The sequence below is a fragment of the Amblyomma maculatum genome, chromosome 1, assembly GCF_055883805.1.
Source record: "Amblyomma maculatum isolate TAMU_Amacu chromosome 1, ASM5588380v1, whole genome shotgun sequence".
Taxonomy (NCBI): domain Eukaryota; kingdom Metazoa; phylum Arthropoda; class Arachnida; order Ixodida; family Ixodidae; genus Amblyomma; species Amblyomma maculatum.
In genome coordinates, this window is record NC_139344.1 from 46,975,118 (window position 1) to 47,047,206 (window position 72,089).

General features: G+C 47.1%; 1 protein-coding gene and 1 pseudogene across 1 annotated transcript; one reads left to right on the forward strand and one right to left on the reverse strand.

Annotated features, from left to right (window-relative positions):
- Positions 1-1,321: 1,321 nt before the first annotated feature.
- Positions 1,322-18,217, reverse strand: LOC146202289 (protein roadkill pseudogene; annotated as a pseudogene).
- Positions 18,218-39,454: 21,237 nt separating this feature from the next.
- LOC146202290 (kinesin-like protein KIF18B) lies at positions 39,455-40,285 on the forward strand. The gene has a single exon (XM_084600715.1). The coding sequence runs from the start codon at positions 39,455-39,457 to the stop codon at positions 40,283-40,285; it is 831 nt and encodes a 276-aa protein (XP_084456841.1).
- The last annotated feature ends 31,804 nt before the right edge of the window (positions 40,286-72,089 follow it).

Consider the following 72,089-nt stretch of genomic DNA (forward strand, 5'->3'; position numbering starts at 1 on the left):
ATCTTTTTGTATTTGAGATTATATCGGACCACTGACTTCAAATACAGTAAGAAATTACTGTTAGTCGCGATGTTGGGTAGTCACAGGGCCATGTTTACAGAGCCACGTTAGTGTTAATCTGCAGGGAGTCTCGTAATATTGATTCTTTAGGCTCACTGCGAAATCATTTATTTACTTTTGCCTTCTTTGATTTTGTTTTGCATTTCTAGCCCTCGTTGCAAGGCAGAAGCTAGAAACGCATCCGCTATCGTTTTCATTTCCTCAAAATCAATTGCGTCCAACGCCAAAAGCGGCGGGAAACTGGAAAGAGGAATCTTCCAGTTCATCAAGCACCTGAAATCGTTGCAACCGCGACAACTGAAGCGTCATCGCTTCACGGCTTGGCGGCATTCGACCTCCTGGCACTTTTCGACAAAACGAAAAGAAGATCAAGGTGTAGCCCAGCCGTAGGTCGTGTAGTTGAAGTCGTGCTCATAAACGCCTTACGACAGAGTTCCCAGCACACAATACAATCGCACGAACGGCATTTCCGAGCTTATCGGAAATACCACGCACCGGAAGGATTCCAAGACAAGCACTCCCTGCCGAGGACAACTTCCCATTTTCAAAACTGCGTCATCGAAAACAAATCCCTGCGGTTACCAAAGCTTTGAATGGCACGGGGAGGCCTCGCCGAACACAACCGGCTACACCGCTCCGCCCCCCGGCATACCGCTGGAGAGCGTTTTGCCTCTTGCGGGGCACTTTCGCTCAGACAACGGTAACGCTATACAACGGGCGCCCGGTCCTATGCTGGTATCATAGGCACTAAATTCTAACTATGCTGAACAAATGACTAAAAGAAGGGTGAGGTTTTGAACCTAATGCATACATTTTCTCTCATAGGTGCAGGGGCTCAGGAACGCTAAAACCCATTTACGTTAGACGATAATTACACATGACATATTCAAGCATCGCTTGGATGTCTTCAGTCATTTTCGTGGTTCACGCAACACCTCGCGGGAAGGATGCGTGAAAGCACGCAGAGAAGACGTATCGGGACGAGTGCGGTTTGTAGACGCTCTATTTCAGTCGAGGCCTCGGAACAACTCCTTATGCGGGGTGAGGGGGGTGCGGTATATGCCGCCATTCTTGTGCCAGCCAGCACTAAGTACGTCTCGCAGCAACGCTTGATGTTTTCCAGCTCGAAACCTTCAAACAGCTCTTACAAGTTGTCGTCCTTTTCCAGATCAGGGGCAGCCATCTCGGGAAGCATCTCGAGGAAGTCTGATGTACTGCGATATGGCACAGACGTTTCGAGTTCTGGAGATGACGGCACCTCTTATGGCTTGTCCTCCAAGTCAGGTGCGAGCTGACGGAAGAGTACGTCTTCTTCTGGCGTGTCATCCACTACTACCAGGCTCTCACGTTCGAACAGGCCGTACTGGTGATCAGAGCGGTCGAGGTTAGGGTGCATGGCCTCAGTGGAGATGCTTCCAACTTTTTCCTCGGTGCTTTCAGTGGCACCGTCGGGTGGGGCGGAAGCTGGTGCGATGTCCGTGGGCCGGGGCAGATTAGTGAACATGCTGATCTCTGCACCGAAATGAGGACGGAAATAGGGAGGAAAAGAAGAAGCCCGTCGGATAGAGCCAGCAGATACGGAAGGCGCCAACAAGAAGACAGAAGAAGGGATGAGGATGGAGACGGAAAGAGGCAGATGAGGGAGGAGAGGGATTAGAAGACGAAGGAGCCGGTCAACTTGGAAAAGCTGATTCGGAAGACGCTAAGAAGACAGAATACAGAAGAAGGGAAGAAGAATGAAGACGGAGAGGAGAAGAGCGAGGAGGAGACGAAGAAGCCGGTCAAATAGAGCAAGCAGATTCGAAAGACGCCAAGAAGACAGAAGAAGGAAAGAAGAAAGAAGACGGAAAGAGGGAATAGAGGGGGGAAAAGAAGAAGCTGTTTAAATAGAGCAAGCAGATTAGGAAGACGCCAAAATGAAAAAGACAGAACTGAAGAATGAAGACGGAAAGAGAGAGGAAAAGAAGAAGAAGCCGGTCAAATACAGTAAGCAGATTCGGAAGATGCCAAGAAAAGGAAGAAAGAAGAAGGGGAGAAGAACGAAGAAGTAAAGGAGGAGGAAACGAAGAAGGAGCCGGTCAAATAGAGTAAGCAGATTCGGAAGACGCCAAGAAGAGGAACGAAGAAGGGAAGAAGATGAAGTCGGAAAGACATTGAATAGGGAGGAAACCAAGGCGGTCAAATCGAGCATTCAGGGTCAAAAGACGCCAAGAAGACAGGAGAAGGGAAAAAGAATGAAGACGGAAAGAGGGAGAAAAAAAAGCCGGTCAAATAGAGCAAGAAGATTCGGAAGACGCCAACAAGACGCGCCGAAGCGTGATCCCGTTCTCTCAACGCTATGATCCTCTCAGCAGAGTCACCTGACGAATATCTGAAAGATTGTTAAAACGAATAAGAGCGCATTTAAAGCCCGGCATTTCCGTCGGTTCTATGGCGCCAAGGATTAATGCCACTTATCTCAGCCCTCGAAACATCTTTTCGAGTCCTCTGAGAGCAATTCTTTTCGGATATTTTTATTTTTTACAATCACAAAATTGAAATAAAGCACAACATCTTGCTGTGGTGTGTTTCCCTTTAGCTTGCATTTTGTGATACTTTTATTCCTAATAGCCGCAAAACTAAAAGTGAACAGAGCCAGGAGGTGACGGTATGAAAGCGGTTACACTATGAAATTACCTTCACCGTAACCGTATCCTGCATTTACTGAGTGTGTGTTACCTTAATTATTGTTGCGTTCAGAGGCAACTTTCAGCAACAGTCGCGTTTAAATCGCTGAGCGACAACTAGTCAGGAGAAAGAAGTTGCGGGACCCTACCGTTGAGAGACATAATTACGCCGCACCGTATCGCTACGCATATCCAGGGTCTACCAAGTTGAGCTGCCATATTTTTTTTTTTTTTTCAAATCACAAGATAAACAAGACACAATACCAGCATAAATTGCTGACTATATCCAGAAAGTTACTTCAGGTATTCGGGACATAAGTATTGCCCCTGTCAACCTGAAAGATTGTCGACGCTCGGCGAAAAATAAAAGAGAAAAAAGTCGTTCGATGAAAACGCTTGAAAAAAAAAAGCAAAAACAAAGTTTCCATTCCTCACAGCATTATTTCAGAACATTGTCAGGCTGTTAGCGACAAATTCATTGCCATCATGGAGGCAGTATTCATTCTGCCAGATTCACCGAGGTAAACTTTCTTTCGTATTCAAAAAGTCGGATTCCAGCGCCATCCTCGACGATGCTGACTTCTGACTGATCAAGCCGCTGTTGACAGCTTTCAGATACTAACCCGAATCCCTGTCCACAACCTTGAGGTGGCCCTCAGTATTATAGGGAATCTACAAGACCTGCGGTTTCAAAGTTCGCTCTATCAACTCAAATCTCCATTGAATGAGGGCCACTATATAATCGGACTTCGAGGAAACGTTCGATATGATCGACCGAAGGCATCTTTCCTGCCTCCATCGTCATTGGCAACAGCCTGGTATCGGCCTGGTAACGACCTGAGATTGGTAACGATCTGTTTCAGTGGGATTGTGAATTAAAAACTCCGGCGCATTTACCAGTCATTCTGTGTTCATGGAAACTATTCACTATTCAATCCTTTGTAGAGCGTCTTGTCGTTTCATAAAGCTAGCTAAGATGGATTAGTCTGTGTATTGAGCTTAAAAAAGTACTTTGTCTCACACTGAATGACATGTCGTCTATCACTATTACAATATAGGGTTCAAATATCCCGCGTTGTATTCCACTCTGCCTGTAGAGGATGCCTTCCTTCCCACTTCCACGACACATTTAGAAAAAACCTGTGTCCAAGGTGCCGATTTGGACAACACGATTATGTCATAGTCGAGAATTGTCTGTAGATGTTTTTCTAGACAGTTTGGTTTCTTTTACAGGTCTTAACGTTGGAAAATGACGTAGGCTATGAAGGATTCCGTATCAGAGGCTGTTTAACGTGCCCTGAGCTCTCTCACTATACGAGCGCGTTGTGTTTCGCCACCATCTAAACGCGGTCGCCGTCGAAGGGGTTCAACCCGAGTTTCTCCTGGCTCAGTATATTCGAGCCCGCCGTGACCACTGAGCAACCGCGGCGGGGTCCCTGACGCTTCGTTACGGTGTCTGCGGCACAATACAGCTAAAAATGACAAGAGTAGATATTTCGGCATGCCTGTAATGATCCATGACGTAAGAGGGAGCGCAAAAAAAGGGCGACGGACAAAGGATAGAATCCACAAACCAAAAGCGCCGGTGGCATGTTTTCTATCCTTTGTACGCTGTTCTGATTTTGTACTCTGTCTTATACGTCACAGCTACATTATTACTTTAGAGAAGCAGGGGACGGGAGGGAGCATAAAGGCCCAGCGAAACTTCGGGGCAGGCGGATGGTGTTCGACTTTCCAAAAACGCGGAAAGTAAGTAATGTGCCGACATTGAAAAGCCTATATAGCTGGTGTCGAACTGCAATTTGCCAGGAGAATTCACACTTCGGCTCCCATGAAACTTTCAAGCGTCGAAATGGCGTTAATGTGCATTACTCGCCGGTTTCAATCCGAGTGATTCCGTTCATTTAGAGATTTTGTTTCAACTATGACTGCCGCTTAGTCTCCAGATGCTGAGCACGGATTGATGATGAATGCTTGATGCCTTTAATTCAAATTTGAAGCCGATGAAGATTGAAGATATGGGCGAAAGCACCCATGCCAAAATATGTTTCCAATTTTATAGAAACTGGGAGACAATAGGAGAAGGCCGAAGCAGAACGCGGGGTTATGTCGCGGGATCGGAGAAAATGCATTACTTCATTGAGCTGAAAATGAAGTTTTACAGAAAAAGTTCATTTCTTAGAGAAAAGATGCCTTTGTTACTGTTCTTTTTACTACTAAAAGAGACAGTGCGAATGTTTTGCGTAGAACAAAATACCCTTACACATCTCATGTGCGAAAATTGCTAACTAAACATGGCCAAATTCATGCGACTCATCCCACAAGGCGCAGCCATATGGAGTTTTTTATATGAAGCTCTGATAGAGTCGGACAACTAAGTTGTTTTTGTTTTTTTTTTTTTGTACATCTCTTCGGCGTTTGGTAAGGAAAACAGTAGAATTTTCAGAGCCGTAGTGACTGTTCATAGGTTACCATCTACCTCTCAATAAATCGACATCTTTTGGGGTTTAATGCGTCCTCCATATCCCCGCCATACTGGATCCATTGGGGCGCTCCCTCTAGGCTCAATGTAAAAACAAAATCGCCAATCAGATTGCCTCCATTTTCAGTCGACAGTTCAGAATGCGATCCGCTGTCCTGGAAAAATTACAAGGCACATCTGCTCCCCCCCCCCCCCCCCCCGAGAAAAGAAGTGAACTGAGACAGCTGTATGATTCAGGGGAAAGATGTTTTTTGTTTTAGTGGCGGCAAATGCTTCTCTTTTTCTTCGGGTCACTTGACTGCTGAATTCGCATTATTGAGCAGTTGACGCCCGCTCTATATATTTGTCTTAATGAAGAAACACATATAGAGAGCCCTATCGTATGAAGGCTATGTAATTAACATGAGTCGCACTTATCCCTGCGCTATCACATCGGCAAAAGAGAAAAGGTTATTAGCGCAGGGCGGCCGTTCGTAGTATTAGATGGTTTTATAACGGCAGCTTCAATTCTGCATGCATGAACTAAATATGCCAAGTAAGTTTAATTACGAGTTTGGTTCACTTAAAGGGCAGAACCGGCGTTATTGAACATTCTCGAATTTCATTGAAACTTACAAGTTTCGTTCTCTTCAGTTTCCTGGTCATTTTTCTGAATTTCGCCGTAGCCTGACGAATTAGTTTATGCAGAAACGAACTCTGAAAATTTGCATTTCGTGGCTTCACTGCGGGAGATTTCTATGGGGCAACGTTAGATGCGTGACGTCAGTGGATGCATGACCATCTATAAAAGCTTTGCATTTCGTGCTGAAAAACATTTTAAGTTGCCCTCGGCCATTTCAGAGAATAACACCAGCTCACTTTGTCAACCAACTCGCACAAGAATTGCATTGTCGCATTCATGATGGCATAGGCTTCGTATGTCGTGGTGTTATACACTCCGGTTATACAGTTTCGATTTCCAGGTTTTGGTTCATTTAAAATACTTGTACTTTGTTTTTGTTTTTCAAAAACTGTTTCTTTCGTAACGGAAAGGGGGACTGTAAGGAATAGGATGAAATTTTGAAGTCAAGACATTTAAAAACCACCGGAGTGGACCATTGAGGATGCACCATTTTTATAGATGGTTTTGTGTCTCTTAGTTTTCCTCACAGGAGTTGTAGTGCTGATATGACGTGCTAGCTTCTTTGCCGACGTCTAGCTTTGAGGGAAACTTTTTTATTTGCGAGGGGATTGTGGGATATTGTAAGATAGTGTAATTGATATGTTTATGAGACTGTCTAAGGTTCCAATATGTAAAAAAACTTACTTTTAATGTTTTTCCTGCGTCCGTACCGAGCAGTTATAAGCGCCACACACACACAAAAAAACGCAGTGTGCTGCGTTTTTAAATAATTGCGATGTAATTGTTGAATATTTTAAGATGCGTTTACGAACACGTATAAATGCTCTAAGCTGCGCTCCCAATGAGTGATGAAGACTGCCATGGAAAACGTACATTCTCTTCCCTGTTTTCCTGCCACTGAGAAGACATAGCAGAGATACGTAAAAATTTCGACTACATGACAACTTGGTCTGTTTTCTCAAGTCAGTCTTGTGCAAAGAGTTGCGAAGCAGGCGCCTCTATGGCCGTTACGCCACTACCTTACTGGCGGAGACTAAAGGTGTAATACAGATGTCACCGGTGTATGTATATGATATTCATAACGATGATTTCATTCCACCGTCTTATAAAATGTTTCGATGGAACCGACCCACGAACGATGATGGCGTCGCCATTATGGCAAGGTCACACGTCGAAGCCTCGCTCGTGAGAAACGTACCTGGCCGTTTGTGCCTAAAATATATATTCTTTGAAAGATACTCATTTCTTGCAGACCACCAGACTCAGCACCTGATTTCTTGATAAACTAGCAGGCTCACGTGGCTGGTTTTCGCAGGCTCAAATTAATTTTTGGGTGATTATAGCCTTCCCGGTTATGAACAGGAAAATTTGTAATCGGGTTCTGAGTCGTCCAGAAAGGGTTGATCACGATTTTGTGCAAATGGTCCGAAATGCGACACGTGTTTCCAGCTCATTTTCTAGAATCCTTGATCTAGCTATCGTTCGCCAATCCCGTGCTGAGTGGAAAGTTTCTATCGACGATGGATTATGTAACCTCCAAAATGGTTGACATTCATTTCTGTTATCTGCTAGACATTCCGATAGACCACCTGCCTTGAAGATGGTCTTGGAGTCGAGATCGCTAAGAACGTCAGCCGGGGCGGCGTAAAGTCTGTCACCCTCCACGACCAGGCCTTGTGCACCCTCGATGACTTAGTACTGCAACCAGTACTACCTGAGCGAGGCCTGCTTGCGCCACAACAGAGCGAAGGCTTCTGAGGCACCACTGTCGCAGATTAATGAATACGTGCGAGTGTGACTCACACGGAACCACTAACAGAGGAACTCTTCAAGCAGTTCAGCGCGCTAGTGCTGACGCAGACTCCACTGGCAGTACAAGAGGACCTCGCGGAGTTCGCTCACAGGAACAACATCGCAGGCATGATGGCCGACACCAAGGGCCTCGCTGAGCAGATATTCTGCGACTTCGGTGACAACTTCCGGGGTCTTGACACGACCGAAGAGCGGCCGCAGTCTGTTCTGATCGCTTCCATTACCAAGAATAAAAAAGGCGTGCTGACTTGCCTCGAAGGTATGAGGCACGATTTAGAAAATGGGGATTTCGTGACTTTTTTCCGAGGTGAAAGGCATGACGGAGATCAACGGAAGCCCACCTAGGAAGATAAAAGTTTTGAGTCAACATTCATTCTACGTGGGAGATACTACCCAGTTCGGCGAATACGTTATGGGCGGTGTGGTGACGCAGGTGAAGGTTGCAATGGACATACCTTTTAAATATTTCAAGCGATCGATAACGGAACCCGAATTTGTCATCTCGGATTTCGCAAACATGGATCGACCAGCGCAGTAGCACTTGGGCGTCCTGGCTCTCCACGCTTTTCTCGAGGTGCACTCTAGATTGCGGCATCCTTGGAACAAGGAGGACGCTTCGGAGGTCTTTCACTCGGCCAAGCGGAAGAACGAGCCTATGGTTACGCCTGTGAAAGACGTTGACGAGGAGCTGATTACACTTCTGTCTTGCGTGTTGGCTGGCTCTCATTGCCCCATGCAGGCGGTGATCGGAAGTATTGCTGCCCAGGAAGTCATGAAGGCCTGTAGCGGCAGGTTTACCCCTATCCGGCAGTGGTTAATCTACTTCGACGCCTTCGAGTGCCTTCCGCTGATGATATCCGCATTATAGATTTCCTTGATGCTTAGTTTGAAGAATTCAGCAGTGATAATGTAGGCTTACTGTGGGATATGTATGTTCAAAACGTTATGCTTTTTTTTTGTCTCTACAATTTCCTTCCGAATCGTGTTAAGAAAACTAGTAAATCAACACCGCGGATGACCAGAGATATTATACACCTAAAGCGGAAGTCAAAGTGGTTGAGTAAGAAGGGTTCTGCGAGCAATGCATTTACGCAGCTTGTTTTCCATCACAAGTCATTGCTCGAGCCAAACACTTTATTTTTTACCACAACTCTTCCAAGCCTCATAAAAGACAACCCTAGGACACCAAGTCTGGGCGAGTTTTACATATCGTGAAGAAAGGCGACCCTCTTTTCGTTTATAACTACCGCCCAAATTCTATATTATCCTCATCTTGCAAAAGCCTAGAGCACCCAGTTTTGAACTGCATCTCTGACTACCTAAAGGAACCTACATATTATCATACTGCCAGCATGGTTTTAGAAAAGGATTTTCCACTGTCACTCAGCTGTCAAATGTTGTTCAGATCCTCAGCTCTGTGCTTGACATGTCAGGTCAGGTGTCTTAGATTTTAGTGAAGCCTTCGACCGTGTGCCTCACGATAACTGATTACGAAACTACAAGCAATTTGCCTTCCTGATTTTATAATTGGCTCTTATTTTTCCCATTGAACTCAGCATGTAACCATTGACAATTGCGGCTCGTCTAGTCTTCCAATTACATCAGCTGTACCACAGGAAAGTGTCTTAGGGCCTCTTCTGTTCCTAATATTTTGTAACGATTTAGTCGACGTTTTAAACGAGTCCTTAAAAATTCGGTTGTTTGCAGATGATTGTGCCTTTTAGAGAAATCAACTCAGAAAACGACCAGCTTGCAATAAAATCGGCCCTGAATTCTTTAAGCGACTGGAAGACAAAGTGGGGCATGAAACATAACTTCACTAAATCGGTATTTCTTCACGTCTCTAGGAATAAACGTCCATATCAATTGCCGTATGCAATCCGGGACAATCATCTTGCAGAATTCAACCAATTTAATCAAAAGAAATGAACTGAACTGGATAACACAGATTAACAATATTTCATCCTTAGCCTTCTGCAAACTTTGCTTATTACGGCACAATCTTAAAAACGCGACGCTACAGGTAAAACACCTAGCACATGCACCTCTCATCCGTCCGAAACACGAATATGCTTGCGTCATTTGGGACACATTTACTAAAAACAACGTCGACGCAATAGAAAGAATTTAGCGCCGAGCTGTCACGTTTATTTATTCAGTCTGTGCACGGTCGTACAGATTTCATATCTCCTCTGATGGCGTCCAACAACACTGGCGCGCCCCATTCAAGGCGGAACTTCTTGCGCATAAATTTTTTGTACTTGCTATTGAATCGTAAATTGGCCTTAGACCCAAATGCACATTTACCTCCGCTCAGTACGCGGCAGACTGGTCATAGTCATTCGCTTCAATTAACACCTTTCTTCGCGAGAACCACTTCATTCCAGAGCTCATTTTCCCCTTTTACTGTATCAGAGTGGACCAAGCTACCCAATAACTGCATTCAGTATTTGAGCATAATTGAAGCATACTTCCTGAACAACACATAGTTGTCATGTAATGTCCTTTTTTTATCCTGCTTGTAATTTGCAATTTCTTTCATAGCGTTTTCCAGCCTGTCATATGTACTCCCCGTGTCATAACTACTATTTACGTTCTGCGTGCTCCATATTTCGTTCTAGAGCAAAGGTTTTCATGTCTGTTTGTAAATTATCGCTGTCAACTTATTCTTGCCTTATATGCCCCTTATGCTTAGGCTGAGGCCTGTAGTATTGAATAAATAAATAAATAAACACGCCACCGCTTTTGCCGCTTTCGAACGTGAGGTGGTTTCATAAAAATTACTTTCGCTTCCAATTTTCCGAGCCAATTCCCCAAACGTGAGTTTTACTCTCAACAAGCTAATTCGGACATCACACAGGCATCCATATTTTTGCGATAAATACTAGGAGTTATAGCAGGTGTTATCGCGGTAAAATCACGTCACTTATAACGAGTATTTCGAAAACTGGCCTATTTTAGGCCAATAAAATTCACAATTAGGGTTACTAGACCATTTGAAACCCAGAATTCGGAGTGTATGTCGAAACAAATATCCAAACAATTGTCCATATTTCCAGGCGACACTCAAGGATACTGCGAATTTCTGCGCAAGCCGGTTGTTTATATCGCCTATCTGTGACTTCGCTACCGAATGAGGCGGTTAAGAGTGACCATCTCAGTGCTGCTTACTGCGTCGTTAAGAGCCTATCTCTCGCGGAACACGACAAAGGTTGGCGCTGAAGCGGCGCTCAAATACAATTTTCTTGCGTCGGGGGACTTCGCCTGTGCAAAACGCATACTTCCTGATGCCAGGGCTGCTATCACATCTCGGTATCACATCTGCTTTCACATCTCACAATCCTTACGCTGTTGCTACATTCTCTGGACTTCCCAAGCGCACCACTTTGCGTCTTGCTTGTGAAGCATCATTGCGGACTCATAGCGAGAGTTCGTGTTCCTGGCACCATTCGCTGCTTATATATAGAAGCGGTGTATATGTACCTACATGCAACATCTTGCGAACACTTCAGTGTTGGCACAATATCACAAAATTGCCTCGAAAATCGCAGGACATTACATACACAGGTAGCTTTTAGAAATGCTATATCATATTTTGTCCGTAGTAAAAGTTCATTGTAAACGCCCAAGCTGTGTTGACACATCTATGCCAGCAAAAGATGTGAAAAACTGAATTTGAAAATTTTCCAGCTTCTATATTCCAATTCGTACCATCAACACCTACAGAGACGCCACGGAACCGTTTCGGAAGATAACAGTGCTTAAGGATAGGCACAGAGATTCGCACCAAAAACTTTCTGGAAGCACAGCAGTTAGCTTGCGAGAACGGCCAGTGATGGTGAAAATTTCGTGGCATTTTTGGACTATTCCTACAGCTTATCCTAAGCATCATCAGCACCGCCACGAGCCAATTATGTCCACTGCAGAACAAAGGCCTCTTCCACGTCATTTCAGTGAAGCCTGCCCAGTGCCAACTGCAGCCACCTGATATACGCGAACATCCCGATGTTAGTCGCCCACCTGAGCTTCTGTCGTCCCTGTGCCTCTTGTCTTTTTCTGGAATCCTGTCCGTCGCCATTAACGACGATCGGTTCTCTTTCCTACGCAGTAAAGGCACTACACTTGTCCACTTCGTTTCATGGTTATCATGTAATTAAATGAACTTTGTCCCTTGGCTCACTCTGCCTCTTTTCCCGCCTCTAAACAACACCTATCACTTTCAGTTGTTGTTGTTGTTGTGCCCTCAGATAATAGCACATACCCACGAGGGGGATTGGCCACACGTGAAACTAATAGTAAGGGAGTTATGTAGTTAGATATGAGAATAACAAAAAACCTAATACATAGTAATATGCAATACGAAAGTGATACAGTTCCATAGCCCGCTGCGTTGTCAATAATTTGACACGACTTCATTCACCTCCAAGCTTCTGGCCCATTCATGAGTAACGGCAATATACTATTCCAATCAACGTGCCACTTTTTCAGTGAACGCAGCATCCTAGTTACTTGCAAGCAATGCTCTTTTCGTAAAGAGTACCTTCAATTTATCCTCAGTTTCCTCTAAGATGTGAGGGGACGGGGAATAAGGCAGTAAACAGAAACTGTCCAAATTAACATTTTCGACCTAGAATTTTGTATTTCGAACATAAATGTTTTTCCTGGATGTTAATTTTATCTATATCGTCCGATAAATACGAAAAAAAAATATTGCTCGCAGTGCAAGTACTTACGGATTTAAAGACATGGTGTCACAGTCGGACATCAGCTTTACTGGGCGTTAAATGCGAAAGCAATCGCTTTGGTTACCGCGAGTCACAAAGAAGAGAATGAAAATATGTTTAACTTTGAAATGTTGAGGGCCCGTAAAGCAATTTACTTGCTTGTGTAATCTGTAATTCACTATATTGAACAAATTCCAAGTTCTACACAGGCTAAAAAAATTTGGTCTCAAATGCAACCTCGCCATTTCTTGGCCAAAAAGAAGAAACAACGCATTTGCGCGCGCATTTTTTTTTTTTTTTGCGATGTTTATTCCCTCGGGGCATAAAAGGAATAATATGAAGGATGAAGGGTCTGGTCAAATGAATGAAAAACGGTTGGCTGATGTAATGAAGTCTAGTAGTGAACGATGATGCGGTCCCTGCGTGCAAACGGGATATGACGACTGATTATGGGGGGAGAGGCGCGCTGCCACTAGGTGCCGGATCCGCGTCGGCTTCAGCGCACATTATATTCACTAGATGCTTAGTTTGAGCTATTTGGTAATAATTTTTCTAAAACATAGCACAAAAAGGACACGGACGACACAGAAGTAACGGGCAGGCGCTAACTTGCAACTTTATTTCTTGCAAGTCAGCAGCGGGCTTTCCGTGATCGCTCTCATGTCGGAGAAGATCTTGAATGTCCGACGTGAATGAGCGAGCCAGTTGACGGCACTGCTCAGTATTACGGGCAACAGCAGAGAGAGAAGTGTACTCTGAACTGTCGGGGTGGTAAGGACGTATGGTGTCCAGTAGACAGGAAGGCTCACGACCGTATATGCGAAAGAATGGGGAAAATCCAGTCTTTGCCTGAGACGCTGTGTTATAGGCATAGGTGATGAAGGTTGAAGGTTGAAGGTTTATTTCCGCAACTGGTGTTGCGAGGACAGCCAGGGAAAAAGCTGTATAAACAGCTTGAGAGGTCCTGGCTTCCTCTTGCAGAGCAGCATTGACGGCGGGGGAGTACAATACATCAAACAAGATGTGAGGAAAAAAAGAAAAAAAAAACATCGTCGGCACAAAGAAAGAGACGTACTTTTAGTACGCAGTGCATTGTACTTGTACAGTACAATACTACATGAACATTTGGGGCAATTCTTTCAAAGAAATATTGATTAAATCTATATTTTCGGAGCAGTACAACTGGTTCAGAAGGGTCGGTAAGGTATGCTGCAACATTTGTTTGCCATAGTTTGTGCGGCATTTCTTAACATGCCAAGGTTCTGCGGCGCGGGTATCATACACAGTTCTGCTTTGCTCTAACCCAGCAAGTGTAAGTAAGAAGTCATCCCTTTTCATTATGGCGAGTTTATATTTATAGCACAGCCTATAGTGATACATGGACTTCATTTGTATAACGTTGTGTTGATGGAAAAGGCTTGCAGTGTGGAAGAAATACGGCACTTTACATGCAATGCGTATAATGCGCTTTTGTAAGACAGTGAGTTAGTTAATATTTTCAGCTGTTGTTGTTGCCCACACCATACATCCGTAGTTGGCTATGGAAGAGAACAAAGAGTGGTAAAGCAACATGTTAACTGACGTAGGAAAATTAAAGCAATTTCGGCGCATGATACCAACTGTTCTGGAAAGTTTCTGAACTACGTAATTAATATGATCATTCCACGACATATCTGCTGCAAAGTAAACGCCGAGAGTTTTCACAGACTGCACAAATTCTATTCTGGTATTGTTTAATTCAATTAGAGGAGGTTCAAAATGTTTATGACGTGGGTGAAACATGACTGCTGCAGTTTTGCTAACGTTAATCCTTAAGTGATTATCAGCCGCCCAAGTATTTATTTCTTTTAAGGTTTTATTAGCTCGATTTGCGAGATCAGCTGTTGAAGTACCCGAAAAAAACAGGCTAGTGTCATCTGCGTAAATTATGTACTCAGCAGTGCTGTCGATGTTGACAATATCATTAACATAAAGAACAAAAAGAAATGGACCCAAAATGCTCCCTTGCGGAACGCCAGAAGCTACCGCTTTCAACTGTATGGAAGCACCTGATACCAATTAGACGCGTCAGAAGAAACGTACATGGCGAGCATGTCGCCAAGTGTTCGGTTAAACCTTTCTGTGAGGCCGTTGGTTTGAGGATGGTAAGCTGTGGTGGTTCGATGTATTGTTTGGCAAGCGTTCAAAAGCTCGCTCACCATTTGAGATAGGAAGACGCGGCCACGGTCACTGAGAAGTTCACGAGGAGCCCCGTGACGTAGAACGAAGTGACGCAGGATGAAGGAGGCGACGTCACGAGCACTAGCCGTAGGCACGGCTGCAGTCTCCGCGTAGCGAGTGAGGTGATCCATGGCGACAATTATCCAGCGGTTGCCTGACGTCGAAGATGGAAGGGGACCATAGAGGTCGATGCCGACACCATCAAAGGGTCGCGCTGGACAAGGCAATGGCTGTAATGAGCCGGCGGAGGGGCGCGGAGACGACTTCCGCTGCTACATGCAGTACAGGACCGAATATAGCGGCGGAAAATTTGTACATCCCCCGCCAGTAGTACAGCTGGCGTAGACGCTCGTATGTCTTCAACAGACCAGCATGTGCGCTTTACCGGTCGGCATGGTGATGGGCACAAATTTCTGTGCGAAGATGGCGGGGAATGACCAAGAGCCATTTGCGACAATCCGGGCGATAGCTTTTCGATACAGCAGACCACCCCGGATCGTAAAATGGAAAGCTTGGCGACGAAGGGCTCGCGGGAATGAAGACGTTGAGGACGCGGTGAGGACGTCTAGGAGCGAAGATATCCAGGGATCCCGGCGTTGTTCAAAAGGCAGGTCGTCGGAGGTGAGGGCTGCAACGGAGGGTTCGGATATCGAGTGCAAGGGTGCAGCAGAAGGCAGCGGCGAGCGCGACAAGGCGTCAGCGTCGGAGTGTTTGCGTCCCGATCTATATGTCACTTCAATGTCAAAGTCTTGAAGGCGAAGAGCCCAGCGGCCGTGGCGCCCAGAAGGGTCTTTCAGGGAAGCCAACCAGCAGAGGGCATGGTGGTCGGTGATGACGTTGAAGTGGCGGCCATGAATAAGGGCGAAACTTCGTTAAGGCCCACACGATTGCAAGACACTCCTTTTCTGTGACGGTGTAGTTAGATTCAGCTTTCGTTAGCGCTCGGCTAGTGTACGCAACCACATATTCGGAAAATCCTTGCTTGCGTTGAGCGAGGACAGCACCGAGGCCGATGCCGCTGGCGTAAGTATGCACCTCTGTAGGAGCGGATGGGTCGTAATGGCGGAGAATAGGCGATGAAGTTAGTAGACGTCGGAGCGTAGTGAAAGCATCGTCGCAGAGTGGGGTCAATGTAGACAAGTCGGCGGGGCCATTCAGCAATTTTGTAAGCGGTGCAATGATGGTAGCGAAATTGCGGACAAAACGGCGAAAATATGAGCATACGCTGACGAAGCTACGCAGCTGTTTAACAGACGTCGGCTTCGGGAATTCAGTGACCGCACGTAGTTTGTCCGGATCGGACAGGACGCCAACTTTGGACAAGACATGACCCAGTATTGTCAACTTGTGGGCGCCAAAACGACATTTCTTTAGGTTAAGTTCGAGACCGGCGCCAGTGAGACAGCTCAGGATTTGGTGCAAGCGCACAACGAGCGTCGGAAAAGCGGGAGAGAAAACGACGATGTCATCCAAATAACAAAGACAAATGTTCCACTTGAGGCCGCGTAATATGTTGTCCATCATTCGCTCAAACGTAGCAGGAGCGTTGCAAAGACCAAACGGCATCACAGTGAACTCATATAGTCCATCAGGGGTAACAAAGGCTGTCTTGGGTCGGTCAGACTCAGCCATAGGGACTTGCCAATAGCCAGAACGCAGGTCCAGGGACGAAAAGAATTCGGCTCCTTGTAAACAATCGATGGCGTCGTCAATGTGGGGTAGTTGGTATACGTTTTTACGAGTAATTTTGTTAAGACGGCGGTAGTCAACGCACAATCTTATGGAGCCATCCTTCTTTTTCACATGTACCACAGGAGACGACCACGGACTAGCTGAAGGCTGAATTACACCTTTCCCTTTCATTAAAGCAACTATGTAATGAAGCCCACAGCTGATAGGAATCCTGTACACAACGTAAGCCTTGTATACCGTGAATTTCGTTTGATGTTTCCTCGTGCAAGCATCTCGTTCTTTCCCTTCCTTAGTGCAGACCTGGGAAAATTTGCATGGGGCAGAGAAAACGACTTTCACGTTATAAAGCGCTGCCAGCTTTTTGAAGGTATGCGAAAACCTATGAAAATATGGCAATACTTGAACAGGAGTCTTGTTTTTGTTAAGTTCTGTTCCCTGCTCAATAACTTGACCCTTTGGGGCTTTCAGTTTTTGCAAAACACTCTCACAAACTGCTATAGTGCGACATCCACGGGGGAACCTGCCTCTTGAAGAAGTCTGAACTGCTCTTGATTGCTATCGGCCATGCGATGCGTGCATGATTTAGTCACGGCTCCGTGAAGACAGGAAGACACGATCCCCCGCTTATCAACCTTTGAGTGCGCGCTGTCAAAGCGCAACAGACGCTTCTGGTTCGTGGATGGTACATCCAGCACATATTGCTGTCGGTGAAATTCAATTCAATATCTAAGAAATGCACGCTGCCCTCTGTAGGTGCTTTCCCAGTGGAATTTAACTCGGCACCGTGCTCAGAAAAAATACTCAGCATTTCGCGACAAAATCAAATTTTTTCGCATGGCATTTACTAAAAATAATGAAGATATTGTCAACGTATCTGAGCACTTTTACAATAGGAACGTGAGAAAGGTTGGCTTCAATGCGCTTGTCTACAGCGGATAAAAAGTTGTTGAATAACACAGGTGAAACAGAAAAACCTATACAAATGCCTCTTTTTTTAAAATAGAAATGGCCTTCTAAAATGATAGCTGTTGATGGAAGGTAGAATTCTAACAGGGTTCCCGCGCCGTTTTGGTAAGCTATTTCCCCGCTTTCAAAAATCGTATCACGGAGCACCATGAAGGATTCCCGGAATGCCTGATGGTCAATGTCAGCGATCTCCAAATTATTCCGCTGCACTTCCAGTTCGTGTTCGAACATAGCCGCCAATACAGGATAGCGAGTGACAACGATAGCTTTGTGGGCGTAGGGCTCCCGCCCATTGACATTAAGGACGACATCGCTGAACTTCTGGCTTTCAAATAAGTGACTAAAGTCATCAGACCGCCGGCACTGAGGGATCATGAACTCTTTTGTGTTCTTCTGCCCCGAAATGTTCACCAAGTCTGAAACAACGCTCACTTCGCAATATAGTGTGAGCTGGTCGTCAAGGAGGAGTTCGTTCGCCTTCTCTAGCAAGACCATCTCTCCGAATGAACTTCTTGAAGCCCCAGTCCTTGCCTTGGAAAAAACGGTATGTCATTTTACTCGCCACAACCTTAGTCTCTTCCCGCTTGGCATTGAGGATGGAAAATGTGAACTAAGCATGTACCTTACTTTTATTCGTGGACACCAGTAGCAGGTACAGGGATAGGTAATCCCTGCTCTTCTCGTCCACACCCTTGGGGTTCTTCCTTAGGTACAACTTCAGTCTATCTTTGGCCGCGGCAGAAAATGTTGAGGTTTTGATCATTTGCCCCACTTCCTCTCGGTGGAAACTGAAGTTGTTGGTCTTCCACATGAAGGAAACATTGATGACGTTCACATGTGTGAAGCCCCAGTTCTCGGCCCCGGGCGTGTTGACCTCGCTCAGCGGAGCCGAAGTGGGCAGGTAGGGAATGGCCATGCTTCTATACGACTCCGGCAGGATCTCACGGCGCGCAACGACGGTTGCATCGGCTGCGGCAGCCACGACGCTAAGCAGTCCGCCTCGATAGGGCTCTTTCTCCCAGCGTGTTCCTTGACGTAGTGCACACAGATACCCTTTCTGAAGGATGAAACTCCTTAGCGAAGACGGACGTAGAGACAGTGTAAGCTGGTCGCAAGGCGGTCCCATGAGCCGCGAACGGAGTGGCCTCGGGTATAGCAGCCGCCTAATGTGTTCTTGCCTGGACACAGCCTCATCGCCAAAACGTCTGCCTGGCCTCCTTGAGAGTACCTCGAGACTCCCTCCTCCCGATGGCGGCCTTCGCGCAGTGCCAGCAGATACTCTTTCCTCAGTATGAAGCTCCTTGGCGAAGAATGGCGTAGTGACTGCGTAAACTGGTCCCACGGTGGCGCCATGAGTCGCGAGCTGAGTGACATCGGGTATAGCAGCAGCCTTACGGTGGTCATGCTCTGAAAAAGCTGTATGGCTGCCAAGTCGAGCAGTCTTCCTGCCGGCCCCTGCAACTTTAGGCCTGTATGATAAGCGCCAGCATTCGTGTCGGCGCATTAGTACCGCCAAGATCCGGGTGGCGAGGAAAGTGGGAATCCGACCTCCGTCCGAAGCGGATCACTAATATTTTAAAAGCGCCTTCTTTTTCACCTACCGGCACAAGTGCGTGCCACGAGACTGCAAAAGGACATTTGTTTTCTTTCTTCTCTTGTATTCGTGGCGAGAGAGCAATAACGGCTATATGAGAAATTCTCGACTGTGATCATCATATTCGGCGTATGCTTTGGATCTAATATTTATCGTCACATAGGCAAGCTAGATATATATTTAAAATCTCTGAGTAATATTTAACCTGGACATTCGATATGCCCACACCAAGTACTCCTTCACCCAAACACACCTCATGAACGTTGCCTATGGACTATAGGTGACCATCGGTTCCTCTCTTGCATAACATGTCCTGCCCATGTCCATTTCGTTTTCTTGATTTTCACTAGAATGCCAGTGACTTGAGTTATTTCTCTGACCCACTCTGCACGTTTCCTGTCTCTAATGTTACCACTACCATTTTTTTTTTCATGCCCCTCTGCGTTTTTCTCAACTTAATTAGGAGCCTATTGGTTAGCCTCCAGGATTCAGCCCCATATAGGTAAGTACAGGTAAGATGCAACTGTTGTATACTGTCCTTTTGAGTGACACCGGTAAGCTACCAGTCATAATCTGCGAATGCTTGCCGAATGCGCTCCATCCCAATCTTATTATCCTTGTTATTTCCCTTTCATGGTCCGGATCTGCGGTTACTGCCTGTCCTAAGTAGACATATTTTGCCTACTACTTCCAGTTCTTCGCTACCTAACTAAACTACTGTTCTTTCCTTAGGTGGTCGAATAGTGCCTTAGTCTTCCGTCCAGCGTTTTAGCCGAGAAGACTCACGCACGGTCAACGAAGCGGTAACACCGCCTTGAAAAATTCTCACTGTAAAATTTGCCTCACAGTGAGGCAACCTCAGAGGATCATATAAACGCAGCTCGCTAAGTAGGACCTCTTCAAGCCACGTATGGTTACGCGCCTCTCACTGCGACTGAACGCCTTGTCCCCGTCTGCGCGGAGCTAGACACTGCTACGCAATCTCCACATTATCTGCCCGCCAAGCACTTTCGTTCCTCAGTCTCCTCAGAGATCCCAGAGCAACAACGCTTTTTGTAACGAAAATTACACTAGGCTAGTAGAAGCGCATTTCGGGGAGCCGAGCGTAGGCCATTAGCGCGCATGCGCTGCTACCACGGCAACCAGCTGGGCCGTTCCACTGGTGTTCAACCACTGCACTAGTTACAGAGAGGAGGAGAAGGATGGTATCGGTATCCCAGAAGATGCGCGTGTTGGCGCTGAAAGGAGGAGAAGGGTATTTTCCATACTCCACGTGCACGCACCGCCGCGGACAGCTGACCGAGTGGATCAGGAAAGCGTATGCCGGCATCGCATGTACAGGGCATGAAGAGCGATTCGGCTTAGAACGGCAGTTTGTTCCGCCGCGGTGGCGCACTGGATAAGATGACCGTCCACAGCTCGGGAGTACCCGAGTTCGAACCCAGCGTTTCGATGGAGGCGAACTGGAGAAGCATCCGTGTGCTGTGCGATATCAGTGCACGTTATATAACACCAGTTCGTCGAAATTAGTCTGCAGCCCTGCATTACGGCACGTCTTTCTCTATTTCCGATTTCACTCCGATCTTCTTCCATTGCCTTAAGGCGCCGTCAGGTGTCCAAAGAACAATGGCAATAGATACTGTGCCTTGCCTTTCCTGTGAATAAATTATTAGAACTCCGGTGAACTTTGATGCGTTCAACGGAACGCTGGTTGTGTTCGATGCTATGCTCGGTCTCCCACAGCCGAAGCTTTAGCCCGTTGTGGTGGTGCAGTCGTTACGACGCTCGACTGATGTGCCCGAGGATGCGGGATCGAATCTCGGCCACGGTGGCCCCCTTTCCATGGAGGCAAAAATCAAAGCGCCCGTGTGTTATGCAATGCCAGTGCACGTTAAAGAACCCCAGGTGGTTCGAATTTTCGGAATCTTCCAATACGGAGTCTTTCATAGTGTCACTTAGTGGTGACAAGGCCGTAGGAAACATATGAGGAGGCTTGAAACATGCTGGAATAAACTCTTTATGCGCCCGCAAAAGATCTAAGCAATCTGCGACGGCGACAGCAGGAAGCGTGCTAGGCGGTCGGCGATCAACGAACGCCCGTCGGATGCGTCAACGCTAAATTTAAAGGCTGCGAAGAAACATCCAGATAAAGCCGCAGACAGTGACTAGCACAACCTGGAACATTGCAGAAACACACGCAAGTGGCCGAAATCTTCTAGATGCAACTCGACGTATCCTACGCGACAAGAAAATGATAAAACAACATCTCGCGACAACGAGCATGAACAAACAAATACAGAATTGATCCATGCGGTAGAATCGCAGTGATAAGGCCGCATACCGGCGGCTGTCGGAGAGCTACAAACAAAGATTTCAACCGTTCGTGGAATATACTCTGTTTTTGGAAAGGCATCCGCCTCGATTTTTACAAAATAAACACAAAAAGGTAAATAAATTGCTAACAATTAAAATTACGGGCGTTTAGCGCCGAAATTAGGCTTCAGGTGCACCACATTGTGCACCACGTGAACGATTCACATTCCGGCGCCGCTAGGATGTGGTCATGCCGTCGAGTATGAGTTTGTAAAGTCAAGTTGTCCTATGAGCCGAAGGACTTTATATGGCCCAAAGTATCGGTGCAGTAAATTTTCACTTAGTCCACGACGGCGAATTGGCGTCCATACCCATACTTCGTCTCCTGCCGTGTACTCTGCGTGGCGTCGTCGCAAGTTGTATATGCAGCCGTCGGGCTTCCTCTGCACGCTGCAGGTTGGCGGCGACGTCTAGGTTTACCAAGATACTTTGTTGGGCGAGTTGGTACTTATTCATTATTAATATAAACAGCGGTTATCGGGAGTTAGTTATTATTGAGGCCAGTTGCCGGGTACTGAAGAGTCTTAAAAGAACGCACAGACTGAAATCCCTGCCCAGCATGGGTGAGAGGAAGAGGAAGGTTGCAGTGGTACCATATGTGCACAGGATTTCGCATGGCCTCAAAAATGTAGGCAAGAGGTATAATGTGGACGCCGCACTGACCGCCCCGCTCAAGATGAAGAGGATCTGCCCGGCTGTTCAAAGGGAAAGAGAAGAGAAGAAGCAAGAATGTGGGTGAATCATAGAAACCCCTATGTTGGATGCAAGACAGGTGTTGTGTATAGGCTTCCACTCTATTGTGGAGGCAGTTATATAGGACAAACCGGACGGTGTATTAATAAGAGACTACAGGAACACTGTAACAACTTGGAAATTGGAAAGGACATAACGTTTCTGGTATCACATTGCCAGTCATGTGAAATAATGAAGAAGGAGAAGAAGAAGTGCACTCCTAAGTTTGACAGTGTTAAGATTTTATATCGCCACAAAAAGAAGATAACGAGAGAGATAGTGGAATCGTATTTTATTTCAACGGACAATAAGTGTGTCAGCAAGACTTCTCTTGCTCTTTCAAGCAAAGAGGTGTCCTTTTTAAGTGATTTTTTAAAGTAATTTTTTATGCAGCAGGTGAACCCAGGGGTTGTTTCACGTGACAGTTTCGTTTTGTTCATGTTTGTTTTTCTGGGCCTTGGAGTAAACGGCTTTGGCTTAGTTGTGAGTCAGCGCATGTACTGTGGCTTTCTTGTTTCTTGTCGCTTGTCTTCGTGTTCGCGCTGTTTATATTAATAATGACGTCTAGGTTATCTTCTTTTGTACCGTGCGACAGTATCGCGTCAAGCGTCGTCGTAGGCTTGAACGAGGTCGCTCTGGTTTTCTCCTGGATGCCCGTGTTATACGCGAAGGTCACGTACGGCAAGATGACGTCCCAGGTCTTCTGTTCTGCGTCGACGCACATGGCGAGCGTCTCCGCTATAGTTTTATTCAGACTTTCCGTGAGTCAGTTTATCTGCGGGTGGTATGCGGTCGTCGTAGTGGCTTGTCTGGCTGTACTTCAAGATAGCTTGAATGAGCTCCGCTGTAAATGCATTTCCTCGGTCTGTGATGATCACTTCAGGAGCGCCGTGTCACAGGAGAATTTGTTGGGCAAAAAACTTGGCAACTTATGGTGCGGTGCTGTTAGGTAGAGCTTTCGCTTCGGCGTACCAGGTCATGTAATTGGTTGCCCCGATGGACCCATTTTTCGTGATTGGCCATCCATATATTCCGCGCTGATGAAGTTGGGATGGAGTCGAGGAACTCCATCCCATTTTGTTGAAAGGGCTTAATCGGGGGCTATATGGGGTTCAGTAGACCATCTGGTGTGATTGGGGGCGTCTAGCGTCGCCGACATTCACGGCATGTATTCAGGTAATGAGCAACGTCGGCAGGCAACCGTGGTCAGTAATATTTCTTTTATCTCCGGTGCAACCTGCGCGCAAATCCGAGATGCCCTGCCTTCGGCTCATCGTGTAGCGCCTGCAGAATCTCCGGTATGAGATTTTTGGGCACAAGAAGCTGTGCTGTTCTGTTGGCTGCAAAGGTCTTCACGAGGACGCCATTGCTTAAAGCGAATGGCTATAAATAACGCTTGAACACCACAGGAAGAGAAGCGATCTTTCCTTCGAGGTAACCAGCTAGGTCATTCAACTCAGGGTCCGAGCGCTACTGCTGGACAAAACTGCTGGCGTTTACCGGTCCCAAGAAAGCGCCTTCGTCGTTTTCTTTCGGCGGCGCGTCAGAGGGGGCTTGTAACAATCAGACTGGACCGGAATACTTCCAACCAGCCTTATAGACGACTATAATGTCGAATTCTTGAAGACGCAGGCTCCATCGCATAATGCGGCTGGATGGATCTTTTAAGTTGGCGAGTCAGAACAAAGCATGGTTATCGTTTACAGCCCTCAATGGTCGTCCGTACAAATAGGGGCGGAAATTTGATGGGGCCCAAATGATGGCAAGACATCTTTTATTTGTCGCAGAATAGTTGGATTCAACTTCCCACAAGGAACGGCGAGCATACGCGATACCCTTTTCCTGTCCGGCAATTTTCTGAACCAGAACAGCGCCCAGGACAACGCTGCTTGCGTCGGTGTAAATTTCTGTCTCCTCATTTTCTTCGAAATGCCTGAGTACAGGAGGCGAGTGTAAGCAGCCCTGAAGTTTCTTAAAGCATCATAATGCGGCGCTTCCCATTTAAAAAGTAAGTCAGCCTTTGTAGGCTGCGTTAACGGTTCGGCGATGCGCGATCGAATAGTTGATGACAAATCACCGATAGTAAGCACACAGCCGAAGGAATCTGCTTAAAGCTTTCTTGTCAGCAGGCGGTGTAAAGTGTGCCTTCGCAGCTGTTTTCTCCGGGTCTGGGCGAACACCACCCTTGCTAATGATGTGATCTGGGAAACACAGTTCCTCGCAGGCAAACTGGCATTTCTCTGATTTCAACTCTAGCCCTGATGATATAATTGATTTCAGCACTGTCCGAAGCCTTTTCAGTTGGTCTGCAAAGCTTGAACAGAAGACAACGCTATCACAAAAGTATTTCAGACAAATCTGCCAATTCAAGCTCGCCAAAACGGTATCCATTACCCGCTGGGACGTCGCTGGTGTGGACTAGAGGCCGAATGGTACTACCTTGAATTCGAAGAGGCCGTCTGGAGTGATAAACGCGGTCTTCTCGCGGTCTCTTCCGTCGACATCAATTACCAGTTGACGCTCTTCAGGTCCATCGACGAGATGTACTTGGCTATGCAGAGCCGATTCAGTGCGTCGTCGATGCGGGGGAGCGGGTAGGCATCCTTTTCGTTGTGCTATTCAAGCGGCGGTAATCGACGTAAAAACGAAGTGTTCCGTCTTCATTCTTCACCAGAACGACGGTAGCCGCCCATGGGCTGTACGTTAGCTGGACGACGTCTTCACGAAGAATTTCATCTACTTGCTCGCGAATGGCTTGACGTTCTCGCGGCGATACACGATAGGGCCTTTGACGAAGAGGTGTCCGTACTCTGGTGCGGAAACTGCTGGTGCGAAGCTTATACATCTGCGTCACTTTTTAGGATAATTTGAAATTGCATGGTTTCCGACTGCTCACTAACCTTTTGCCTTCTCTTTGTCTATTCCTTTACACAAGAACCCCAGGTGGTCTAAATTTCCAGAGTCCTTTCCTAAGGCGTCTCTCATAGCCTGAGTCACTTCGGGACGTTAAACCCTACAAAACCAAAACCAATGCATGGCTCTAGAACGTTGTTCGGCATGTGCGTATGTTAATCGTATGCTGTGTTTTTAGGTCATCGCACCTAAGCCTCTCTGCGGGTGCGCGGCCGATATTTGGTGCTGCTGTAGCCGCATCGCCCATCTCAGGAATATTAAGGGCGGCTTGTACACTCAGCAATGCAGCCCAACTTTGCGGTTTTGACAACTTATTTACCTGTTTTGCTTCTTTTACATAATTAAGAGCTTCTTTTGTTGCGTACAATACAAATTCTTCCAAAGTAAACAAAAGTAATTCTAAAAAAGCAAAAGAAACAACAAAATAACACAGGCAGCGAGATTGAAACTACAGGTATTTTAGGTGTGGCATCAGCAGTGGCTGTAATGTCATAGGTTGGTTCGCTTAACTGCAGGTGCCCCAGATATCATAACCACGCTGGTGTGTTGTACGCATTTGTCACAATACCTTAGAGAGGGCAAGGCATACTTTTAAAGACCATGCCAGACTTGAGAAGGCGATCTGTTCAACGATGTTTTGATTAGACGAGTTGCACGAACAGCCACCACAACCATCCGAGTCGCACTACGGGCCGCGCTGCTTCATTACTAATTGAACTGTAAATGTACTGCATTTTCCTGTACGCTTACTCGTAACTGATGGCCGCACCGTGTCCATCAGTTGGCTTCGATGGCCTGCTGAGCTAGAAGAACGTTGGTGCAGAACATGCTTACGAGAGCCTATTCAAAGCAGCTTTAGATTATCCGAAAGCTTCTCAAGGCACACGTGGTTTCATAATTAACATCCTGGGATAATCTCTTCCGAGAACACCTGCAGACCGGCTGGACGGTGGTCAGCTTTTACCGACCAGTAGCCAAAGTTCCGATCACGGGGCAATTTACTGTATATCACGCCCCTTGTCGCTGTTCACGACGCACCCTACACCACAAGAGAAGTGCGTGCAGTGATTCCTTAGTGTCACGCATGCATCACAGCACACCTGAGCCGGTTTCTTAAACTACAGACGGGGCAGGATGTTACCAAGAAGCAGTCGACATATTGAATGTTTTTCTCTGTGATATATGACGCATGACTAGCAAATTTAATTGCTTCTACACTTTTGACAGATTGCGAAATGATACTTAATTTTGCTTCCGGACCAAACTCGTTCTTTCTTATGAATTGACAAAACAATAAGACTGCACGTATAAAATGTGTCGAAAATCTACGCTGTAGTTCAGAATACTAGCAACAAGCATGGTGAATAAATAAAGAATTACGGTTAACCCCCACTCGCGCTGTGCAGGCGAGTAAACCACTATAAAACACGCGCACCTGTGCGCTACGCATAACGAATTAACGACGTTAAGCGCTACAGCCAGGAACCTGAATCCACGCTCACACTGCACACATACCGAAGGTGTATTAGAGCTGCGATATCTCCGATTACAATTTGCATGCCAAATGTCGCATCTAGATGTGAATTTATAGCTGCTACACACAAGATTGCTTGATGAACAAGCCTAGGTATTTTGAACATCCCGGCTATTCTCTCAATAGCTAAACTTGCAAGAGAAACATCAGCCATGCATCATCAATGTGCTTCCCAAACTTTAAAAAGAAACCTGATATATGGACAGATTCTCAGCCTCATTTTCAACCTCAGCGATCACCGGCGAACCCCCTTACATTCCACAGCACCTTAGTCGCATTTGGTCTGGCAAAGTAAATCGGAAGCCTTTCTTCTCGCGCATTCCACCACCTATATCTATCGTGAGGGGCTGTCAAGTCAAGCCTTCGTTGTATCTATACTCAGCCCTGGAAATCATTAAAAAATGTCGACAGCTTTCATGGCATAATTATTTTTAAGAAAGAATTGAATTACATTACTAATCACTTTGCTGAAAATAGAAGAAATGTAATTAAATTGCATTGCTTACAGCTACTCACCAAAACTGATGATATTGCATTAGGTTACTTCCGCTGACTAATGTAATAACTTTAAATTCCTATATTTCTTGCATACAAAAACTAACTAAATCTAACTAACTAGCTAAAAAAAATATCTGCAGATGCACTGCCCACTTCCGTTCATCACCCCAACGAATTCCGTCCCGGACAACTATTCCTCCCCGTTTTCCTAGAGCACACGCGATAGCAAAGATAAGATAACGAACTCAAAAGCGTGGCCGAACGCTTGTCAATATCATTGCGTTCGAGACGGAAACAAACGGTGAAACCAGCGTCTTTCTGGCCCCGAGCTGGCTGCGCCTTTTTGAAAGCCCGAAAAAGCTACGTTATTTATTGCTTCCATGGTCCCAAAAATCTACCCCGGCACATTTCGCTCGGTAATGCTCGAGCCCTGAGCCCTTCCGCCTGTCTGCCCCAACCCTACCACTCCTTGGACCAGTGATTACGTGTGAACTGAGTCCTAGCCGAAGAGCAAGAGAGTTCCACTGCTTGCCATCAACCAGTTTAGAAAACCAGCCGCCATGTATCATCTGTTCCTTCAGCGGCCCCTTGACGTCTTACAACCTGCTGCTTGGGGAATAGTTGCAACTTGCAACTATCTACAAGAAGGCCGCAGTAAACGACCTATAGTATACGCAGGACACCGGAGGTCTAAGCCAAAGAGTTCTACTCAGTAATCTCCCCTTTTGCTGGTCTTGTCGCACGTCGTTCCTGCTTTCGAACAATTCTACCCAGTTGTCTACAGAAAGAGTAGGGGCGCACTTTAGTAAATGTAATCTCAAAATGAATAATTATCTTGCTGCAAAGCTACTACTATAAAGGAATTCTGTTATATTACAAATTACCGCGAAAGGTAACTAAATGAGATTAGTTTCAATAGTATAATACAATTGCTGTCTATCCAAGAGTAACATTTTCCCGACCTAGGCATTTAACGTTTGCCTATATTTCACGAAAAGATAGAAACTGCGTCCTCGTTTATAAAACATCAATACATAAAACGCTTCAGTTATAGGTCGTTCACAGCCGCGCTCAGAAGCTTAAACGGCATCAACGGCTGCTCAGCATCGGATATTTCGAAAAGCCATTCGTCAAGTACATATTTAGAAAGGCCCCTAAAGTGTATGTCACTCAAAATCAGAGCAAAGTACTGCAAAGTCTGGGGCATCAGAATGCTCTTGCCGCCTTCACGTGATAGGCGACGGCAAGCACTGCGCGCAACAGTGGCATCCGGCACAGGCTCCTTCAAAATTTTGCATCAAGTCATAGTTTTGAGAATTACACCTGGCTCTCAGTGCAGTCACGCGAGCCTTATATATAAAAGAGAGAGGATGAGCGCGGCTTTTAAAGGAGGCCTTACACCTAATTAGGACGAATTAAGTGCATGACATCCGAAAACGAAAGAATTTCGATGCTGCTTCCTTACATTTGTTTATTAGTGTAATCATTTGGTTTCTAACAGGAAGCCACGATAGATAAGCATGCTGTTGACCACGGGAGAGCCACCCGCCACGCAGCCCAACGTAACGACAGGACAGGACATTGAAAGAACCCCATCAGCTTACACCATATTTGTAACCAAATATGGCATAACCGACGGTGATTAGCCACACAAGGTTAACGCTCGACGCATGGACGAAAAAGAAAAGTTCAGTGGGCGAAGTCATGGCACTTATAAGGAGATCGGAAAGCGAGAGGTGGAAAGAAGGACAAGGCTATTGCCGATTTCCAGCCGTCGGATCAGCCCGGTGGTCCTATATACGGGAAACGGCGGCCAAAGCTGTTTGTTGCCTCCGCTGAAGGACTTTGAAGGACCAAACACGCGGCATCCAGTCACTCATCTGGATCCACTTGTGTCTGGACACGCATGCTACGCACGGCTAAGTGCGGCTGCTCGTTTTCCACGGTGTCAAACGGTACATGCAATCATTTGGTTTTAGCGGGTGCCAGCTAGAGAATTTCCATTCCCTAATTTGTCGTGCATTGGCAATTAATTCACTTTTCTAGGCCACCCAGTCGTCTTATATCTGCAACAAGCGCTTGGTTCATATGCTCGCTTAGCCGTCTTTGCCCTTCCAAGTTTTTGTCTCTATGTTCCAGCGGCCAGCTTGCTGTACGCCCTAAGCTACTCGAAGGAATGAAGACGTGAGAATTGGCCAGCAGATAAGAAAATACAATCGTAGCTGTGTTCGATGTCACACCGCACTCGGAGACCATCGGATCACGTGAGCCAGACACGTTAACCCTATAGGCCATGCAACCACTTTCTTAGAGCGTGTTTAAATATGAGCTTTAATCTACCTCGCGTGCTCCGGCACATAAGGTTGTAGCTACGTGTGAGGTACAACAACGCAAATTAAAGGGCTCACGATTAAGCCAGTAACAAATTTCATGTGGGCGAATAACAATCCACAAGATAACCTATTAACGCTGACGCATCAAGCAAGTGTCATCAAATCTTTTCAGTCACGTCGACAAACCGAGCCTTTGCTGGTGTCCTGAGGTGATATTAGGCTCGAGAGGAAAGGATTGCCGGTTTGTCCATATGAACATTAGCCGCCTGACTCCTATTCTCCCATTGGAGAAATGTGCCAGTTCCGTACGTAATAACTGAAGGTTAGCTCGTTATGAATTATATCGATATACAGCCAAAAGCATTGTTACGAATTTTCGTCGTATAACCTTTCCAACCAAATTCAATTATAAGCAATATTTTCTCTCATACATAGTTAACACTTGCTTCCTTTTCAATTTGCATTTACTCGGTGATTTCCAAGATGAGCGGCCCCGAGTGCTCACGGAAGAGGAGAACGAAGTAATGGAAAATTTGGTTCTAGGCACGCGCTACCGGTTCGAATTTTGCTCCAATTTCGACGCCGTGAGGTCGCCACCGAGTTTTAGGTATCTGCTGCGTCGGATACATTCCTTGCTGGCCTGGATGTGCCTGAGGACTTCGCCTCTTCATGGGCGGCTCCGCACGACGACCAGCATGCCGTCGTGCTGCTTTCAGTCCTCGTCGGTTCGTTACCTGGTGTACCTGCCCGGAGCAACGTTTAGGCCTTCTCTCCGCCATCACGAAACCCCGAAAAGGTAAGACAACTTCAAGTTGTAGTTTCCGATGCTTTTTCCGGTTTGCGACTGCTCATCTCTTTTGCTCAGGGGAGGTCAGACGTTCTTTTTTAACAATTCCCTTTTGAGCATACCACTTCGCTTGCACAAAATTGAAAGGTGGTTAAAATGTGTACAATGCCCCACTTTGTTTGCTTACCGGCAAACAGCTAAAAGTTACAGGCCACAAGAAGAACCTTTATTGCGACATCTTTTCACGACGATTTTGTGGATACGAAGAAAGCGGAGTAAGAAGAGGAAGGCTCAAGAGCGGGAGCGTAAAACTTGCTGTGGTGTATGCGCGCTGAGAAACGGATATATATCATCTACGCCGGTAGCTAGCGCGCATCTCGATACCGTTTCCGTATGTGCATCGAGTGCAAACGTCGATTCGGTACAAGGCTCGAGGACATAACGTGGCGCCATCCCACGGCCGCTCCCTCGTCACGTTAGAAGCGGGATCACGTGTGTCTTTCTCATCCTTTGTAATGGGTCTCAGACCATTTCAACTTCGTTTGCAGCTTTATAGGTTTCTTACGGTGCCGATTTCAATACAGCCACGTAATAAACGCACAGCTCTGCAGCAGTTAGGTTCCAAAAAAGTGTGTTACCCTGCCTCTATGGGCTAAAAAGCTCAATTAGCCAGCTCCCATAGGGCTAAAGTTACCAACATCACCCTTACGTGTCCATGTCTGTACTTACCTCTTCTTTCTAGACGTTTATCTCTTCAGAGGTACCAGTCACCTTCTTATAACAATAAATAGACACTCAGTTCCCAGTGTAGTTCGCCTTTCCATATAACCATGCATTTAATGGCAATCTGAGGTGAATATTACGCGGAACGAATATCGCGAAAAGAATTCCTAAAGCGATTCGTTTTCCAAACACAATCAATAATTCAATTCTTTATATTCTATGCCTCTTCCTCGGGAAACTACGTACCGATTTCCATTTCACAAAGTTCTCAGCGTTCGCTGTAATTGAGGATTGGCTAATGTACTTCCTCATTTACTAAATGTGCAGTCAGTAATGGACACGTCTAATGCAGGGGGCTAGCCAAACCTTCATGCTCGTCGGTCAATCGGGACATCGACTGCAACGACGACTACGACGGTGACTGCGACGGCGACTGCGACGGCGACAGCGACGGTGACTGCGACGGCGACTGCGATGGTGACTACGACGGTGACTGCGACGGCGGCTGCGACGGTGACTGCGACAGCGACTGCGACTGTGACTGCGACTGCGACTGCGACAGCGACTGCGACGGTGACTGCGACAGCGACTGCGACTGCGACTGCGACAGCGACTGCGACGGTGACTGCGACGGCGACTGCTACGGCGACTGCGACCATCCGTCATGTAGTACCCACACAGAGGAGGATGATGAAAGCAACGTCCGAACTAACTGCATTCACAGTTCTCGGTCCAATGAGCTGCTGTTCGAATACGAGTAAGTTGTATATCCCTACTTGCACTCTGTAATTCTTTGAACTAGCGGACTTCGATAAAGTGGAACATAGCGCGTACGAAGACCCAGCACTTGGTATAAGCACTGCCCTAGAAAAATCTCTACACTGAGCTAATTAAGCACCACTCACGTTATGAAAACCTCTCCTCGTTTCACAAGAGCAGATGTTCAGTGAATCTACCGTGAATTAGAATCCGTGAGGCATGGACAATTAATCGGATATGCGCATCACTCCAGGAATGGTGTAGGAGGGCAAAAAATAAAGATGACTCTCAGTTTTGTCGTATTGAAAAAAGACTGTGGACACGCACCCCACACATTTTATTGGATGCAGGTTAAAGCGGACTCTTGTGACGATTTCATGCAAGTATGTAAAGAGACTTAGCGGGCTGCCGAGCACAGTGAACTGATCCTGGCGAAGGAAGTATGAAGCGCTGCAGCTAAGAGACATGGGCGTGACCATGGGATACAAAATTAAAGAGTGCAACTTGCACCATCTATGGGCGGTTCCAGGATGTGCTACGTCGATTCTGCACCGGAGTTCGTGCTCAGACCTGTACATAACGGTGACAGCGTCATCTATTCATTTCTTCCCATAAGTATTCCGGTTGCCTTTTGCTGGTACCTTCTAAGCATAAATTTGGAAAAGGAAGAAATAAGCCCACGTTCACATTTTTGTTATGCAGCAAAATCACGACGCAAGAAGTCACGGTGTTGCTTTCGACACCCCTAATACCTTGGTTATGAAAGTTCAATTCATTAATGCAACTGCATGCCCAAAAAGTTTTCCAGCTCTAAATAAGCGACGACAAAAACAGCGCATGGGCGATCTGTCCGACTATACTAATCTAATGAAATGCCTAACTATTACATGGACGTAATGTATCCTTGCAAAATCTTCTTTTCCGGCACACTTTAGGTTGCGCAAAGTCTGTAAAAAGTGTGGAGCCCAGGACGTCTGCTTCTGAGCCACTTCGTGCTGCTTGTAATGCTTTTCAGATGTCCCGAAACTGTTGATAATGAAGATCTTTTGTCCTATCCTCTTCAATGGGAAGGACCCCCAGTAATTCTGAATCAGCGCCACGGCTCAGAAGCAGACGCACGGGCTCTGCACTTCTGACAAAGGCTCTACATGGACTAAAGTCACATTGCTACTTAGCTCAAATTGCGTTAAAGGCATAGTATTGGATAATAACGCCAACAGAAAATTAAATACAATGCAGGCAGCCTGCTTGTTAAGCTTGGTTGAAAGCGAGCGTAAAAGAGCGACAACTATGTTCAAAATGTGCTCTTTGCGCGCGACAGATTCGAAGATATCTAACTCATCCTATCTCCTCATTTCACCCCGAGAGTATTATCGGACCATCACGGTGTTTTTTGTCCATTATGGTGCTTGGTTTTCACTACCCGAAGTATTTGCCTGATACTTGCATTGCTGATACCAGCTACGCAGGTTACTTACTAGAACTTCATCTCCCTTTCATACTCAGTCATATAGTTGGGCCTTTCACTCCCGTGCAGCAGTGGCTCGGAGTTCTCCATCTGGCGGCTCCTGGACATCCACTGGAACAGGTCCTTCCTGGTATCCCTGGAAGTGCTTTCTGCCACGGTATTCTCCGTGGCTGTTGTGGCAACTCTCTCGGCAAGATGTGAGCAGTCTCATGGTGACTACTTCTGAGAGGAAACAACTTCGGTACCGGCACTTCGGTGAAATAAGGGGGAATTGATTTTCCTCGTCGGCTAATCCGCACTCGTTCAAAGGTTTCACTGCTTTTCTCAAATTTGGGGTGACAGGCTCACCACTCCTACACTGTATTGCTGGTACATCACAAGCTCACGAAGCAAATAATGCTGTCGCGAAACCATTGTAATCGAGCCTAATGGAATAGGAATACGACGCCCCTTGGCATTCATGGCACTTACAAGCTGATAAAGACCTATCGACGTTCTGTCAGAAATGTTTATTCCACTTTGCACGTGTTGAATATGGGCATTCTTCTTAGGTCGAGTTACCACAAAACAGAACTCTGGTCATGAAGCCTGTTTATACAGTTTTCAGTTAAAACAAACACGCTGATGTGCTCCTGTTGTGGAGGTAGCCGACAGACTTGACGTGAGAACGTCTTGCACATATCGAACAAGAAGGCTTTTGCAAAAATTGTTCCATCGGTCCCGCTTCATTATTGATGCCCAGAAATCTTATGTACCGTGCTTGCCAAAAGTAATCAAGCAGCCCCGCCGGCTGGAGGAGCAGGCGCGGGGCCGAGCGTCGGCGCGGCGGTCGCCGTCGGTGGCTGGTGCGCACCGGCGGCGAGTGCGCAGCAGCCTGCTCTTGCAAGGCTTTTACAACTCTTATAAGGCTTTTATTAGCGAAACAGCGTGTTTATAAGTAAACACACTTCTGTAATACAAGCAGCGCCAATACTTGGTTTGGCCCTCATTTTAGAACTAATTACAAACTACAAACACTAAAACACAATTTTCCTCATATACTTAAAAAATATAATACACTGCGAATTTCAAAGAATTGCGGACGTATTTTGTTAAGCTGTAAAACGTTTTTATTTTTGTTACTTCTGATCTTGTAGGTGCACACTGATATACAGAGATATGCATTTTTCTATAAAATGTTTATTGTGTCGCACATCTGTTTGAACTGCACACTATAGAAGAGTCAGCATGTCTGGATGAATTTTCTACATGTCCTCACACATACTTCTAATCTTTGTAGTAGGAGACCCTAAAACCTGCTTAGTTTATATTAAATAATTGCATTCATCGAGTGTAATAATTTTGTGTATATTTTAGTGTGTATTTTCCTGTCTTTTTTACATGCATCATTGTCATGTAGTAATTCTCCTACATTTCGGTGTCACTGCTTTGTAAAATTTTGTAAGGGTTTTCCGGGCCCCATCAAGCTTCAAAAGCAGCTTTTTTTTTTCAATTAGATTCCTCCAGTTGTACTGATGAAATAAATAAATAAAAAGTAGCTGACGTAATTCGGCTCCCTCGCTATCTCTCTTGGGAGGATAAAATGTAAGTGGGTAACATGTTACCTCTGATTTTGTACCTAAGCAAAACTCCCTCAGTAATAATTTTTACTGGTGCCGTGAACCATGCGCTCTTTGTTAGGACACCTTGCGCGTTTAATACCATTACGCAGTTTCTGTAGTTGCAAAACACCTGCTGTTCTCCTGCTAGGAGTGCTGGCAAAGTAAGATGGGGTGCGGTTCTCAAAAAATCGATGCGGTTTTTCTCAGGATTCGGTAGTCTTCGGCTGTGAGAGAGAAAATATTTTTCTCAGGTTCAGTCCCGCAGTTGCTACATTACTAACGAATCGAATCCACAATTGCTGCATTTGCAGCCGTTTCCAAACGCACACCTGTCTTGACGATTGTAACGTCAAAACGAATGCGGGAAGGTTGAGTAAGGAGTATACTTGCCTCAAACATATTAGGCAATATAGTGAATGCATGATGTATACGTGAATGTACCCAAACATATGATCCCTAAGAATGCATGAAAAAATTGTTCTTGTTGGATTTAACCTCCCGCTGAACTCGACCAGTGCTGTGGCAGAGGACTTCAGCAAGGGCGGGCATTCAGGTTACGAAAATTATTTTGTGCGGCACTTCAAGGTTGCATCCAGCGTTATTTTAAATGAGTTACTGGTGTTACCATTCAATTAGCGGGCACTGCGCCATCAGAAAGTGTCTTAGTAATAACGAGTAATACTAAACTAGTCGCAGTCCTTTTTCGGTGTCTGTAATTTCAGGAACATATTGCTATTAGGCTCGGAATAAGTTTCCGCAACGAAATGGCTGCACATATTTTTAAATTCAATTATGTACTTTGGGGCTCGTTATTGTCAGTTTCTCGCATTGTTAAAATGAGTAGTGCAGGTGAAAGCACGATTGCTAACGCAAAATACATTACGGATGGAAATTTGCCTCAATTTTTCTCACCTGCAGCATAACGTGTGTTAAGAAAGGGAACGCCGGCGAAAACTCTATTAACTTCGCACTTAATCATGTTAATATAGACTAAAGGTGCGTACAACGTTGATAGAGTCGATAAGAGGATCATACAGATTCTAAAAACTGTAACTACCATTTTTATAAAGGAAATTGTTAATAATACGAATACGTTTCAGCTTTCATAGAGAAGCTTTGATCACACAGCGGAAAACCCAAAGCAGGAAGCTAAAGTGCGTCGCAGCAACCTACTCCCAGTAATCTAGTACATGAATTTACTACCGAACAAGACGATTTTTCGTCACACGCTACATTTCACTTCTCCAGCATAAAGCGACACAAGAAAGCCGGTCATGGGAAAAGAAGTATTGCAACCGGAAGAAACAGTACATCGGATTTTGGAAATCCGTTCATCGCATTTACTTTCACGATATTCCGAAAGAGCAGCAAATCAAGTATTTTCCCAATCGCTCCACCTATAGAAGCTGCGTCCTGATATTAAACGCGCAAGGTATTCTAATGAAGTGCGCATCTTCACAGCGCCAGCGTAAAAGGAGCGTTGAGAGAGTTACGCTATGCGGACGCCCTTCCTCAGAAGCGCAACGCTTCGTAGGCGCCAAATCAGACGCTGCACACGATTACGCGGTTGCCTTTTCTCATCCCACGAGGGAGAAGGAGGAAGCAAGCTTACGTCAGCGAGCTTACGCTCGCTGCTGCAGAGCTGCAGTAGCTGCAGCCAGAGACGTAAGACCCCTCAATAAGCTAAACGTAACGCCAACATACGAAGATTGCCGCCCGCCTCCTCTCCGACGCTCGCAATCGGCGTTCGACCCTCCCATTGGCCAACTGCCATCACGTGTTTTCGCGCGCTTTTTTCTTGCTTGTCGCGTTGGCTACCTCCTTTCCAGTGGTGCAAAACGACGCGCGCGCGGCGTATATCATCGTATACATCTAAGTATGCATCTAAGTATAAAATAAGTACCTTGGGTTTTAGCTACTCATCCATGCTTTATGAGGCGTTGTGTTTATCGTGAATGTAAGCTAACTGCATGTTTTCTGTGGGTCGCCGCATTTAATGAAACAGTGACGGCTCTTAGGCGACCGGATAAAGCAGCATATTTCGCGCTTTGCTTTCGTTTGGTGTGCTAGTTTTCAATTTCGCACGCCACGCATGCAAGCGCGGGTAAATCTGCAGCTGAAGTTGAAGACATGGAAGAACTGCTGCCCCGCTTCTCAAGTTTACCGGCAGCTCGTAAACCAGTCAAAGCTGCAAAGAGACCATACTCAGTCTATTGTTATATTATTCCCGTCTGCCACCAAGTTACACTTTTTAAAAGCATGCCGCTCAGTGTGGCCGACGGGTGACGAACTACGGAAACACGGAGGTGAAGGCAAGTTGAACCAACGCCGAAATCGCTTACATGGGGTGTAAGACACTGACAGCTGAAACTATTTTGGCGGGATATCCTTGTGAAAATTCTGTATTGATGATTCAGCAGCGAGTAATATTTTAACCTGAACACATAGTTACAAAATACAAGCTGAAATACTCTGGTGAGTCCCGGCGCCAGCGCTTTTACCGGCGCACGGCCGCCCGCTCCGCAGAGAGCGCGCTAGCCATGCACCGCGTAGGTGGAGCCACGGTCGAAACACGAGAGGAGCAGCGGCGGTGCCGGAAGAGCAGAAGATGGCGCTACGTTTAGTTTGTTGAGGGGTTTTACAGCACTTTTACAGTGAGAGCGACCGTAGCGCCGCGACACAGCCCCGCGCCTGCTCCGACTGCCGTCGGGGCTGCTCGGTTACTTTTGGCAAAGACGATACACAATTTTATCGCTGAGCAGTTCAGTTATCTCATGTCGCAAATAGACACCCCTTCTGAACAAACTTTCGTTGCAGTTCAGATGTAGTTTGAGCTGTTTCTTCCTTCCGTTCAAGTAATGTATCTCCAGCAATTCGCCGGACCTGACGCCACCTAACATCTTTTTCTTCCGCAGCCAACGTGAGCAAGCTTGACAGCCTAGGCCTGGCGCCCTACATGTCTGATGGGGAATCCGACTCAGCAGAAAGCATTGTTTTTGCCACATAGTCCATCACAGGTACGTGGTCCAGGCTGCGTACCGAGTCCTCAGCTAGTATAGCAACGTTAACCAATTCGTGGTTATGGGCAGCGCCCATACACGTCTGAGAGGAAATCAGACAGCAGAGAGCATTGTCGCCAAACAGCCCATCACAGGTACGCGGTACAGGCTGTACACCGCGTCTTCGGAGAGTATGTCAACGGTAAACAATTCGGGGTCATTGGTATCAGCTGCTTAACACTATAGGGGTCTGTCCTTGCTGACGATTAACTGAAGATTCTTGCAGTAGTCCACACTTGGAGATCCAGAGCTTATATCGAGACAATGAGCATCAAAATCAACGTGTTCAAGGGCGCAAATGTGCTGAGGTCTTCTTTTGGGTAATACTGTGCATGGCCGAGGACAGCGTGGCTTAATTTTTTTTATTCATTCGTACGTACAAATGACAAAATATGACGACACAGGGTTGAAAGCGCACTCATATTTCCAGCATTGCATAAACATGGCCTAGTAATTTACCAACTTATACGAGTGGACCAGCCCAGAATAATGATAGAGAGTGAAACGATAGCTGGGTGCCGTCAGTAAAAAAATTCATTTTAGCTATGCTGAATTATTTTTCTTTGTCTCGGGCTTGAGCGCGCATTCTCAACACTTGCGCGATTCTGCCATGACTCTCAACACAGCGCCTACAGAATCGAGGGCCTCTGAAAAGTCGACATGAAGAAACGGTGATTAATCGCTTAAATAGGAGGCAATGTACAAAAGAAACCAGAACAACGTAACTTCACCGTGTTCACTACGCAGGTCACAGGACGGCGACTGCGCTTCAGTCGAGGGATGCCACAGACGGGCGCATCTATCGTAGAGCAGATCGTGAGGCCTGCAGGAAGACCAAAGATCCGCGACGGTACCCAAAGGCGAAGACAAAGGAGCACAGTGCACTTCCCTCTCCAGGAGCCAGCTCACACGCTAAGATTGGAGGCCAGTCGCCGGCACTGTCCACCGTCCGACGGCGAGGTATGTACTATATAGTGTCTATAGAATTGAAAAGTGTGCTGTCTGCCGCCGGCGGGCTTGTCGTCTCAGCGATGACCGCTCCGCGGGCGATATGGCAGGGGGCTGTGTGTACCAGGAGCGCAATGAGTGCCAAGTAAACAGCTCTATGAACCGTCTGTGCCACAGCTAGCTCTTCGGACCCTGAAGGCGCGCAACAATAAATTGTGTAGATTTAGCTCCCACACGCTTGATGCATTAAACCGATTCTGTGCATGAATAAAAGAAATAGTTCCGTATAAAAGCGGCCGTCATCGGGGCAATTTGTATAAGCGGCAAATATGACAGCCATTGCAGCCGATTTCCTGAACGTATTGAGTACTATATTTCTAGAACGTTAACGGCCGATCCAATGACGAATGCTCTAATATATTTCTATGAACACAAGTATTATTGGATGTGTCATTTTAAGCAGGCTACACTGACGTCCATCATTGATGCTTGCTCGCACTAAAAACACAACGGAGGGTGTTTTAAGCCAGGCTAGCACGAATGTTTTGCCGATTCATTTTTCTTTTTCCGAAAGTGGTAGCCAGTGTCCCATCCACCATTTATTCATCAGCTATGGTTGGTGTGTTTTTTTTTTTAGTTTCGTTACAATCTTCACCGTTTATTGTGAATTTTATTGTATATATTGGATGAATGATTTTTTATTCTTATTCTTGTTGTATTTAATGTTTTTTTTTTACCCTTACTTTTCTTATTAATGAGACAGAATGTTTTTGATCACCCTATAACAATGACCCACGAGCGATGTAGGTATATGCATAAATGAATAAAAAAAATACTAGGAATAACAACTAAACAAATAAGCAAGTAAATAAATAAAACCACGAAGAAATGGTAACGACGCTCCTGGACGGCTGCAACGGTTCAGTGTTTGTGTACGATGCTACCGGTGCAGGCACGACGTTCACAATGCTCGGCACGGAACACTGGCCTGGCGTTGTGTCCCTCATCTTGAGCCACTTGCACGAGTGCGTGGATCAGCTGAGCTCCGAGGGCCAGTCTAGCGACGTTGCCGTGGCCTACCTCGAGGTGTACAATGAGGTGGTGCGCGACCTGCTCTCTGCCGGTGGAGCACCGATCGATGTGCGCGACGACCCCGCCAAGGGCATCGCCATCTCAAACCTCTCCATCCACAAGGTGAAAGAGGCTGATAATCTTCTAGACCTGCTGCCGAAAAGAAACGAGAATCCAACTCAGCACGCCACTGAAGCCAGTGCTCAATCGTCACGGTCACGTGCCATCTTCCAGATGTATGTGACGCAGAACGAGACTGTGACAGGCGCCAGCGAGGGCACCCGCGCTTCAAAGATGCGCTTCATCAATCTTGCCGGCTCAGAGCGCTCTGCCACGCGGTCAACAGGAAAATTGGGGCTAGGCTGCACGAGGGCACTGAGAAAAAAGCTGTCCATCCTGGCTCTCGGCAATCCAAGACTGGGATGCAGCGTGTTCCCTACCGGGGCTCGAAGCCGACGCATATATAAAACACTCAGACTGCAAAATGTTGGAGACACTGGTAATCGTCGCTGTGACGCTGTCGAAGCTCAGCTACACCGACACAACACGCTCAAGTATGCTGAGCGTGCGATGAAGATCAAGCTGCAGACCAAAAAGAACATCCTGAATGTGTACGTGCACATGTCGATTTACAACGCACTCATTTAAAAGCACTAGCAGAAGGTCGACTGCCTCCGGAAGAAGGTCGGCAGCGCAGAAACGGAAAAGGCAGTGCTGGCGGCCAAGGTGCAGGCGCTCGAAAGGAGCCTGGAGTTGGGCAAGAGCGACGCCTTGCCGCCCCGTGGCTCTCCGGTAACCCGCAGCACTAAGAAAACGAGACAGGCTACGCCCGTCATGTTGTTCTAGAGAAGATGTCCTATGACATTGAGATGTTTTAATGAATCGCGGCGGGCCTATCGCGAGCGCTCCTGCCCGCGCCACCACCCGATTCTTTCTCATCGGTAACAATATGAGCATGCAGTTGTATGCAAAACGAAATAGATCAGCGAAATCTTATGCAAATGCACGAAACTACATAAAGTACGACTTTAAAAACCAGCAGGATAAAATAATCTTGACTTATGTGAATATAAATGAATAGTTCCAGCATATGGTTTCCATTGGTTTATGGGCGGTTTACTTCCCAAAGTATCCCAGGCTATGAGAGACACCGTAGTGAAGAGCTCTGTAAATTTTTACCGCCTGGGGTTCTTTAACATGCACTGACATCACACTGCACACGGGCGCCTTGCTTTTCGCCTCCATCGAAAAGCGGCCGCCGCGGCCGGGAATCGATCCCGCGTTCTTGGGCGCTGTAGTCAAGCGCCTTAAACGCAGCACCACCACGGTGGGGCAGTTCTAGCTTATGGTACGAACATATAAATCCCTGCAGAATTATATGAAAATGTTACTGAACTAGGAGCACATGAATGATTTAAAGTGCTAAATTTGAAATCATGCAAGACACAGGCAGAGGCAATAAATAGAGCCCTCAAACACGAATATTTTCATCTCAGTTTCAGGTGCTTTATCTGCTCTGCTTTGTAGTTCTGCTCTTGGTTTAATGACCTCAAATAAAAACGGAATCGCACAAGGACGTAAACTTCGCTATGCGAAGCGTCATTTCTGTCATGGGTAGGACATCCAAGCTTGGAAATCTCTGTGCAAAATCATCGCAAATTCAAGCATGTGCTGCTTGCAATATTTTCCCCAAACTGAAAAAAAAAAAGAAAAAAAAAAGTTGTGAAAGGCCCTTCCGGCGTATTTACGAGCTAAGCTCCGAAGACGGATAAAGAAGGCCCCCGCGGTCGAAGTTAGGCGTGATTCTGTCTCCGCAACGGTACGGTCCCACAACTTATCTCCTCACTGGTTGCCTCTGAGCCGGTTAAACGACGACTGTTACCGAAAGGTGTCCCTGAACCCTACCTAAAACATGCACTCACTGAAAGTACCAAATAATTACGGTGACATTATTTGAATAGTGTTACCGTTGTGATGCCGTCACCTCGTGATTGTGTTCACGGTTGGTTTTTGCGGCTGTTAAGAATTAAAAACATCACATAATACAACCTAAAGGGGAACAGCCCCTCGGAAGGATCTTAGTCGCTTATTTTACGTTGCGTTAAAAAAAAATATACGCTTAATGGATTCCAACTGATGTTTTGTTCGTAACGTGCTCAGATAAGCACTGGCAATCCATTGCGCCGTAGCAACGAATGCAACAAGCTTTAAATACGCTCTTGTTTATTTTTACAATATTTGCGCTGTCACCAGGTGACGCTGCTCAGAGGACCCTATCGTTGAGAGAACGGAATCTCGCCAAAGGCGTAGAAGAATTAACCAGTCGTGGCGCTCCAAGAAAACGCACAACTAAACACAATAGATGAACTTGTGCAGCAACGACGTGAAGCACGCAAGCTTAAGGCCACACTCTCTCACGCAACGTGCGCTCTGAAGGCTTATGCTTCGAAACATTCAATACTACCACCGCCACTGCCAGTTCTTCCTCCTTGGCGTTTTGTACAGCTGAGCGATAACAAGCCAACTGATTTACGCCGACCAAGAACACAGGAAACGGCGTCGTCACTTCGCGACCGAATTATGGAACAAGACGCCCGCTTGCCACATGGTTCCATTATAATTTACGTCGACGCAAGCATCAAAGCCTGTGAAGTGATAACAGCGGTTTACTGTCCTAGCAAATCTTCATTGAACAAGACGTCAACGTTTCAATTACCGGAACCTCCATCTTCTTTTTGTGCGGAACTGCTTGCAGTGCAAGAGGCGCTTCGCTCTGTGACCGCCATTCCCATGCTTCCCACGGCCCGTATTATCATACGTACAGATGCCCTCCGGGTGACAAAGCTACTTAGACGAGTTAGTAGTAGCCCGGAAATCTGCCAGAACATACACAGTCTAGCGGCTCGCATACCAAATCCAATTCGTATTGAATGGACCCCGCGTGACCTTTTAAGTGCTCAAAGCCAAGTAGATTCCGCGACCCGCCTTTCAAACTCAACATCGACATCGCCAAACCTCATAAAATTGGACAATGCCACCCTGCTTTTAACAAGAAAGGAGCACCTCCGGCGCCGAACACGTGCTCTTATACCTCCGTGTACGGTAAGCCTCCCCCGCGGTCTAACCCGTGCAGAGGAGGTGGCGCTTCCGAGGATTAGAGTTGGGGGGGGGCCCTAACACCAGCAGTGATCCGAAAGTGGCCACAATTTCGGTACTTATATCCACACCCTGGGTGCCCCATCTGCAAGTCAAGAAATATAGAAGCTGACATCCATCACCTACTGTGGGATTGTCCAGCGTTGAAGCCAACGCGGATCCGGCACCTGGTGGCAGCTGGCCTCTCCCCCCATAATCCGCAGTCATATGCTGTTTGGACACTGGGACCGCATCATCGTTCACTCCTCGATTTCATTGCATCAGCCAACCTTTTTTCATTTATTTGACCACACCCTTCATCCATCATAACATTCCTTTTATGCCCTGAGGCAATAAACTTCGCAAAAAAAAAAAATCATTTTCTTTTTTTTTGTGCCGGGCAGATTTACTCGAAATCTGATAAGCAGACTACTGCATTTTAATTTGTGCATGATCTTTCCAAGCACATATACTGCAACATAAGCATCACGGCTGCGAAAACTGTGCCTAGTGACGTACTTATCTGGAGGAAGGGCATTAAAAGTAGCATCGACGTCATCTAGCCTTCCGTCGTCAACCAAGAAGTGAAGCTCATCAATCGGTTTTGAGTGAAGCAGAATGGGTTCCTCGCTTGTACGGCTCACGTAATTCCCCCACCGCACGGAGAGAGAGAGTATTTCGAGAAGAGAAGGGCTCGAATGGGAAAGACAGTGGAAGGAGCGCGCAAGGAGAAAAAAAAAGACAGCGTTCAGGAAGGGTGGCGGGTGAAAGCCAAACAACACAGACTGGAACTGTTCCTGTGCTCTTTGCAGACATGTGTTTTTCTTCTTGGCCAATAATCAATAACGTGCCATAAGCGATGCAACGGAATCGATGCATTACAAGAGCCGCAGAATCAGACGCCCCGAACGCTTTTTTCTTTTCTTTTTCTTTTTTTTTTGAGGGGGGGGGGGGGGGGGGCGCTTCTGGCGCGCTCGTGCGACTGAAAGCTCAACCCACGTCTTTCATCTCTCCGGCGACCACCTCGCTCCCATTTGCCGCGCGCTGAAGGCGGCACACTTCTCTATAGATGCACCACTCGCGCCCCTCACTAGGAAGCTTACTCTAATTACGGTGTTGCTAATGCTGTCCTAAAGCAACCGGCCACATAAGGGTGAACAAAAAATCACCATCCCTGATCGTCTGAACGATACGCAAAGGATTGCAAGCACAGTGATAAAGCTTCAATATTGACTGAGTGTCGGTGAGTTGGTTAGCCATGTTGATCGTGAAAACACACATAAAACACGCCAACAGAAAAAAGCGCTCGTGTGTCTGTCTTTTGCTGTTGTCCGTGTTTTGTATGCGCTTTCGCGATCTACTTTAGAAGCATCACAGCAGCGAAGGCATGCAGCTAGGAACTCATAGATTAGCCTAGTACTTTACTCGGCAACTTGCACAACGCACCACTAAATGTACGGGTGTACATATAGGCGGCAAGGGAGTAGTACGCTTTTAAAGTATAGCATGGTCCAACCAGATTCAAATCCATGCGACGCTCACATCCGTATATTTACGTTGTCTGTACACAGGGCCGGATTCTCCAGGGTTCAGAGGGTTCAAATGGGCCGGGCACTCCGTTCTCAGCCCCCCCCCCCCCCCCCCCCCTACCTTAAAAGATACCTTAAAAGATTATTTACACCTTATGTACAGCAATGTCGAATACTTCAAAAGCTGTTCCTAGCACGTTAAATTTAATCCGAAAGCTAGCCTCATAGTTTGCTAGTCGATATTCGCAACTTTCACGTACAGTGCCGCCGCCCCGCGGCCGCTTCCGGTACCGCCCTTAAGGGGATACTCGGAAAACGGCTCGTGCTCCTCCAGCTTGCTGCTGCGTCTCCCGCGAAAATTCTTTACGTGGAGCTCGGTACTGCAGCTCCTGTAGTGTGTAACTGCTTTTCGAGTTGACTTTGGCTCGCAGCCATGACAATAGATTAATAATATAACTTCTATTTTGGTATGTGGGGCACGCGTAGTATGAGGGGAAAACATAAAAGCACTCGAATCTTCCATACACCGATGTGTTCTGACTGCACGGTCAAAGGCGGGATAAACTTTCACATGTTACCTCCAAATTATATGCCCCGGAAGGAGAGGATAATTAAGTTAATTAAGATTTCGGTAAGATCAAGTCGGTTACTTTATCGTGAAAAGCATTGTGATAAATCCTGGTCGACAAAGAAACACCCCCTTAGTGACAGTATGAGCGGCGTAGCTATCTCATTTCTGGGGTTATGCATGGGCCTCGTTTTTCATTGCCGCTATAAATTCTGAGCAGAACCAAGTTTCGCAAAAAAAAAAAAAAAAAAAAAAAAAACTGCGACTAAAGCTATGACGGTTTTCGGTGCGCATTTTTGATGTGAGAAGTTAGACTGGCGTAAGTTGCGAGCCATACCTGCCTGATATCATTTTTGATGCCGACCAATTCATGGCCCACACATGTTTGAGAAATTAAGAATGTTTGTTTCCTACCCGGTTGAGTGAATGCAGTGTTTGCAATCAGCACCTGCCATATGAACGCTATAGATTAGGAGCATGTATTGAACGTTACGGAACATACACTCGCACTCCACATTGAGACTGTTCTCAAAGCCGGCGCTCTAGCTGTCTTGCTTTTCAAGTAACTGTTCCCGAAAAATTGTCTGTGTCAGCACTGGGTCATCACTTGCGAAAGTCAAAATCACTGCCTATCAGAGGTGCAGCAAAAAAAAGAAAGAAAAGTAAAACAGGTTGGTTAAGGTCATCACAGTAGACCATCATTATTATCTTGTAGTGATGTTTTCTTGTGCCCAAACAGGGTAGTAGGTACTTCGATGCGACGGTGTATATTTTGAAGTCAAGGAAAAACTTTGGCCACATAAAATTCGGGGTTGGCTGCTCGGCATGCCTGTGCTACGCTCGTGAATGCACAGCACGACTTCTTGAAATGCTGCAGTTCGCGAGTGCCCGTGATCCCTGGATAAAAGTGGAAAGTTTTATCTATATGCATGTTTATTGTCGAACGTTTCTCTGTAGCACTTTGTAGCGCGATTAGAGTCGCCTGGGAATCTGTTGTACTTGCGCACAACACAGTCAGCAGTAGGATGTTTCACATACCTGACCCGCCACACTCGAGGGGTCCTTTGTATCGCACCCCTGCAACGCATGCTCACAAAGGGCTTGCATACGCTGACTGACAACGCCGTGCATACGTTCGCACCACAGAACACTCGCGCGAATATTTTAATGCAGCTTCAGGAAACGTAGCCCAGCGTCCCAGCACAACGCACTTGAAGCGTGACAGCCGGATCACCTTAAGGGCAGCCATATTGGATTTCCAGTGGCGCCGCCTATAGCCCGTGAAAGTTGCGAATAAAATTTTGTACTCGCCTAAAAAAAAAAAGAAAACCGGTTTAACTGCTTCTAACCGGTTTCAGTTGATTTAAGCTGATCCCACCTGGTACTGCAAATCAGCGGGTTCTAGTTCGTGGTGAAGTGGAATCAACGGGTTCTAGCTGGCTTTCTGTTTGGAGTCAGCTCCTACTACGCGATAAACCAACTGATTTCTGTCATTACTACCGTTGGTGTTATCTGTGTGTATTATTATTCTGAGCGTATAGGTAAAAAATGCTGTAACAAAATCAATACATTAGTAGTTAAAGACTATGACCCCTCATAGCTGACAGCCGCCTCAGTAATTTGTTGCCGCTCGCAGTGCTGACGCGAGATTTTCAGGCTGGTCAACGATGATCTCATCAAGAAGCTTCCAACTGAAAGGCCCGAAAACGCTTACAGACATGCAAATACCTTTATTCGCTTCCTGAAGAGTGGAATGAACAAAGCAGACATGTTATGCGAATTCACACGACTTCTCTTCTCTTCTCGGAACACACCTTGCTTCTCTAAAGTCCAATTGATGAACTTAAGCGCCTGGTTGACGACGCAAGTCTAGAGGACGTCGAAGCTATTTTCAATACCCTTCCTCGAGATGATCATGAGTCGTCACTAAGCATAGTTCTAGAAGTCGCAGAGCTTATTTTGCAGTATATGGTGGCTGGAAAGATTATGCACAAATTAAGAGGCAATGCTCTGCGCAGCTCATTACGAGTAAATCTGTTCGGCGCACAAAAACAAAGAAAATGAATTCATCTCTAGATTCGAGCGCAGGGGCTTTCTTTATCCGTCTTCGGAGCCTAGCTCGTAAATACGCCGGAAGGGCCTTTCACAACATTTTTTTTTTTTTTCAGTTCAGGGAAAATTAATGCAAACAGCATATGCATGAATACGCGATGTTTTTGCAAAGCGCACAGATTTCCAGGCTTGGAAGTCCTACTCATGTCAGAAATGACGCTTCGCACAGTGAAGTTCTACGTCCTCATGCGATTCCGTTTTTATGCGAGGCACTAAACCAAGAGCTCAGCTCCAAAGCAGAGCAGATAAAGCGCCTGATGTTGAGGAGATGGAAAGAGTTGCATTTGAGGTCTGTTTATTGTCTCTGCCAGTGTCTTGTGTGTTTTCAAATTTAGCAGCCTAATTCATCCATGTGCTCGTAGTTCAGTGATATTTTAATTCCGTAGCATTTTCTATGTTGGTACCATATGCTAGAACTGCCTCGCCGTGGTGGTGCTGGGGTTAAGGCGCTTGATTACTGCGCCCGAGGACGCGCGATCGAAACTCTGCCGCGGCGGCCGCTTTTCGATGGAGACGCTTTGGGAAGTTAAACCCCACAAACAAATGTAAACCATATGCTAGAACTATTTATTTATCTTTAGATATGTCATGATGTTTTTAACGTGCTGGTTTTGGAGGTCCTCCGCTATGTAGTTTCGTGCATATGTGTGAGTTCTCACTGATCTATATAGTTTTGTATACAACTGCGTGTTCATATTGTTACGGACGAGAAAGAAGCGGGCGCTGGTGCGGGCAGGAGTGCTCGCGCTAGGTCCGCCGCGATTGATTAAAACATCTCAAAGTCATCGGCCACCTTCTCTCGGGCGACATAACGGGGGTTGCCGACCTCGTTTTCTCAGTGCTGCGGGTTGCTGGAAAGGCACGCGTGGCGGCAAGGCGTCGCTCTTGCCCAACTCCAGGCTCCTTTCGAGCGCCTGCACCTTGGCCGCCAGCACTGCCTTTACCGTTTCTGCGCTGACGACCTTATTCTGGAGGCAGTCGACCTTCTGCTTGTACTCTTCCATGAGTGCCCTGTACATCGACATGTGCACGTTCACATTCAGGATGTTCTTTTTGGTCTGCAGCTCGATCCTCATCCCCCGCTCAGGATACTTGAGCGTGTTGTCTGTGTCCTTGTAGCTGAGCTTCGACGGCGTCACAGCGGCACGTGTCTGGCACGTCCCACTCAGAGTGTCCTTCAGAATGTGCGTCAGCTTCGAGCCTCGATAGAGAACCTGCTCCATTCCATTCTTGTAAAGCGCATCTATGCATTTGCAGAGGGTCAGGATGGGCAGCTTTCTTCTTAGTGCCCTCGTGCAGCCTAGCCCCGATGTTCCTGTTGACCGCGTAGCAGAGCGCTCTGAGCCGGCAAGATCGATGAAGCTCATCTTTGAAGCTCGGGTACCCTCGCCGGCGCCTGTCACCGTCTCGTTCTGCTTCACATACACCTGGAAGATGGCATGTGACCGTGACGATTGAGCATTGGCGTCAGTGGCGTGCTGAGTTGGATTCTCGTTTCCTTTCGGCAGCAGGTCTAGAAGATTATCAGCCTCTTTCACCTTGTGGATGGAGAGGTTTGAGATGGCGATGCCCTTGGCGGAGTTGTCGCGCACATCGATCGGTGCTCCACCGGCAGAGAGCAGGTCGCGCACCACCTCATTGTACACCTCGAGGTAGGCCACGGGAACGTCGCTAGACTGGCCCTCGGAGCTCAGCTGATCCACGCACTCGTACAAGTGGCTCAGGATGAGGGACACAACGCCAGGGCAGTGTTCCGTGCCGAGCATAGTGAACGTCGTCGATCCTGCACCGGTCGCACCGTACACAAACACTGAACAGTCGCAGTCTTCCAGGATCGTCGTTACCATTTCCTTCGTGGTTTTATTTATTTACTCGCTTACCTATTTCTTTATTTATTTATATTTATTGATTTCTTTATGCATATACCTACATCGCTCGTGGGGCATTCTTATAGGGGGATTGTAAATATTATGTCTCATAAACAGGAAAAGTCAGGGACAAAAAAAACGCAGTTCAACCAGGACTGATGAAAAGACGGTGGATTGTCATTTACTACACTTTAAGCAATCGATTCCATTCGTTTACCGTAAAAAGAAGAATGAATGGGGAAAACATTCCTGCTAGCCTAGCTTAAAACACCCTCTGTTGCGTTTTCAGTGACAGCGGGCGTCGATGATGGACTTCAGTGTAGCCCACATAAACTGGCGAAAACTTGCAGTCTTAAAAATATAATAAACATTCGTCATTCGACCCGCCGTTAACGTTCCAGAAATATAGTACCCAATACGTTCAGGAAATTGGCTGCAATGGCTGTGTGATATTTGCCGTTTACACAAATTTTCCCGGCGACGGCCGCTTTTATACCGAACTAGTTCTTTTATTAATGCACAGAATCAGTTTAATGCATCAAGCGTGTGGGAGGTAAAGCGACACAATTTATTGTTGCGCGCCTTCGGGGTCCGAAGAGCTATCTTTGGCACAGACGGTTCACCCAGCTGTTTGCTCGGCACTCATTGCGCTCCTGGTACACACAGCTCTCTGTCATGACGCCCGTGGAGCGGTCATTGCTGAAACAACCAGGTCGCCGATGGCAGACACAGACTTTTCAATTCTATAGACACTACAATACATACCTCGCCGGCGGAAGGAGGACAATACCGGCGACTGGGTCCCACTATTAGGGTGTGAGCTAGCTCCTGGAGAGGGGAGTGCTCTGTGTTCCTTTGTCTTGGTCTTTGGGTGCCGGCGCGGATCTCTGGTTTTCCTGCGGGCCTGACGATCTTCTCTATGGTAGATACCTCCGTGTGTGGCATCCCTCGAACAAAGCGCAGTTATAGTCTTTTGACCTGCGTAGTGAGCACGGTGAAGTTAGGTTGTGCTGGTCTCTTTTTTACATTGCCCTCTATTTACGCTATCCATCACAGTTTCTTCAAATCGGCTTTTTGAGAGTCCCTCGATTTTGTAGGCGCTGTGTGGAGAGCCATATCAGAATCGCGCAAATACTGAGAAAGCATGTTAAAGGACGACACAACGAATAAAAATCATTCAGCACAGCTGAAATAAATTTTTTAGTGACGGCACTTGGCTATCGTCTCACTCTCTACCGTTATTCGAGGTTGGCCCATTCGCAGACATTGGTAAACTTTGTGCCATCGCCCAGTCGAAAAAAACTACAGAAACTTGTCAAAAATACGACAAAAAATTCTGTAGTTCTGTCGTAAACGTCAGATTTTTCTCTAGTTCTGTAGTACTTTTCTGTAGTTCTATAGTCTTTCTGTAGTATATTTCTGCTGTATGTAGTTCTGTAGCACTTTCCTGTCGTAACTACAGATATTTCTGATGTTACTACAGAATGCTTTGTGGTCACAATAGGTTTGCCGTCAAAAACCGCACAGAAATTCTGTCGGAACAACAGAAAATTTTCTGTAGTTTTTTTTCCGACTGGGCGTCTATTGTTATTTGGACATACGAAAGAAACAAAATGAAGCCACGCTGTCCTCGGTCATGCACAGTATTGATCAAAGAAAACCTCTGCACATTCACGCCGTTGAACATGTTGATTTTGATGCACATGGTCTCGCTATAAGCTCTGCATCTCTAAGCGTTGACTAATGCAATAATCTTCGTTTAATCGTCAGCAACGACAGACCCCGAAGCAGGTGCTGTCAATGGCCCCGAATTCTTTAACGTCGCCATACTCGCTAATGACGCTGTGCACAGTGTGTACCGCGTACCTGTGATGGGCCCTGTGGCAGTAACAATGCTCTCCGCTGAGTCTGATTCCCTCACAGACTTGTAGGGCTCCAGACCCAGGCTGTCAAGCTTGTTGACGTTGCCTGCGGAAGAAAAAGATGTTGGGTGTTGTTGAGTCCGGCGAATGGCTGTAACAGCTGCACTACTTCACCTGAACAGCAACGAAATTCTGCTCACAAGGGGTGGCTATTCGCTACAATTGAAAAGCACAGCGATAAAATTGTGTACCAAAAGTACCCGAGGGGCCAAGTCGCGGCGATGCGGTCGCTGTCACTGGTCACAGCTCTCCGGCAGCTATCGTAAGCTCGCTGACGTAAGCTTGCTGCCGCCTTCTCCTACGTGGGATGATAACATGCAAGAGCATAATCCTGTACAGCGTTTGATGTGGCCGCCTTAGGAGCATTGGGCTTCTGAGGATGGGCGTACGCATAGCGTAACTCGCTCAACGCTCCTTTTATGCTGGCGCTGTGATGCTGCGCATTTTATTAAATACCTTGCTCGTTAATTATCAGCACGCAGCTCCTATAGGTGGATCGATGGGACAAATACTTGATTTCCTGCTCTTTTGGAATATCGGGAAAGTAAATGCGATGGACGGATCTCCAAAATTCGATACGCTGTTTCCTCCGATTACAATACTTCTTTGCCCTTGACCGGCTTTGTTATGTCGCTTTGTTATGCTGGACAAGTGAAATCTAAGGTTTGACGGCAAATCATCTAGTGGTGTAATAGATTCATGTGCTAGATTGCTGGGAGTAGATTACTGCGACGCACTTCAGCTCCCTGCCGTTAGGTTTTCCGCTGTGTGATCGAGGCTTCCGTATGAAAGCCGAAGCGTCTTCGTATTATTAACAACAACCTTTGGTCGGAATTTTTCTTAACACACGTTATGCTGCTGGTGAGGAAAATTGACGCAAGATTTCCAGCCGTTTCACGTTCCCTTCTTGATACGGAGAAAAAAGCGCAATGCATTTTGTGTTAGTAATCTTGATTTGTCCTGCACCACTAATTTTCACAATGCGAGAAACAATGTCACTCACGCGCCTCAACCTTACATTACTGAATTTCGAAACGCGTGCGGTTATTTCGTTCAAAAATATATTCTGAGCCTAATAGCAATATGTTTCTGAAATTACAGGAAAGCAGAAAAGGACAGCGACTAGTTTAGTATTACTCATTACTGAGACACTTGACTGATGGCGCAGTGCCCGCTTGTAGAATAGTAACATCAGCAACTCGTTCAAAATAACCCTGGACGAAAACTTGAAGTGCCGCACAAAACCATTTTCGGTACCTCGATCCCGGCTCTTGCTGAAGTCCTTTGCCGGGGCATGGTCAAGTTCAGCGGAAGGTTCAATCCAACAAGAAGGACAACGTTTAATACATTCTTAGGGATCATATGTTCGGGTACAGTTACGTATGCATCACGGATTTGCTATGGCCTAATATGTTTGAGGCAGGTTTACTCCTTACTCAACCTTCCCGCATTCATTCGGTTTGATGTTCCAATCGTCAAGACAGTACTCGTGTGCGTGCGCAAGCGGCTGCAAATGCGTCAATGGCGGATTCGATTCGTTACTTATGTAGCAATTGCGGGACTGAAACTGTGGGAAATATTCTCTAGGTTTTCTGTCTCCTCAGGTTCAATGCAGCGTCACAGTCGAAGACTACCGAATCCTGAGAAAAACCATATCTATGTTTTGAGAACCGCACCCCATCTTATTTTAACAGTACTCCTAACAGGAGAGCAGCACGTGTTTTGTACCTACAGGAGCTGCGTACTGATATTAAACGCGTAAGGCGTTCTAACAAAGAGCGCATAGTTCATTACACCTGTCAAAAACGATCGTTGAGCGATTTCTGCCACGGTAGAAAGACTAAATGGTAGCGTAACTCCCATAGAAGCCTGCGTGTCGGCCCTGAGCAAGTCTTTAATTTCTTGGTGTCCCCTGCGAACTGTGCGGAAAAGCAAACACGCGGCGTTGTGACGTCACAGTCACGTACCATTGGCGGCGAATTTGATTTTTCTTTCTTTTTTTTCCTTTTGGACGAAAAACAAGGCACCGACGACGGAGGCAGAACGATGCTCGGATAAGGCGGCAAAATGGACACGGCAACTGTTGAAGCAAAAGGCGTCCGTGAGCTATGGTCTCGCCCGATGAGTGACAATTAATTCCAGTCTCTTTTAAAAAAATCGGTTTATTTCCGGATAAACGCAAAATTCGATAAAAGGAGAGCAAACAAAAGAAACGTCACTGCGCTGGAGCGACACCACCGAGATTTTAACAAGGCCTTTGCATCACCTTCTCTCCCATCAGCGAACGTCATGACAAGCGGATGAGCGATAAAGGATCAGCCACTGAATCTGCGCGTACAGGCTTGGGTAAAAGGGCGAGATGACATCATGTGACTCGACACAGATTCGCGCTCGCACCTTCATTCGCTCGTACTTTATCGCCATCCGCCTGTCATGACGTAGCTGCTTGAGTGCGCAGGCCTTCCCAAGATCTCGGTGGCGACGGCTGGAGACATGCTGTCGACGAGCATGACAATTCACTGCCAAGGATAAGAGTGAACGAGGGTAAGGGCTTTTCCGCGGCAAACAAAACGCACTGCGGCGCGAACAGGGCGAGACATGGATAAGAACCCCCCCCCCCCTGGCTTGAGGGATTTCACTAAGGGCATTAATAAGTGAAGCTGTGCTGCATCTAAAGTCAGGCTTTATAATTCACGATTGCTTACACAGACGAGCCACGACAATGCAAATCTTGAACTGCAGGAAAGCGATCGGCGTTCATTCGTCTGTCTTGGTCTTCACGAACTCCTCGTGATAATAAAATGACCCGGGCCTAGGTCGCCACACGAGACGCGGTTACATTATAAAAGGGTAGGAGATTTTGCGAACAAGCTCTCCAAGAGATGGGAGTTCCAATTCACCTCATCTGTCTCCTCAAGAACCTGTATGAAGGGCAAGAGGCCACAGTCAGAACTGGGCATGGTCTTACTGATTGGTTTCCGATTGAGAAAGGAGTGAGGCAAGGCTGCATACTGTCGCCCTGCCTATTTAACCTATATGCAGAGTGCATCATGAGGAAGGCCGGTCTGGGCGAGTCTTCAGCTGGAGTGGAGATTGCTGGAAAACGTATCCACAACCTTAGATATGCGGATGATACCACTTTAATGGCAGAAAGTGAAGTGGAACTCAAGAGACTTCTGATGCGCGTACAAGAAGAGAGTGAGAAGTTTGGGCTTAAACTGAACATTAAAAAGACAAAGAGCATGGCGTTTTGCCTTATCAAGTCCTGGAGCATCAAGGGACAAGACGTGGAAGCTGTGACAGATTTTCTCTTCTTGGGATCCAGGATTACCCCGGAAGGAGACTGCAGCCATGAAATTAGGAGACGCCTGCTTCTGGGAAAGAGAGCCATGGTTAGCCTTCACCGCCTAGTAAACAGCAGAGACATTAGTCTGTCAACCAAGATCCGTATAACTCGTGCTATGGTCTTTCCAGTTGTAATGTATGGATGCGAGAGTTGGACTGTGAAGAAGGCTGACCGCCGAAAAAGTCCAAGAGTTCCTTGGTCTGCCAGAAGATCAAATCAGTCGATATTGTCGACCATAAACCCTGACTGCTCATTGGAGGGTAAAATTCTAAAGTTAAAGCTCAGATACTTTGGTCATCTGATGAGAAGAGAGGAGTCGCTGGAGAAAAATTTCATGTTGGGACAGGTTGAGGGTCGCCGGAGAAGGGGTAGGCAGCGAACGCGATGGTTAGATGGCATCCTCGAGGCGCTGCAGATGAAGTGATGTGATGTTAGGAAGATAGTGAGAGACCGGAAAGCGTGGCGTGGCATGGTCTATAGGGTCACGAAGAGTCGGACACGACTGAACTGAAAGTACATATCAGTGTCAAAGAACAAAAAGACGAAATGGATAACTGTAACGCTAGCGTTAGAACACCCAGCTGTAAGAGCTTAGGCAAGAAATCCAAATGGAAATTGTTTTTTAGAAGTTAATACGTCTGAGAAGTGAAAATAACTGCTTTACACCTTCGCTTCCTACTATAAAATCTGGCCCTGTTAACGATTCCATTCTTTTACTCGCGCTTCATTTGTCGCTGAGAGGAGTCAATTGGATGCAACAAATTTAAAACTTCAGCATTTATCATATCCGTGAGAAAGATCCCGGAGACAATAGGAACATCCCTGTGATACCAGCTAAAGCACATTCAGCGAACGTTGGTGCGCTAATGCGACGCAGTAAGAAAAACACGCAGCAAAGAGAGCGGAACGGAAGGCTCTGTGCAATGCGACACCCGTCTGGGGGGCAGTCAAATCTCACCTTCACCGTTCAAATAAAAAAGATGCAGCAAGAGCCGCTCGTGCAGACGCGCATCCGTAAAACAAGCCGCCACTTTTGCGACCTGCCTATAGGAGGCCGAGCTGGCCGAGCTGTGGCGCAGGCATTGTCCCATCGTCCCCAAATGCGCACATGCGCACATGCAGCGGCAATCAGTTTCTCATCGAGCACGCAGTCTTCGCTTTCCTTTAAAGCTCTACCACAACAGCAAAACGAGCTATTGACTGTTTCACACAGATAACCAACTTTGCACGCAGCAGGAAACGTTGAAAGTTGAACCGGGGCCGATGACGCACCCACCCCGCGAGTGAAGAAGCAAGCTTCGTTCGGTCTGACATGTCTGAGCTTCGGGCAACTATGCAGCGGATACTAAATGGCCGATAGAGATCAGTAAGAAAAGTTAAAATATATTATAAATAAGACACGTTTTTCCTTACAAAAGAAACGAAAACTTTGTTATTTTCTGCGCGTACTTTCTAGTTCTTTGGAATAATCTTATTTTTTGTGCTTTAATAGTTCGCAGGGGCCCTTTGCGTCGTTCATCACTATCATCGAGTTGATGCCGCTGGCAATAGGCAGCTGCAGGCGTTTTCTTGCGAGATGCGCGACCTGTTTCATTGACGTTGGTTCTGCTGCTAGCAGCGCTCTTTCTCAGTAGCACAGCGCTCCGAAGGTGCGAAATCTGAGGCCACATGTTACCCACTTACATTTCATCGTCCCAAGAAAGATAATGAGGGAGCCGAATCACGTCAGCTACTTTACACTCGCCGCCGGTGCGCAGCAGCCACCGACGGCGACCACCGCGCCACCGCTAGGCCCCGCGCCTGCTCCTCTAGCCGGCGGGGCTGATCCTTTAGTTTGGAAAAGCCGGTACATACGATTTTCGAGCATTAATAATAAAGCAGGACATATGCAACAATTTTCGTGAAAGCCTTCTCTTTCGATATGCGCTAAGATGTCCTCATTTCAAGTATGTCGGCTGCATACACAACAGGAGCACATCACCGTGTCTGGTTTATTTGAAAACAGTGCAAACAGGTTTCATTACCAAAGTCCTGTTTCGTGGTAACTCGACCTAATACGAATGCCCATATTCAACACGTGAAAAGTGGAATACATATTTCTGACAAAACATCGACAGGGCTACATCAGCGTGTTAGTGCCATGAATGCCCAGTGGCATCGTGTTTCTGTTCATTTGTCTCGAGCGCAATGGTTTCGCGATAGAATTATTTGCCCTGTCAGCTTGTGATGCAGGATCAATGCAGAGTAGGAGTGGTGAGCCTGTCACCCTCCAATTTGGGAACAGCTGTGAAACCTTCGAGCGAATGCGGGTTAGCCGACAAGGTTAATCACTTCCCCCTTATTTCCCCGAAGTGCAGAACAATTTTTTTTCCTCTCAGAAGTAGTCACCATGAGATTGCTTACATGTTGCCGAGAGAATTGTCACTACGGCCACGGAGAATAGAAAGGTAGAAAGCACTCCCAGGGACGCCAGAAAGGACCTGTTGCAGTGGATGTCCAGGAGCCGCCAGATGGAGTACTCCGTGCCCCTTCTGCACGGGAACGGGAACGAAAGACCCAACTATGACTGAGTATGAATGCGAGATGAAACTCCACTAGGTAACCTGCGTAGCTGGTGTCAGCGATGCAATTGAGCAGGGAAATACTTCGGGTAGCGAAAACCAAGCACCATGATGGACAAAGAGCACCGTGACGCTCCGTTAATACTTTCGGGGAGAAATGAGGCGATAGGGTGAGCTATAGAAATCGTTGAATCTGTCGTGTCCAAAGAGCACATTATGAGCATAGATCTCGCTCACTTTTACGCTCGCTTTCAACCAAGCTTAACTAGCAGGTTGCCTGCACTGTATTTAATTTTCTGATGGCGTTATTCTCCAATACAATTCTTTTAACTCTATTTCAGCAAAGCATAGGCGTTGTGAATTTAGCCCATGCAGAGCTTTTGCAAAAGTGTAGAGTCTGTGCGTCTGCTTCTGATCCGTGCAGTGGCGCTGGTTTAGCATTTCTGGCGGTACTTCGCATTGGAGAGGATAGGACAAAAGATCTTCTTACCATAAACAGTTTCAGATTATTGGAGATAAATTAGAAGCAGCGCGAAGTGGCTCAGAAGCGGACCTTCTGGGCTCTACACTTTTGAAAGAGTGTGCGTACTTAAAAGTGCGCCGGAAAAGAAGGTTTTGCAAAAATACATTACGTCCGTGTAATATTTAAGCATTTCTCCAGACTAGTGTAGTCGGGCAGAATGCACAGATTGTGTCCTCGCTCTTTTAGAAAAGAGAAAAAGTTTGGGTTTGTAAATGTTTTAATGAATTGCACTTTGGTAGCACAACTATTACAGGCGTCGAAAGCAACGTCGTGAATTCTTGCGTCGTGACTTTGCTGCATAACGAAAATGTCAGCGTAGGCTTATCTCTTCCTTTTCCAATTTTATGCGTAAAACAAGGTACCAGCAAACGACAGCCGGCATACTTGGCGACACCATGAGAAGAAATAAAACGATGACGCTGTCATCGTTATGTACAGATCTGGGCAAGAACTGCGATGCAGAACCAACGTGTACAACATCCTGGGCCCGCCCATAGATGGTCCAAGTTGCACTCTTTAAATTGGTCTCGCATGGTCTCATTCAGTCTATTCACTGCAGGGCATCGTACTACCTTCGCTAGAATCTGTTCATCGTGTTCGGCAGGGCGCTATGTCTCTCTATATACAATGTGTGGAGTACGTGTCCACACAATCTTTTTCAATTAGATGAAACTGAGAACGATATTTTTTTTTCCCCTCCTATATACATTTTCCTGGATTGGTGCGCATACCAGATTAATTGTCTATGCCCGACGGATTCTAATTCACTGTAGGATCGCTGCACATCTGCGCTTGTGAAACTGAAACGCGGATATTTTTTTTTAACGTGAGCGATGCTCAATTAGCTCAGTGCAGAGATCGTTCATGGGGCAGTGCACGTACGAAGTGCTGGATCTTCGTACGCGCTATGTTCCAGTTTAGAGAACTTTATGTCTACAAGTACAAAGATTTTCTGAGGGAACGTAGACATGAGCAACACACTCGTATTCGCACAGCAGCTCATCGGTCCGAGAGCTATGAACGTAGTACTTAGTGTAGACGTTGCTTTCAGCATCCTCCTCTGTGTGGGTTCTACATGACCGCTGGTCGCCGTAGCAGTCGCCGTCCCGCTTGGTGTAAGAGCATGAAGGTTTGGGTAGCCCCCTGCAATAGACGTGTCCATTACTGATTGCGCATTTAGTAAATGCGGAAGTGCATTAGCCAACTCTCAATTACAGCGAGCGCTGAAAATATTTTTCTGTCAACTACGAAAGAAACATAGAATGGAAATCGGTGCTAATTTCCCGAAGAAGAGGTATTGAATATAGAGAATTTGACTATTGACGGTGTGTGGAAAACGAATTTCTTTATCGTTTTCAGCACGTTGGCTCCACCTAATATTCAGCCGAGATTGCCATTAAAGACACGGTTATATGTAAGGCCCTGCTAGACTGGGAACCGAGTGTCTATTTCTTGTTATAAGAAGGTGGCTGGTAGCTCTGAAGGGATAAACGTCTAAAACGACAAGGTAATTAGTACAGACATGGATACGTAAGGATGATATTGGTAGTTCTAGCCCTGTGGGAGCCGGCTAACTGACTTTTTTAGCCCTTGTTAAAGCGGGGTAACACAGTTTTTGGATCATAACTGGTGGGGAGCTGTGCGTATCACACGCGGCTGTACTGAACTCCGCCACGTAAGAAAACTATATAGCTAGAAACGTGAAGTTTAAATGGCCTTGAACGCATTAGAAAGGACGAGAACGACTCACGTGATCCCCCTTCCAACGTCATGAGGGAGCGGCCTACGAATGGCGCCACGTTATGTCCTCGAGCCTTGTGCGGAATTCACTTTCGTACTCGATACGCACATGCAAACGTTATGTAGAAGCGTACTACCTACGGCGTAGACTATACATATTCATTTCTCGGTGCATACTCCGCAGCAAGCTTTACGCTCACGCTCTTCACCCTTATTACTCCGCTCTCTTCGCATCCACAAAATCGCCATATCTCGGGAGTTCGGCGTGAACAGATGTCGGTAGAAACTTTCTTCCTGTGGTCTGTGATATTTAACTGTTTGCCGGTCAGAAAACACAGTGGGACACGGTACCCACTTTAACTACCTTTCAGTTTTGTGCAAACGAAGTGGTATGCTCAAAAGGGATTGTCACATAAGAACGTCTGACCTCGCGTGAGGAAAAGAGATGAGAAATCCGAAAAGGAAAAATCACCGGCAACTTCATCTTGAGACGTCGGTGCCTTACCTTTTCGGGCTTCCACTTTCGCCTCCGCGATGGCGGAGAGAAGGCTTAAACGTTGCGCCGAACAGGTCCACCATGTCGCGAACCGACGAGGACAGAAAGCAGCACGACGGCATGCTGGTCGTCGTACGGAGCTGCCCACGTAGAGGCAAAGTCCTCAGGGACATCCAAGCCGGCAAGGAAGGTGTCTGGCGCAGCAGATACCTGGAACTTGATGGCGAAATCATGACGTCGAAATTGGAGCAAAATTCGAACCGGCAGCGCGTGCCTTGTACGAAATACCCTCACATCGTTCTCCTCTACCGTGAGCACCCTGTGGCCGCTCATCATGGAAATCGCCGAGCAAATGAAAATTGAAAAAGGAGCAGCTGTTAACTATGTATGAAAAAAAAAAATATTGCTGATAATTGAAATGGGTTGCAAATGTTATACGACGTAAATTCGTATATAAAGCTTTTGGCTGTATATCAATATAATGCCTAAGGAGGTAACATTCAGTTATAGTATACGCAACTGGCACATCTTTCTAATAGGAAAACAGGAGTCAAGGTGCTGGGGGTTGAGATAGACGAAACGGTCATCCTTTCCTCTCGAGCCAAATATCAGCGCCAGGCGCTAGCAATCTTCCGGTTTGTCGACGTGACTGAAAAGATTCGAGGACACTTGTTTGACGCAACAGCGTGGATAGCTTATCTTATGGATTCTCCTTGACGCACATGAACTTTGTTACTCGCTTAATCGCGAGCACTTTCATTTGCGTTTGTTGTACCTCACACGTGCTACGACAGTATGCGCAGGACTACCCGACCTAGATATATAAAGCTCATATTTAAACAAGCTTTAAGAACGTATCTACAGGGTCTATAGGGTTAACGTGTCTGGCTCGGGATTCAATGGTCTCCGAGTGCGGTGGAACATTGAGCACATCTCCGATCGTATTCTTTTGTTGTCTGCTGGCTAATTCGTACGTCTTCGTTCCTTCGAGTAGCTTAGGAAATACAGCAAGCTGCCCGTTTGAACGTAGAGAGACAAAACCTCGGAAGGATGAAGATGGCTAATCGAGCATATAAACCATGGTGCTTGTTGCTGTTAATGCAATGTACGACGACATATTCGATTGAAAGTCTGTAGCGGGCATCTGCTAAACCAAATGATTGCATGTACTGTGTGACACCGCGGAACACGAGCAGCCGCGCTTAGCCGTGCGTAGCATGCGTGTTCAGAAAAAAAGTGGATCCGGGTGAGTCATTCGATGCTGAGCGTTCGATCCTTCGAAACTCCTCAGCCGAGGCAACACAACACAACTTTGGCCGCCGTTTCCAGTATACAGGATCACCGGGATGATTTGTCCGCTGAAAATCGGCAATAACCTTGTCCTTCTTTCCACCTCTCGCTTTTTAGTCTCTTTATAACTGCCATGACTTCTCTTGAGTTTTTCTTTTTCTATCATGCGGCGATCGCCAACCTTGTGTGGCTAATAACCGTCGGTTACGCCATATTTGGTTAGAATTATGGCGTATAGCTGATAGGTTTCTTTCAATGTTCCTATAGCCGTCGCTACGTTGGGCTGTATGGCGGGTGGCTCTCCCGTGGGCAAGCAGCATACTTATCTTTCGTGCCTTCCTGTTAGAAACCAAATGATTACACTAAATAAAAGGTGCATGGAAGCAGCATGCAAATTCTTCTGATTTCAGATCTAATGCACTGAATTCGTCCTGATGAGGTGTAAGGCCTCCTTTAAAAGCCACTCTCTTATCCTCTGTATAAGATATATAAGGTTCGCGTGACTGCATTGAGGGCCAAATGGAATTCTCAAAACTATGACTTGGTGCAAACTTTTGAAGGAGCCTGTTCCGGACGCCATTGTTGCTCGCAGTGTTTGCCGTCGCCCATCACGTGACGGCGGCAAGAGCTTTCTGAAGTCACACATTTCACGATTGGTTTCTCTGGTTTAGAGTGACACACTTTAAGGGCCTTTCTAAATATTTCACGAATGGCTTTTCGAAACACCTGACGTCCAGCAGCAGTTGATGCCGTTTTATGCTTCAGACTACAGCCGTGAACGATCTGTAACAAAAGGTATTTTATGTAGTTGATGTCTGATAAACGAGGACGCAGTTTCTATTTTTTAATCTAATGTAGGCAGAGGTAAAATGTTTGACCATGAAAAATGTTACTGACGGAGGGATATGGCAGCAATTCATCATCATCATCATCATCAGCCTGACTATACCCACTGCAGGGCGAAGGCCTCTCCCATATTTCTCCACTTAACCCGGTTCTGTGCTAGCTGCAGCCACTTGACCCCTGCGAACCTCTTAACCTCATCCGCCCACCTAACTTTCTGCCGCCCTCTGCTACACTTTCCTTCCCTTGGAATCCAGTTTGTTACCCTAATCGACCATCGGTTATCCTCACTTCGCACTACATGTCCTGCCCATGCGTATTTCTTCTTCTTAATTTCCAATAGAACGTCAGTAACTTGAGTTATTTCTCTGACCCACTCTGCACGCTTCCTATCTCTTAATGTTACCCCTATAATTTTTCGTTCCATAGCCCTCTGGGTTGCACTCAACTTAAGTAGAACTCTCTTGATTAGCCTCCACGTTTCAGCCCCATAAGTGAGTGCAGGTGCCGTATACTTTCCTCTTGAGCGATACTGGTACGTTGCTAGTCATAATCTTCGAGTACTTGCCAAATGCGCTCCATCCCAACCTTATTCTTGTTGTTATTTCCTTTTCATGGTCCGGATTTGCGGTTACTACCTGTCCTAAGTAGACATATTCGCCTACTACTTCCAGTACTTCGCTACCTAATGTAAACTGCTGTTCCCCCCCTAGGCTGTTAAACATTTCCTTAGTCTTCTGCATATTGATTTTCAAGCCTACCTTTCTGCTTTTCCTGTCTAGGTTACCAATCATTATTTGCAGTTCATCCGCCGAGTTGCTTAGTAAGGCAATGTCATCAGCAAATCGCAGATTACTGAGGTATTGTGAATCTACCCTTATCCCTAACTGCTCCCATTCCAAGTCTCTGAATACTTCCTCTAAGGAAGCTGGGAATAGTACTGGGGAGATTGTGTCTCCTTGCCTAACACCTTTATGGGAATTTTCTTACTTTATGCAGAACTATGGTTGCTGTGCAGCCACTATATATATCTTCCAGCACTTTCACGTACGGCTCGTCTATCCCCTGATTTCGCAATGCCTGCATCACCGCCGAGGTTTCAACTGAGTCAATTGCTTTTTCGTAATCAATGAATGCTATGTATAAGGGCTGGTTATATTCCGAGCATTTTTCTATCACCTGATTGATGGTATGGATATGATCGATAGTAGAGTACCGTTTCCGAAAACCTGCTTGATCTTTTGCTTGATTGCAGTCTAAGGTTGTCCTGATTCTATTAGCGATTACCTTAGTAACACCTTAGTAACGTAACAGACAGTAAGCTGATCGGTCTGTAATTAAAGTCCTTAGAGTCCCCTTTCTTATGAATGAGGATAATGTTTGCATTCTTCCATGGTTCCGGGACCATCGATGGCACCAGGCACTGCGTATACAGGGTGGCCAGTTTTTCTTGCACGATATCCGCCCCCCCCCCCCCTATACTTCAGCAAATCTGTAGTTATCTGATCCTCTCCAGCTGATTTCCCCCTTTTCCTAGTTTCTAATGCTATCTTGACCTCGTCCTTCGTCACTGGTGGAACGTCTGCGTGTTTTTCCCTACCGCAAATCTCATTACGGTCCTGACTACTTTGGCTACTGTAGAGATCTGTATAGAACTCCTCGGCTACTTTGACTATCTTGTCCATATTCGTGACGACGTTGCCCGCCTTGTCCCTTATCGCATACATCTGGTTTTTACATATATCCAATTTCTTCTTTACCGCTTTAAGGCTTCCCCTGTTCTTTACATCATGCTCAATTTTCTCCATGTTATACTTACTTATATCGGCCACCTTGCGCTTATTGATTAGCTTTGATATCTCGGCCAATCCGATCTAGTATGCTGGATTGGAAGCTTTCATACTCTCGCGTTTCTTCATCAAATCTTTCATCTCCTTAAACAGCTTACCGGTATCCTCTCTAACTATCCTATCGCCTACTTCTACCGCGCATTCAGTAATGATATCTCTGAAATTATTGTTCATTGCTTCTAGGGTAATGTCGCCATCTTCGGTTAGAGCTGAATATCTATTCTGTAGTGAGATCCTGCCCCTTCATGGATCACTGCCTTGTCGTGGCGGAGGGGCTTGCGAAACTCGATGAAGTCGTGAGCTCTGCTGTGTAGGGCCACCCAAGATAGACAGGTCACGGCAGAGAGTTCTGACAAAATGTGATTCACTGGAGAAGGTAATGGCAACCCACTCCAGTATTTCCTGCCAAGAAAACCCTATGGCCAGTCACAATACCATTATCGATATGGCGCCGGAAGATGAGCCCCCCAAGGTTGGAAGGCGTCCCACATGTTACTGGGGATGAACAAAGGGCGATTCCTAGTAGCTCCAGGACGAATGAAGCGGCTGGGCTAAAGCCTAAAGGACGCTCAGTTGTGGATGTGTCGGGAAGCGACCGGAAAGTCCGATGTTGCAAGGAGATATATCATATAGCAACATGGAATGTAAGATCTATGACGCAAGGTAAACTGGATATCGTCAAGCGAGAAATGGACAGATTGAACGATATATGGATGCGAGAGTTGGACTGTGAAAAAGGCTGACCGCCGAAGAATTGACGCGTTTGAATTGTGGTGCTGGCGAAGACTCTTGAGAGTTCCTTGTACTGCCAGAAGATCAAATCAGTCGATATTGTCGACCATAAACCCTGACTGCTCATTGGAGGGTCAAATTCTAAAGTTAAAGCTCAGCTACTTTGGTCATCTGATGTGAAGAGAGGAGTCGCTGGAAAAAGATTTGATGTTGGGAAAGGTTGAGGGTCGCCGAAGAAGGGGTAGGCAGCGAACACGATGGTTAGATGGCATCCTCGAGGCATTGCAGATGAAGCTATGTGATGTTAAGAAGATAGTGAGAGACCGGAAAGCGTGGCGTGACATGGTCCATAGGGTCACGAAGAGTCGGACACGACTCAACGCCTGAACTGAACTGAGCGAGATCCTGAACTCTTCAGCCCTCCCCCTCACCGCTAATTCGTTGATGGGTTTCTTTCTTACTAATCTGTTGCGTTCCTTCTTCAGATTTCATTTTTAGTCTCCCCGTTAGGACTTTTCCGTGTCCATTTCCGGTTCTTCCGTTTGCTGAAGAAGGTATTCATGATTCGTAAGTTATTGCGCTCTTCAAACTCAACTAGTAACTCCCTCCTGCTATTTCTAGAACCAATGCCATAGTCACCTACTGCCTGGTCTCCTGCTTGCTTTTTCCCTACCTCGGCATTGAAGTCACCCATTAGTACAGTATACTGCGTCTTTACTTTTCGCATTGCCGATTCTACATCTTCATAGAAGCTTTCAATTGCCTGGTCATCCTAACTACATGTAGGTGCATAGGTCTGTACAACCTTCAGTTTATACCGCTTATTAAGCCTAATAACGATGCCTGCCACCCTCTCATTAATACTATAGAATTCATCTATATTACCCGCTATATACCTACTGACAAGGAAACCTATACTCCTAGTTGTCGCCTCTCTTGTAAACCTCGATAACATAGTACATGCCCATCCTTCATTACAGTATATGCATCATTCGGCCTCCTAACCTCACTAAGCCCTATGACATCCCGTTTCACACCCTCTAGTTCCTCTAACAGCACTGCTAAACTAGCTTCACTAGCTAGGGTTCTAGCGTTAAACGTTGCCAGAGTCAGTTTCCAATGGCGGCCTGTCCAGCGGAGCCAGAAATTATTAGCACGCCCTGCTGCGTCACAGGTCTGACCGCCGCCGTGGTCAGTTGTTCCGCAGCTGCTGGTGACTGAGGGCCGGGGTTTTATGCAGCTTATCATGCGAGGTTGCGGCAAATTACTGCACCAGGGTGGCCAACTCCTGTTCTGGTGAGGGAGTGCGTTGCTGGAGGTGTTCACCGGCATCAGGTCGCACCCCAAACCTGTTTATGCAATTCCATCGACACGCGGATTTTTTTTTTATCCGGTGTAGAATTGCGCTGCACCGGGATCTGAACCCCGCTCCTCTTGCATGCGAGGTGGATGTTCTACCGCTACGCCACCGCTGCTCCGCTATGGCAGTAATTGAGTTGAGTTGAATCCCGCCACAACGAATACCGCCACAACGAAATTTCCGCGGCAACGAATAATTTTTTATTCCCCGCGAGTATCCTATAAGAATTAATGGCCTAAATTTCTCTGCACAACGAACCATTTTTGCAGAGCGTTTCCGCTTCAACGAAATTTTCGCGTTCAAAATCGAAACCGAAACTAGTTTTATTGGCGAGAAGTCCAAGTCAAATCCAAAGCCACATTAAGCATGAAATCACGTGATTGCAGTTCCGCCATTTTGGCTTTGTGTCGTGGTCGCGTTGTTCACTCGCTGCCTTTCTCTTCGACAACGACGAGTTTTCATCCGCAGGACACGATGGCAACGCAAGTGAAAAAACGCAAAACTCTTTCCCTTGAGCAAAAAGCTCAAATAATTGCCCAAGCAGAAAGCGGAAGGAAGAAAGCGGCAATTGCTGAAGACTTCGGAATTCCTGCAAGTTCGCTGTCAACGATTCTAGGCAATAAGGACAGCGTGAGAATGGCACTTGCTTCAGGCACATCCTCGAAGCACAAAAAGGTGACGCGGCCCCTCCATGAAGAGTTGGACAAAGCAGTGCATGCGTGGTTTGTGGAAGCACGAGCCAGCAACGTCCCCCTGTCCGGAAGCATCGTCCAGCAGAAAGCCTTGAACTATGCATGCCTACTTGGCATTGATGATTTTAAAGCCAGCATTGGCTGGCTAAACCGTTTCAAGGCCCGCCATAACATCGTTGGAAAAGTGTTGTGCGGCGAGTCAGTCAGCAGACGTGGACGGAGCAGCTGCTTGGAAGGCGAGTAACATGGCCGGAATTTTAAGCAACTTCGCGCCTGCAGACATTTACAACGCCGACGAGACCGGGCTATTCTACGAGATGTTGCCGGCTAGGACGCTCGACTTCAAGGGGCAGCGCTGTCACGGCGGCAAACACAGCAAAAAACGCATCACAGTGCTGCTTTGCACAAACATGGATGGCTCGGACAAGCGTCCGCCGTTAGTCATAGGCAAAAGTGCCAAGCCGCGCTGTTTTAAGGGAACTCGTAGCCTACCTGTGCAGTACAAGGCGAACAACAAGTCATGGATGACCCGCGCTATTTTCACCGAGTGGATGATGGCATTCGACCGCGACATGAAGCGGCAGGGCCGTAAAGTTTGCTTGCTTTTGGACAATTGTTCAGCGCATCACTCCGACGAAGTCAAGCTCACTAACACGGAGCTGAGGTTTTTCCCTCCCAATTGCACGTCTGTCTTACAGCCTCTCGATCAGGGCGTGATTCTTAGCCTGAAGCGCGCTTACCGCGGGAGGTTAATTCAGCGGCTGCTTTTTAACACTGAAACCGGCCGAGACACGAAGGTGGACTTGTACGTGGCACTGCAGATTATGTCTGCTGCCTGGAGCACACTGGGGCGCTCAGTAATTGTGAACTGTTTCAGGCACGCCGGATTTGCCGAAGGTCGACCCGTACACTCTGCTGGCCTAACACCAGGCGTTACAGACGACGACGAAGAGGCGTCACCGGCTCCGGGGATCGCGGCCGCCTGGAAAACGCTGGGAGAAATAGGAACCGTGCCGCCTAATCTCGAGCTCGACGAATACATCGGCGCTGACGCTTGTGTTGTTGTTCACGAAGATGTGAGTGATGAGCAGATCATAAAAGCTGCCCGGAATGATAAGGACTCTTCCGATGAAGAAGACGACGACGTACAGGAAGCGCCGGCTGCGGCAACCGCCGTACAGGTGATGGACGCTTTTGATGTCATCAGGAATTTCGTTGCTGTCCGAGACGACGATGTTGCAATGGGTTTGCTGACCGAGTGCGAAAATCGCGTGACGGCGTTGCTCGCCGTGAAGCGTAAGCAAACCAAGCTTACAGATTTTTGGATTAAACGCCTTTGCTGCTGCTTGGGCAATTCTTTCTGCGTTTCACGTCAAATTTTTGCGATAACGAAGTTCCGCGAGAACGAATTTTTTTTCGTGCACCGTGAATTTCGTTATAGCGGGATTCAACTGTATAGTAAAAGAACTAATCTGTTTATTTACTCTTTATGGCAATTTGTAATGTAATTACTGTAATGAATATATTTATGGCAGTAATTTTGCAGCAAAATAATTATTTATATTTGAAATTACATTTACTAAAATGCACCAGTGCTCTTTAAATAGACAACACGGTACAGTGGTGCGAAAGCAGGAACGACATGCGAGAAGACCAGCAAAAGGGGAAATTACTGAGTAGAAGTCTCCGTATCAGACCTCCGATGTCTGCGTAGCTAGGTCGTTTACTGCGGCCTTCTTGTAGATAGTTGCAACCATTCCCCAAGCACCAGGATGTAAGACTCCAAGGGGCCGCCGAAGGGACAGATGATGCATGGCGGCTGGAGTCCGATCGTTGGGGGCGAGCAGTGGAACACTTGTCCTTCAGCTAGGACTCAGTACACACGTAATCACTGGTCCAGTGAGAGGTCCATCCCTATTTTCGAGATTGCTCCATTACAGCTCCGTTTATTTCTCGTTTAAAGGCACTATGTTTATCGGAAATTACGCCGGATAACTACCCCTCTCTTCTCAGAAATCCCGCTGCTTGTGCAGTTCTGATCCAAATGGTGCACCAAATAAGCAACACTATTCCCAAATATACACGCCGATTTTCTACCTCTTAACCCCGCCGGGGTGGTGCAGTGATAAGACGCCCGACTACAGTGCCGGAGTTCCCGGATTCGAGCCAGACCACGGCGGCTGCGTTTCGATGGAGGGGAAACGAAGTGGCGTCCGTGTGCTGTGCGATGTCAGCGCAAGTTTAAGATCCCCAGGTGGTCGAAATTACTCCGTAGCCCTCCACTACGGCTCCGCTTTCTCTTTCCACTTTCTCTCCCACCTTCATCCCAATTCTGGCAAAGCTTTGTTGGTCCGGGCTCCCTCTCTCGTTCTTTTAATTTTTTTTTGTCATATTCTGAGAGGTATATTAAAAGGTCAAAAAGCCGGAAGGGCTCAGCTTGAGCATTACTGAGCGCAATGCGCCGAGGTAGATTTTTGGGACCACGGAAGCAATAAATACGTAGCTTTTTCGGGCTTTCAAAAAGGCCCAGCCAGCTCGGGATCAGCAAGTCGCTGGTTTCGCCTGTTTCCGTCTCGAAAGCAATGACATTGACGGGCGTTCGATCATTCTTTTGACTTTGTTATCTTATCTTTGCTTTCGCGTGTGCTCTAGGAAAACGGAAGGAATAGTTATCTTGGACGGAATTTGTTGGGGTGATGAAAGAAAGTGTGCGACGCGTCTGAAGAATTTTTCAGCTAGTTAGTTAGGTTTAGTTAGTTTTTGTATGCCAGAAAGGTAGGAAGTAAATTAAAGTAATTACATTAGTCAGCGGAAGTAACTTAATGCAATATCATAAGTTTTGGTGAGTAGCAGTAAGCAAAGTAATTTAATTAAATTTCTTCTATTTTCAGCAAAGTGATTAGTAATGTAATTCAATTCGTCCTTTAGTAATTTTGTCATGCATGCTGTCGACATTTTTAATGATTTCCAGGGCTGATTATAGATACATCGAATGCTTGACTTGACAGCCCCTCACGATAGCTTGGTGGTGGAATGTTCGAGAAGACAGGCTTCCGATTTACTTTGCCAGACCAGATGCGACTAAGGTGCTGTTGAATGTCAGGGGGGTCATGCCACGTCACGATCCCATCGCTGCCACCAATTGGTAAACGTCAGGAGCCGGTGCCGCTTAGACCATTGTGTGATGAGACGACGTGAATAAAAAATACCTTTGTACACTAATTTACAGACATAGTTCAGGAACGAAAATTGGCACGGGGGCCGAAAACTAGTGGCTACCGCAACTGTCTGCGCAAAGCGCCGGCCAGGGAGAAGCCGCCACGTTCCCTCCGGCTATGGAGCACAACCCACGGTGACACGGTGAACTCTCACGACGGTCTCTCTGGACCACCGGGCGAGCGTCTTCTTTGTTGGGCCAGAAAGCCGGTGGCATTCAACCTGTCCAATCCGGATGCAGTAGTTGGCCGTGCGCGCTGGTCTGTCGTCGCGGATCTGTCGCGGCGCGAGGCGGGGAGGAGGGCGCGCTTCCACGTCGCCGGTGTTCGCTGAGGCGCCAAGTTGTTTGGCTGACTTGCCAAGGATTCTCAGTGCGCCAGTGCCATGTGGAGCAGCACCAGGGCTCGTAAAAGGGCGTTCGCCGCTCGCCTACGCCCGCTCGACTCCAGACGTCGGCGCTGCAGGATCCGCGCGAACTACAGCTAGGAGCCCGATCCTAACAGTGCACTGGCACGTTTCCCCATTGTAGTCATTGTTTAGTTGCGAGTATTTTGGCTTTAGCTTTTGGTAGAAAATGGGGCTGAGAATAAGAGCTTATATCGGCGGAGGTTTCTTTTCAAAGTTTGGGAGGCACATTGATGCCCATGGCTAATGTTTTTTTTTTTTTGCAAGTTGGTATATGGAGCGAATAGTCGGGACGTGCAATGTACCTAGGCTTGTTCATCAAGCAACTTTGCGTCTCACTGGTCTTTAAAAACCTGCTTTGCCCTCTCTAATACATTTTCACAAGTGCGTACAACGCATCTGCGCTGTTCAGATATATGGGGGCAGCTGCAGTTAGGTTGTAGGATTCGGGCTTGATGCGGCTGCCCTTTGCGCGGCCGCCGCCCGCTTCCCAGCTGTTCTCCTCGTTCCCTTTCTCCCGCCTGAGGCGGCGGAGAGAGGTTCGGACGACTTGTCACTGTCGTTCGGGCCACAGCTCCGCCCTGGCGTCCCAGTGGCTGTTCCCATTGGCGCCTTTTGGCGGGAACACGGCACCGCTTCGACGGCCGCGAGAGAGACCCCTCCGAGACATCGCAAGGTGTGTACGCTACTGTCTTGTCTGCCGGCCTTTGTCCGCGCAGACCAGTGTGTACTCGAGTTCGTCCGCTCCGAGTCGTACCTGAGAGCGCAGCTCGAGCCCGTCAATCGTGATCCAACGATCCGCGACAGGCGCACCTTGCGGTGGTTGCTCACTTTCTCTCAAAGGAACCCTCTGGTCACTGCGAGAGAGAGATCACAGCACGCCCTTGCGTGCTTGCGGCGCGCACTCCGTGTCACTTCGTGCGCGCAGGGGAGCCTTGCTCCTCGCGCGCTCCAGGGACACGGTGACTGAGTATGTGTGTGTATGTGCGTCTGTATATGTGTGTATGTGCGTGTGTGTATGTGTGTATGCCGCTGGAGGATGGCGTTTCAATAAACGTCTCCTTTGTGAACTTGGAGGCTTGTGTCCTTGCAGCGAAGTGCTCTCCTCCTGGAGGAGGTTGAATGTGCGCTGCGGTGTTTCAGTGTGCGCGTGGTGAGGGCTGAGCGGGGCTTCGGCTCGCACGACGCTCGAACCCGCGGTGGTCGGTGGCCTATGCCCAAGTAGAAACCACAACTGGCGCCCAATGTGAATTGGCCCTGGCTCCATGAGTCGTTGGACAGTACATCGGCCGAGCCGGTCGCCTTGACGATCAAGCTCATGCGCCATGCCTGCCGCCCCCTGTGCGGCATTCGGCAAAGGTACTGAAACACGCTACATGGTTCTTCGGACCACCCTGCGGTGCGACCGTTGACCATATGCCTCCGCTGTTTCAGCTTTACGCCGTTGCGGAAGCTATGTACGCGACGCCGCCGCTGCCGGCATCTCCGCACAACAGCACCCGTTCCCCGCTAGCAGTCATTTCTGTTCGGGGAACGGCGAGGCGTCGGCCGGGCTCCCTCTGGAAACCGCACCGACAGCGCGCTCAGTTGGCTATTGCGACTCCGTGAACTTGCGAGCCGGCTGGTGCGCCATTCTCTCTTGGTACAGCATTTCGACTTTTCGGTGCAGTATCTACAGGGGAGAACGAACGTGGTAGCTGGCGCGCTAACCCGTGCCCCACTCGCCCGCGGCGGCGTCTTTACGCCGGCAGGCGAAGGGGGAGAAACAGCGGACGAGCCGCAGATAGGCATGGAGGTGACGCCCGCAGACGGGTTCCCCATTCCGCTATCCGGGTAAGCAGCGCTTCGCAAAGCAGGCGAGGGTGAAAGCTCTTTGTGAGCACATCTGAGACGCCGATGCCAGCGGAAGTTTTGCTGCGAACTTGCGGGGGGACGAAACCAGGCTCTCCTTTGGGATGACTAGCCATGAAGAGCTACGACGGTCCAGCAGAATGACCCGTTTTGTCGCGATGTCAGCGACGGTCTCTGGGAGACGAAGCGCCGTTACGCTACTTGTATTGCAGTGGGCGCAGCACCGTTACGCTACTTGTATTGAGCGGGCGCAGGGTGGCACGAGCCAGCGTGTGTCGCGGCGTGCCTCGGGGATTCATATTTGCTGGGCCATGACGGGCTCCCGCTGAAATACATAGCCACGGATGATGAGTCCATGAACCTTTTGAAGTGGCTATTCCCCAATGTCTGAGCGGCGCTCTGTTGCGTTTTCT

Bases quoted from the DNA above. Each gene is read 5' to 3' on its own strand.
- LOC146202290 (XM_084600715.1), top strand. From the start codon at position 39,455: ATGGTAACGACGCTCCTGGACGGCTGCAACGGTTCAGTGTTTGTGTAC.